This window comes from Rutidosis leptorrhynchoides, chromosome 3 (assembly GCF_046630445.1).
Source record: "Rutidosis leptorrhynchoides isolate AG116_Rl617_1_P2 chromosome 3, CSIRO_AGI_Rlap_v1, whole genome shotgun sequence".
Classification (NCBI taxonomy): Eukaryota; Viridiplantae; Streptophyta; class Magnoliopsida; order Asterales; family Asteraceae; genus Rutidosis; species Rutidosis leptorrhynchoides.
Genome location: NC_092335.1, coordinates 3,269,749 through 3,341,837, shown reverse-complemented (window position 1 = coordinate 3,341,837; position 72,089 = coordinate 3,269,749). Strand labels below are relative to the sequence as shown.

The 72,089-nt window shown below is 33.6% G+C and overlaps 1 protein-coding gene across 1 annotated transcript; it reads right to left on the bottom strand.

The window, feature by feature from the left end:
• Nucleotides 1–29,475: 29,475 nt before the first annotated feature.
• On the bottom strand, nt 29,476–70,942 carry LOC139896972 (protein FAR1-RELATED SEQUENCE 5-like). The gene is made up of 5 exons (XM_071879605.1): nt 70,801–70,942; nt 70,191–70,297; nt 32,170–32,211; nt 29,604–31,970; nt 29,476–29,505 (listed from the first exon to the last, which is right to left on the bottom strand). Exons 1-5 carry the CDS (start codon nt 70,940–70,942, stop codon nt 29,476–29,478), a joined length of 2,688 nt encoding a protein of 895 aa, XP_071735706.1.
• Nucleotides 70,943–72,089: the final 1,147 nt, after the last annotated feature.

Here is a 72,089-nt window from a genome sequence, read left to right as displayed (position 1 = left end):
AACTACTCAAGAAAAACGGTAAATTTCTACACCTAAACACCATTTAATTCGAATTTTAGTGTTCTTGAGCTATTTTTCCCCAATTTGATTTTGATGCTTTTTAGTGTAATTAGACTTAAATTGTTTATGTATTATGCTTGTATAACCTAGATTGATGCTGTTTAACATGATTAGAAGCCTTAAACTTCAAATTTTGAATAATCTAGGGTTTGTGTTCTTGAGCAATTTGGGGCTTTTTGATATAAACAGGTTATGGCCGATTTTTGTCATGAATTGTTGCTAAATTGAGTAGTATAACATGTCTAGGTAGTTAAATGATCCAAACTTTGAGCCTAAACATGATTTTGAGAATTAAAGTGGACTTTTTCAAGTCCAAAATTCATGAACTTGATTTTTGAAAGATAATGCCATTTGAGACTTGTTTATTTGCTAGTAATGATTATTTTGACATGTTATTTGAGTTGAATGCTTATGAACTTGGCGAAAATTTTCGTATATGCTTATTTGAAAAAGTGTAGATTTGATAAAAATGTGAAAATAAGTTTAAGTTTGATATAAATTGATAATGTCATTGTAATTATTTTGATTGATGATTTTGCTGACACTAATGCATATTTGGATGCACAAAATTTGTGTTTGATGTGTTTTGCAGAATGAAAGGGGTGAATCTTCATCCCAAGCCCGCCATGCTCCTGCTGAGAACTTGGAACAACAGGAGGTAGATAACTACTACAAGCAGGATGTACCTCATCCAGTCATGACCTTTTCAGATATGCACTTGGAACAGTTGCACCCGAACCTGCGATTTGACAGACTTTGGATAGATTATCCAAAATATCAACGGGGTTTGCATACTCTTCATTCCAAGGTTGTTGAGGTACCGAGGGTCATAGAATGGGGACCCTTAGAAGCTGTAGAATTGGCCGGGCCAATTAGGGAATTACTGGTACAGAGGTATGGTAATTCTTCTTTTAATGACTGGATATGTTTATTCACCATACGCAGACCTGTATATAAAGTATGGTGTGAAGAGTTGTTATGTAGTATAGAGTTGAATGATCGGGTAGCTAGTTTAACCGATCGTTCTTTTATTAGATTTTTGTTAGGCGGTTCGATGCGCCACATGTCTTTACTGGACATGGCTCAGGCTTTACGTATATATACGCCTGAGGAATTAGCGTCTGCCGATTGTAGAGGATTGATACTAAACGGTAGAAAGATAGATGAGAATTTTGATACACACGGTGTGTGGAGTCAAATGACAAGCCATCACCGTTTCAAAGGGGGAAACTACTCTTATTTGGATATAGATAGAGCCGAATTAAGAGTAATACATAGGTTTTTAGCTAATTCGATTACACAAAGGGGTAAAAACAAAGAAAAGGTAAATGAACAAGATTTGTTTTACCATATGTGTATTCGAGACCCACAGAGCGCTGTAAGTATACCATATTGTGTGGGTTATTATTTATCAGCTATGGTTCGGGGGATGCGTCCACATAGCATAATAGGAGGTGGTATTTTTATTACTTTGATTGGTGAATATCTCGGTGTGGACATAAGTCGGGGGGGATTATTAGTAGAAGAGCCGGAACCCCGCGACACTATAGGTTTAAATGTATACCATGGTGCGAAAGTTTTGAAGCGGCGAAATAACGCCGCAGTACGATACAATGGTAGACATCCACAGGTAGAGAGAAACCAGGAACAAGGTAATGTAGGAGGGGGGAATGAGATGCAAGAAATGCATAGGTTTATAGCTTCTCAGGAATACGAAAATGCTAGACAGAGAGCATTTGAAGATTGGCAAGTTCATCAGAACCAGATCATAGCGCATTGCCAACATATAGGTAGAAACTATATTCCTACACCAAAACCCGTCTTCCCTCCTTGGTCGATAGAGATGCAGCCACCATATCCTACGTATGACCCTGCCGAAGCATTCTATAGCACTTATGGTTATGCGTGGAACCCCTATTGGTACCAATATCATCCTTAGTTTACTTATTATTTTTTATTATTTTGTAATTTGTAATTATTGATACATTTAATATTTTTATTAATATTGTAATCATTTTTATAATTATCTAACTTTTATTCTTAGATTTTAATAATTTTTGAATGTGGGGTAATAAACCAAACTTCAAAAATATGTATATATGTTTGCAGTTTATCTTATGTACACAACAGGGTAAAACAACGCATTTTCAAAGACTGGCATTAAGTTCAGCAAAAGCAACTAATTTTGACGACAAGATGCAAAATATATGTGAAATAACAACAAGACGGAATGAACAAATGATGTGCACCATTTATCATTCAGCAAACAAACGCCAATATATTTGGAAACTTTGGTAAAAATTTAATCATTTTCACACAAATCACCCTCAATAATTTAAATTGTTACTGATTTCTTGCAAATGAGGGCATTGCAAGATCTTAAGTGTGGGAATATTGGGGTTAAATTCTTTCAGATTTTAAAAAAAAAAAAAAATTTTACTTTATACACTTGGTTACCATTAAAAATACTAGTAAAGCAGTAGTTGTATTAGAATCTAGTGCTCTCTGATAAAAAAGAACAGCCCTAGTCTTATATACTGACTACCCAATTCTAGTAAAATTTTTCAAATAAATGAATTCAAAATCATGTTTATACATATTTATGAACGATAAAACTAGGTTTTAACACCGAAATTATTGTTACCTCGGAAAGGACATAAATTGAGAAACAAACTAAAATGTTAAAATTCATTTAAAATGGAATAGAGGACGATAAAAAGAAAAATAAAAAGCCAAGTGTGCGAAAATTTACCAAGTTATTTTAAACATATGTCACATATATTTGTAACAAATAACTGAAAATACTTTTGCTTTGGACTAAACTAAACTGTTTTACCCGATGAAAGAAAAGAAGAGATGGATCTACACGATGAATCAATTCCATCATTAAAAGGAAGTAAAGTCTTCCGAAAAAGACACGCGCTTCTTGATTTAGGTCATGAAGTTGTCGTCCAGACCAGCTGTAGGTTGACGAAAAATCTAGAAAAGTCATCACTAAAATCAGCAGGAAATCCACGGACCTCAGCATTAAACAGGGTCGCCAAGTGGTCAGATTTATCCTAACCATGAGAAGGATTTATCTCGTACAATGGGGAGGCACCATGCAAATTAGCTGGATAAGACTAATGAATCAGATCCCCAGAAAGGATAATCTCCTTAAAGATTAAAAATCAGCTTTTAAGACTGATATTACTCAATCCTAGAGATTGACCTTAAAGATTGAGAATTCAAACTTATGGAATTCAATGATATCTAAACTCGAGCTTGAACGAGAAAATATTTTGATCAAAATTATAAACCGATTTGTTTTCTGAAAACCCTATTTTCAATGCGTTCATTACCATTGAACGTAAAATCCTAGGAATTCACCTGGAATTCATTAGGTCACCTGAACTAAATCGGGTGTCAACCGTAAGAACGGTGGTTGCATAGCATGGTCAAAGACAGGACCTTGTGCCAGACCGACAAATTATAAGGGTGAGCTTTACTATTGCTCCTACCAAGGATAGTAATTGCGTCCGACACGTTATAGACCATAATCAAAAGCATGTCACGGGACATTGCCTTAAACAGTTGCTTGTTCAACGCTTTCCTTTACAACCGGACGGTAGTTTGCCGAAAGGTAATATACGGGACAAGTAAACTGGACGTGTTGCTTTCCAAATACAAGGTTAGCAAGTGGGTGACACAAAACCGCAAGTTTTGAGCTAAAATTTTCAAATCTGTAACCCACCAAACCCACAAAAATATTTTGCAAACACCGGTAAAGGGTTATCCCGGAAAACTTATCTAGGGTAAAAACTAGATTTAATTTTCAAAAGATCAAATGTTTTCATAAAGATCCAATTTCCTTAATGGATCTAAATTTTTATAGTCATGTGGGACTATAAACCATATCGTTACTACCATTGTTTATACCGCCGTATAGAAATCACTGATGTACAAAGTGTGAAGAATAAAGAAGTGATTCTAGTATTTCAAGACGATATTGCTTGAGGACAAGCAACGCTCAAGTGTGGGAATATTTGATAATGCTAAAAACGAACATATATTTCATAGCATTATTCCTCAAGAAAGACAAGCTTTTAGTTGCAATTGTTCTATTTACAAGAGATATTCGTTTAAATAATAAAAGGTGAAGACAAAAGACAGATTCGACGAATTGAAGACGCAAACAACCAAAAAGCTCAAAAGTACAAAAGACAATCAAAAAGGTTCCAATTATTGATAAGAAACGTCTCGAAATCACAAGAGTACAAGATTCAAAACGCAAAGTACAAGATATTAAATTGTACGCGAGGACGTTCGAAAATCCGGAACCGGGACTAGAGTCAACTCTTAACGCTCGACGCAACGGACTAAAAATTACAAGTTAACTATGTATATAAATATAATATAATATATAATTAATTATATTAATTATATATATATTATATATATATATAATAAAAACCGTCGGCAGCAAGAAACTCCAAGGGTGTGAGCTGTAAATACCTCTCCGCGACTCGCGGAGTTTTAAGGGCATTTTGCCGCGAGTCGCGGAGCCCCAAAAATCAAGTCTGGCTATAAAGCAAACCGAATTCTGATCAAATTTCATATCTTAATTTCATCTTTTTCTCTTCCTATTCATACGTAAATATATTTATATTTATAATTTATATTTTAATTTTAATTATAATTCTAATAATAAGGGTATGTTAGCGAATGTTGTAAGGGTGTAAGTCGAAATTCTGTCCGTGTAACGCTATGCTATTTTTAATCATTGTAAGTTATGTTCAACCTTTTTACATTAATGTCTCGTAGCTAAGTTATTATTATGCTTATTTAAAACGAAGTAATCATGATGTTGGGCTAATTACTAAAATTGGGTAATTGGGCTTTGTACCATAATTGGGGTTTGGACAAAAGAACGACACTTGTGGAAATTAGACTATGGGCTAATAATGGGCTTTATATTTGTTTAACTAAATGAAAGTTTGTTAATGTTAATATAAAGATTTACAATTGGGCGTCCCTATAAATTACCATATACACTCGATCGGACACGATGGGCGGGGTATTTATATGTACGAATAATCGTTCATTTAACCGGACACGGGAATGGATTAATAGCCACTAGAATAATTAAAACAGGGGTGAAATTACATTCAAGGGTAATTGGTGTAATTGTTAACAAAGTAGTAAAACCTTGGTTTACACGCAGTCGATAACCTGGTGTATTCATTAAACAAAGTATTAAAACCTTGTTACAATTCGAATCCCCAATTAGTTGGAATATTTATCTTCGGGTATAATAATAATTTGACAAGGACACTTGCAATTTATATTTATGACTGATGGACTGTTATGGACAAAAACCAGACGGACATATTGAATAATCCAGGACAAAGGACAATTAACCCATGGGCATAAAACTAAAATCAACACGTCAAACATCATGATTACGGAAGTTTAAATAAGCATAATTCTTTTATTTCATATTTAATTTCCTTTATTTTATATTTAATTGCACTTCTAATTATCGCACTTTTATTTATTGTTATTTTATTTAATCACACTTTTAATTATCGTACTTTTAATTATCGCAATTTAATTTTATCGCATTTTTATTCGCAATTTCATTATCGTTATTTACTTTACGCTTTAATTTAAGTCTTGTATTTATTTAATATTTTACATTAGGTTTTAACTGCGACTAAAGTTTTAAAATCGACAAACCGGTCATTAAACGGTAAAAACCCCCCTTTATAATAATAATATTACCTATATATATATTTGTATTCTTATAAAAGTAAACTAATATAGCGTTGAGCTCTGTTTAAAGATTTCCCTGTGGAACGAACCGGACTTACTAAAAACTACACTACTGTACGATTAGGTACACTGCCTATAAGTGTTGTAGCAAGGTTTAAGTATATCCATTCTATAAATAAATAAATATCTTGTGTAAAATTGTATCGTATTTAATAGTTTTTCCTAGTAAAATATAAGCTATTTTATATACACCTCGTTCGACATCAACAAGATTTGGAAAATTATTAAGAGGATGTCCGCAACATGGTTTAGACACTTGTCAAATAGTACAAATATTCTACCAAGGATGCGACATCACTACAAGGAAAGACATAGATATAGCAGCTGGTAGTTCTATTATGAAGAAAACCGAAACTGATGCTTACAAAATTATTGATAACACTGCTTCCCACTCACATGAGTGGCACCAAGAAAAAGATATCGTTAGATCATCTAAAGCAGCTAGAGCCGATTCTAGCCATGACTTAGATTCCATTTCCGCAAAGATAGATGCTGTCGAGAGACGAATGGAAAAGATGACTAAGGATATTCACTCAATACGAATTAGTTGTGAGCAGTGTGGAGGACCACATTTGACAAAAGATTGTCTCAGTATTGAACTAACAATGGAACAAAGAGAGAATATTTCATATCTAAACCAAAGGCCTGGAAATAATTATCAGAATAATTATCAACCGCCAAGACCGATCTACAATCAAAACCAGAATTATAATCGAAATGTTCCATACAACAACCAACAAGGTCCTAGTAATCAACAAGTATCCAACAATACTTACAATCAGCAAAGACCTAATTTTCAAAACAAACCACCACAAACCGATGATAAAAATCCAAATTTAGAAGATATGATGACGAAGCTAGTTAAATCTCAAACTCAGTTTTTCACATCTCAGAAACAAACCAATGAACAAAATGCTCAAGCATTTAGAAATCAATAAGCTTCTATTCAAAACTTGGAATAAGAAGTAAGTAACCTAGCAAGGTTAATAGGTGAAAGAAAACCAGGAAGTCTACCTAGTGATACAAATGCTAACCCCCGGAATGAAACAGCTAAAGCTATTACCACAAGAAGTGGTACAACACTTAAACCACCTGAAATACCTGTAATTTCTGAGGACGCTATTCCTACTCCACAAGAACCACAACCTGAACAAGATAAGGAAAAAGAACCGGTAGTTGAAAAGGTTAATGAAGATAACACAGTTAAGGCTAAACCTTATGTTAAACCATACCAACCACCACTTCCTTACCCGAGTAAAATGAGAAAAGAGAAACTTGAAGCCGAGCAATCCAAATTTTTGGATATGTTTAAACAGATAAATGTAAATCTTCCTTTCATTGATGTGATTTCAGGAATGCCTAGATATGCTAAATTTCTGAAAGATCTAATCACAAATAGAAAGAAAATGGAAGAACTCTCGGCTGTTACTATGAATGCTAATTGTTCAGCAGTGCTGTTGAATAAGATACCAGAAAAATTATCAGATCCAGGAAGTTTCACAATTCCATGTTTTCTGGGTAGTCTTAGTTCAATAGAAGCATTGGCAGATTTAGATGCTAGTATAAATTTAATGCCGTATTCACTATACGCTAAATTATACCTTGGAGAATTGAAATCAACAAGAATAAGTGTACAACTAGCCGATCGATCAATAAAATATCCTAGAGGTATAATGGAGAACATGCTAGTTAAAGTTGGTACTTTAGTATTTCTAGTAGATTTTGTTGTTCTGGACATGGAAGAAGATTCTCAAGTTCCTCTCATATTAGGAAGACCATTCTTAAACATGGCTAAAGCAATGATAGACGTGTTTGGTAAGAAACTGACCCTAAGTATAGAGGACGAGAGTGTTACCTTTTCAGTTGATAGAGCAATGCAACAACCACAATCTGCAGATGATACATGTTATTATATTCAAACTATAGAATCACATGCAGAAATGTTAGAAGAATTTCCAGAATTACAAGGAACAGGAGAATGTTCTTTAGGAGAAGGAACTGAACCAATTGATGAAACTGAAATGTTAGCTACACTAACAGTTAATGGATATGAACCAACAACAGAAGAAATTCAAATGCTAAAAGAAGAAGACAGATATCGATATAAATCATCGATAGAAGAACCACCGACATTAGAGTTAAAGCCACTTCCAAACCATTTGGAATACGCTTATTTACATGGTGAATCTGAATTACCTGTAATAATATCGTCTTCTCTTACTGAAAATGAAAAAGCTCAACTCATTTCTGTATTGAAAGCTCATAAACTAGCCATTGCATGGAAGATTCATGATATTAAAGGAATAAGTCCTTCGTATTGCACACATAAAATACTTATGGAAGAAGGTCATAAAATGTATGTGCAACGCCAACGAAGACTAAATCCTAATATGCAAGATGTAGTTAAAAAAGAAATTATTAAACTGCTTGATGCAGGTTTAATTTATCCAATCTCTGATAGTCCATGGGTAAGCCCAGTTCAATGCGTGCCTAAGAAGGGTGGCATGACTGTCATTACAAATGAGAAAAATGAGCTTATTCCTACTAGGACTGTAACAGGATGGCGTGTATGTATTGATTATAGAAAATTAAATGAAGCCACTTTCCCTTACCTTTCATTGATCAAATGTTGGAAAGATTAGCCGAAAATAGTTACTATTGTTTTCTTGATGGTTTTTCCGGATATTTTCAAATTCCAATAGCACCCGAGGACAAAGAGAAAACCACGTTCACGTGCCCTTATGGTACTTTTGCTTACAAACGCATGCCATTTGGACTTTGCGACGCCCCTGCAACCTTTCAAAGGTGCATGATGGCGCTTTTTCACGACATGATAGAAGTATGCATGGAAGTTTTCATGGATGACTTTTCAGTCTTCGGTGATACTTTTGAATCATGTTTAGTTAATCTTGAACGAATGCTTATTAGATGCGAACAATCAAATCTAGTTCTTAATTGGGAGAAATGCCATTTCATGGTTAAAGAAGGCATCGTTCTTGGACGTAAAATTTCAAAGGAAGGAATTGAAGTGGATAGAGCTAAAGTAGATGTAATTGCTAAACTTCCACATCCCACCAATGTTAGAGGAGTTAGGAGTTTTCTAGGGCATGCCGATTTTTACCGACGTTTTATTAAAGATTTTTCTAAAATTGCCACTCCTATGAATAAACTCCTAGAAAAGGATGCTCCATTCATCTTTTCAGATGAATGCATCAAATCTTTTAATATTCTTAAAGAGAAACTCACTAATGCGCCGATCATGATAACTCCAAATTGGAATCTACCGTTTGAACTTATGTGCGATGCAAGTGATTTTGCAATGGGAGCCGTTTTAGGTCAAAGGATTTAAAAACGATTTCAACCTATTTATTATGCTAGTAAGACATTACAAGGAGCACAAATAAATTACACAACTACTGAAAAAGAACTCCTTGCTATTGTCTTTGCTTTTGACAAATTTAGATCATATCTCGTTCTAGCAAAAACGGTGGTCTATACCGACCATTCTGCTCTTAGATACCTATTTTCGAAACAAGATGCCAAACCAAGATTAATCCGTTGGATCTTACTCTTACAAGAATTCGATACTGAAATCCGAGATAAAAGAGGAGCAGAAAATCTCGCCGCTGATCATCTTTCTCGTCTTGAAAATCCCGAATTAGAAGTTCTAAATGAATCGGCCATACAAGACAACTTTCCTGATGAATATCTATTGAAGATAGATTATAATGAAATTCCATGGTTTGCAGACTATGCAAACTACTTAGTATGTGATTTCCTTGAAAAAGGATTATCGTACCAAAAACGAAAGAAATTCTTCAATGATATAAAACACTATTTCTGGGAAGATCCATATTTGTTTAAAAGTTGTCCCGATGGAATAATACGCCGATGTGTATTCGGAGATGAAGCTAGTAAAATCTTAAACCATTGTCACACAGGACCAACAGGAGGGCATTATGGGCCTCAACTAACAGCAAGAAAAGTTTATGATGCTGGATTCTATTGGCCTACAATTTACAAAGACGCACACCTTCTTTGCAAATCCTGTGATGCTTGTCAAAGGGCCGGAAAAATAAGCCAACGTGATGAAATGCCACAAAATGTCATTCAAGTATGCGAAGTATTTGACATTTGAGGTATTGACTTTATGGGTCCATTTCCAAAATCTCATAATAATCTCTACATTCTCGTAGCCATTGATTATGAATCTAAATGGGCGGAAGCACAAGCTCTCCCGACTAATGATGCACGAGTTGTAGTCAACTTTTTAAAACGTCTTTTTGCAAGGTTTGGAACACCGAAAGCTTTAATAAGTGATCGGGGAACTCATTTTTGTAATAATCAACTTGAGAAAGTTCTTAAAAGATATGGAGTAACTCATAAAATCTCCACCGCATATCATCCACAAACAAGTGGACAAGTTGAAAATACCAACCGATCTTTAAAACGTATTTTAGAGAAAACCGTAGGATCAAATCCGAAGGAATGGTCCATTAAGTTGGAGGATGCACTCTGGGCTTTTAGAACAGCCTACAAAACTCCAATTGGAACCACACCTTTTAAACTCGTTTACGGAAAAGCATGTCATCTTCCAGTAGAAATTGAACACAAAGCATTTTGGGCTTTGAAGACATGTAATCTTGATTTACATGAAGCCGGACGTCTACGATTAAGTCAACTAAACGAATTAGAAGAATTAAGACATGAAGCATACGAAAATTCGTTAATCTATAAAGAAAGAACGAAGAAATGGCATGATAAAAGAATAAGAAGTTCAAAAGAATTTAAAGAAGGAGACATAGTTCTTCTTTTCAATTCACGATTCAAGCTATTTCCTGGAAAATTGAAATCAAGATGGTCTGGACCATTTGTAGTCAAAAGAGTTTTCCCATACGGAACAGTAGAATTGATAAATTCAAATGGGATTGAATTTGAAGTTAATGGTCACAGAGTTAAACATTACATAGATAGTCCGATGGAAGTTGACAACGAAGTTAATCACAATTTCAACACCACAGCTAACTAAGTGTGGGGAGAAACAAGTCTTTAAAGGATATTATGTATTTCTGTTAGAGTTAGATTTTCTGTTTTCGTGTAGTTCTCGAAAATGGAACTCGAATGGTCTTTCCCTAGCAGACCCTAAAGAACTAGTCTTCTCCCCCCATTCTGAATTTTTATTTTTTAGGTTTTATGAAATGAAGACTTTCGGTGAATTAAACCATGGTCTAATGCTACACGCTTTGATCACTAAACGTAATAATGACACACTACCGAGTGAACTGGTATCAGTAATCAGAGAAAAATTGGACGGAGTAAGAAAAGAATCCAGATGCGAAGGTAATAAGTTACCATTTGGTAAAGGAAAATCAAAACACGCAGCGAAAAGAAGAGCACGACACCTTGAAAAATGTCACAAATGCGGAAAATGGTCACACGAAGGTAAATGTTCAAATAATCAAACCTATTCAAACACCGAATTTGTTACTTTATGCAGAGACGGACCGTTTATATGTTTAGAAGAAAAAACATTAAATGCTCGAGGTTACGCCTATGTAGCCATGGAAAACGAATTAGTCCGACTATCTTATGAGTGGGCTAGAGCATATCACTAAGAAATCTATTTCACAGGTAAGTCTGTACAGTTTTATTTTTATTTTTATTTTTATTTTTAACCTTTTTATAATAAACGTTAATTTGTTCGCTATAAAGTATAAAATTGGTATTCGATGAAATTAGGTCTTGCGACCGAAATTATTGATATCATACAACAATTTATTACATCGCTGCGAAATTTAACGTTTATTCTTAAGGTATAAATATCTTTAATCAATCAACCCAAAATATTTCAAAAATTCGTCATGAGTTAAATTAGGTCATGGAACCGAAATTACTTTACCGAAAAGCAGGGCGTATATTTTTGATAATATTTGATTGATTAAAGTGGGATAAAAGCCAAAAAGATTTTTAATTTTATTTTTACCATGTTTTTAAAATTAATATATAAATCTTAAATTAATATTGTGCAATTTTTAAAATTAATATATTTAAAATTGTAAATATTTGAAAAATTAATATTTTTAATATAAGCTTGTATGTATAAAAACAAAAATATAATATAAGTTTGGCGTGAATTTTTAATTTTTAATAATATGAATTTTTAATTTTATGCATTTTAAATTTAAGTTTGGTGTGAATTTAAAAACAAAAAATTTACTTTATTTCGCTAAGTTAAAAATATGATTTTTAAAATTCGTCGTAAGTTGAAGACTAGGTCGTTGAACCGAAATTGCTTTACCCGAGGGAGGGACGAGAACTTTTATTATCATTATTTTTAATCTTATTGAATTAAAGTATGCCAAAAACATTAAAAAAACCCAAAAATCTTTGCTTTTAAAACAACGCTTCAAAAAGACAAATTTTAAAATTTTGTAGAGGGACGGACTAGGACAACGTTCCGAAACGACCTCGTCCTAAATAACAAGGGAAACAAATTTTTAAAATTAATTAATATTTATTTTATAAGTTAAAGATTTAGAAAAAAAATAAAAAAAAATAAAAAATAAACTCCGCGACTCGCGGAGTTTGAAGGGGAAATCCACCGCGACTCGCGGAGGATGCAAAATCCAGAAAAAAAATAAAAAGGCCGAACAGATCAGTACACACAACCAACTCAAAAATTGCGAAACACACTCAAAAACACACACAAAAATCGTATTTTTTCACCATTTTTCATCAAATCTTTCACAAAATCATGTTGAGAAGGATGCTATCAAGGAATTACTCAAGGAAAACGGTAAATTTCTACACCTAAACACCATTTAATCTAAAAATTAGTGTTCTTGAACAAATTTATACCCAATTCGATTTTGATGTTTTTTAGTGTAATTATGCTTAAATTGCTTATGTATTATTCTTGCATAACCTAGATTGATGCTATTTAACATGATTAGAAGCCTTAAACTTCAAATTTTGAGTAATCTAGGGTTTTTGTTCTTGAGCAATTTGGGGCTTTTGATATAAACAGGTTATGACCGATTTTTATCATGAATTATTGCTAAATTAAGTAGTGTAACATGTTTAGGTAGTTAAATGATCCAAACTTTGAGCCTAAACATGATTTTTGAGAATTAAAGTGGACTTTTTCAAATCTAAAATTCATGAACTTGATTTTTGAGAGATAATGCCATTTGAAACTTGTTTAATTGCTTATAATGATTATTTTGACATGTTATTTGAGTTGAATGCTTATGAACTTGGCGAACATTTTCGTATATGCTTATTTGAAAAAGTGTAGATTTGATAAAAATATGAAAATGAGCATAAGTTTGATATAAATTGAACATGTCATTGTAATTATTTTGATTGATGATTTTGCTGACACTAATGCATATTTGGATGCACAAAAATTGTGTTTGATGTGTTTTGCAGACTGAAAGGGGTGAATCTTCATCCCAAGCTCGCATTGCTCCTCCTGAGAATGTGGAACAACAAGATGTTGATAACTATTACAAACAAGATATACCTCATCCAGTTATGACATTTTCAGATATGCACGTGGAAGATTTGCACCCGAACTTGAGATTAGACAGACGTTGGATAGATTATCCAAAATACCAAAGGAGCTTGCACACTCTTCATTCTAAAGCTGTTGAAGTACCTAGGGTAATAGAATGGGAACCGTTAGAAGCCGTAGGATTGGGCGAACGGATTAGAGAATTACTTACACAGAGGTATGGTAATTCTACTTTTAACGATTGGGTACGATTATTCAACATGCGTAGACCTGTATATAAAGTATGGTGTGAAGAATTATTGTGTAGTATAGAAATAAATGATCGGGTAGCTAGTTTAACTTATCAAACTTTTATTAGATTTTTGTTAGGAGGTTCGATGCGCCACATGTCTCTACTAGACATGGCTCAGGCCTTACGTATATATACGTCTGAGGAGCTAGCATCTGCCGATTGTCGAGGGTTGATATTAAATGGTAGGAAGATTGATGAAAATTTTGATACGCATGGTGTATGGAGTCAAATGACTAGCCATCACCGATTTAAAGGGGGAAATTACTCTTATTTGGATATAGATAGAGCTGAGTTAAGAGTAATTCACAGGTTTCTAGCGAACTTGATTACACAGCGAGGTAAAAATAAGGAAAAGGTAAATGAGCAAGATTTATTTTACCACATGTGTATTCGAGACCCACAAAGCGCTGTAAGTATACCTTATTGTGTGGGTTAATATTTATCAGCTATGGTTAGGGGGATGAGACCGCACAGTATAATAGGAGGTGGTATATTTATTACATTAATTGCTGAGTATCTCGATGTGGATATAAGTCGGGGGGATTATTAATCGAAGAACCAGAACCCCACGATACAATTGGTTTAAATGTATATCATGGTGCTAAGGTTTTGAAGAGGCGAAATAACGCCGCAGTACAATATAATGGAAGACATCCACAGGTTGAAAGAAATCAACAGCCAGGTAATGTGGGAGGGGGAAATGAAATGACAGAAATGCAAAGGTTTATAGCTTCACAAGAGTATGAAAATGCTAGACATCGAGCATTTGAAGATTGGCAAGTTCATCAAAACCACATCATAGCTCATTGCCAACATATAGGTAGACACTATATTCCTACTCCAAAGCTCGTATTTCCTCCCTGGTCTATAGAGATCCAACCACCGTATCCTACTTATAATCCAGCTGAAGCATTTTATAACACATACGGTTATGCATTGAACCCCAACTAGTATCAGTAACAACCCTAGTTTATTTAGTTTTATTTATTTTATTTTTGTAATGTTACTACATTTAACATTTATGCTGATATTGTAATAGTTTTTATAATTTTTTAACTTTTATTATTAGATTTTAATAATTTTTGAATGTGGGGTAATATACCAAACTTCAAAAATATGTATATATGTTTGCAGTTTATCTTATGTACACAATAGGGTAAAACAACGCATTTTCAAAGACTGGCATTAAGTTCAGCAAAAGCAACTAATTTTGACGATAAGATGAAAAATAAATGTGATGTAACAACAAGACGGAATGAACAAATGATATGCACCATTTATCATTCAACACAAACAACAATATGTTTGGAAACTTTGGTAAAATTTATTCATTTTTTCTGCGCTAATCACCCTCAATAATTTAAATTGTTACTGATTTCTTGCAAATGAGGGCATTGCAAGATCTTAAGTGTGGGAAGGGGTTAAATTCTTTCAAATTTTAAAATTTTTACTTTATACACTTGGTTACCATTAGAAATACTAGTAACGCAGTAGTTGTATTAGAATCTGGTGCTCTCTGATAACAAAGAACAGCCCTAGTCTTATATACTGACTACCCAATTCTAGTAAAAAATTTTCAATTAAATGAACTCAAAATCATGTTTATACATATTTATGAACGATAAAACTAGGTGTTAACACCGAAATTATTATTACCTCGGAAAGGACATAAATTGAGAAACAAACCAAAATGTTAGAATTCATTTAAAATGTAATAGAGGACAATAAAAAGGCAAATAAAAGAAAATAAAAGGCAAGTGTGGGAAAATTTACCAAGTTATTTTAAACATATGTCACATATTTCTGTAACAAATAATTGAAGATACTTTTGCTTTGAACTAAACTAAACAGTTTTACCCAATTTACTGTAAGAAAGATGGATCTACACGATGAATCAATTCCATCATTAAAAGGAAGTAAAGTCTTCCGAAAAAGAAACGCGCTTCTTGATTTAGGTCAAGAAGTTGTCGTCCAGACCAGCTGTAGGTTGACGAAAAATCTAGAAAAGTCATCTCTAAAATCAGCAGGAAATCCACGGACCTCAGCATCAAACAGGGTCGCCAAGTGGTCAGATTTATCCTAACCATGAGAAGGATTTATCTCGTACAATGGGGGGCACCGTGCAAATTAGCTTGATAAGACTAATGAATCAGATCCCCATAAAGGATAATCTCCTTAAAGATTAAAAATCAGCTTTTAAGCCTGATATTACTCAATCCTTGAGATTGACCTTAAAGATTGAGAATTACAAACTCATGGAATTCAATGATATCTAATCTCGAGCTTGAACGAGAAAATATTTTGAACAAAATTTCAAACCGATTTGTTTTCTGAAAACCTATTTTCAATGCGTTCATTACCATTGAACGTAAAATCCTAGGAATTCACCTGGAATTCATTAGGTCACCTGAACCAAATCGGGTGTCAACCGTAAGAACGGTGGTTGCATAGCATGGTCAAAGACAGGACCTTGTGCCAGACCGAAAAATTATAAGGGTGAGCTTTACTATTGCTCCTACAAAGGATAGTAATTACGTCCGACACGTTATAAGACCATAATTAAAAGCATGTCAGGGGACATTGCCTTAACAGTTGCTTGTTCAACGCTTTCCTTTACAACCGGACGGTAGTTTACCGAAAGGTAATATACGGAGCAAGTATACTGGACGTGTTGCTTTCCTAATACAAGGTTAGCAAGTGGGTGACACAAAACCGCAAGTTTTGAGCTAAAAATTTTCAAATCTGAAACCCACCAAACCCACAAAAATATTTTGCAAACACCGGTGAAGGGTTATTCCGGAAAACTTATCTAGGGTAAAAGCTAGATTTAATTTTCAAAAGATCAAATGTTTTCATAAAGATCCAATTTCCTTAATGGATCTAAATTTTTATAGTCATGTGGGACTGTAAACCACATCGTTACTACCATTGTTTATACCGCCGTAAAGAAATCACTGATGTACAAAGTGTGAAGAATAAAGAAGTGATTCTAGTATTTCAAGACTATATTGCTTGAGGACAAGCAACGCTCAAGTGTGGGAATATTTGATAATGCTAAAAACGAACATATATTTCATAGCATTATCTCTCAAGAAAGACAAGCTTTTAATTGCAATTTTTCTATTTACAAGTGATATTCGTTTAAATAATAAAAGGTGAAGACAAAAGACAGATTCGACGAATTGAAGACGCAAACGATCAAAAAGCTCAAAAGTACAAAATACAATCAAAGAGGTTCCAATTATTGATAAGAAACGTCTCAAAATTACAAGAGTACAAGATTCAAAACGCAAAGTACAAGATATAAAATAGTACGCAAGGACGTTCGAAAATCTGGAACCGGGACATGAGTCAACTCTCAACGCTCGACGCAACGGACTGAAAATTACGAGTTAACTATGCACATAAATATAATATAATATTTAAATAATTCTTAAAAATTATTTATATATTATATTTATATTTATATAACGTCGGCAAATTAAAAGACAAAATGGTGTGAGCTGGGTTTACGAACTCCGCGACTTGCAGAGTTTGTAGTGGAAAAACACCGCGACTCGCGGAGATACCCTGGACAAAAATGCCTATAAAAGCTAACGCATTTTGATCGTTTTAAACATCCTTTTTCTTCTTCTCTCATCAAACGTATTATATATATATATATTATAATTTTAATTTTAATTTTAATTTTAATTCTAATAATAAGGGTATGTTAGCGAATGTTGTAAGGGTGTAAGTCGAAATTCTGTCCGTGTAACGCTACGCTATTTTTAATCATTGTAAGTTATGTTCAACCTTTTTAATTTAATGTCTCGTAGCTAAGTTATTATTATGCTTATTTAAAACGAAGTAATCATGATGTTGGGCTAAAAATATTAAAATTGGGTAATTGGATTTTGTACCATAATTGGGGTTTGGACAAAAGAACGACACTTGTGGAAATTAGACTATGGGCTATTAATGGGCTTTATATTTGTTTAACTAAATGATAGTTTGTTAATTTTAATATAAAGATTTACAATTGGACGTCCCTATAAATAACCATATACACTCGATCGGACACGATGTGCGGGGTATTTATATGTACGAATAATCGTTCATTTAACCGGATACGGAAATGGATTAATAGTCTATGGAATTATTAAAACAGGGGTAAAATTATGTACAAGGACACTTGGCATAATTGATAACAAAGTATTAAAACCTTGGGTTACACGCAGTTGATATCCTGGTGTAATTATTAAACAAAGTAATAAAACCTTGTTACAGTTTAAGTCCCCAATTAGTTGGAATATTTGACTTCGGGTATAAGGATAATTTGACGAGGATACTCGCACTTTATATTTATGACTGATGGACTGTTATGGACAAAAACCAGACGGACATATTAAATAATCCAGGATAAAGGACAATTAACCCATGGGGATAAACTAAAAATCAACACGTCAAACATCATGATTACGGAAGTTTAAATAAGCATAATTCTTTTATTTCATATTTAATTTCCTTTATTTTATATTTAATTGCACTTCTAATTATCGCACTTTTATTTATTGTTATTGTATTTAATTGCACTTTTAATTATCGTACTTTTTAATTATCGCAATTTTATTTTATTGCACTTTTATTTATCGCAATTTCATTATCGTTATTTACTTTACGCTTTAAATTAAGTTATATTTATTTTTAATATTTTACATTAGGTTTTAACTGCGACTAAAGTTTTTTAAAATCGACAAACCGGTCATTAAACGGTAAAAACCCCCCTTTTATAATAATAATATTACTTATTTATATATTTGTATTTTTATAAATTAAAACTAATATAACGTTAAGCTTTGGTTAAAGATTTTTCCCTATGGAACGAACCGGACTTACTAAAAACTACACTACTGTACGATTAGGTACACTGCCTATAAGTGTTGTAGCAAGGTTTAAGTATATCCATTCTTTAAATAAATAAATATCTTGTGTAAAATTGTATCGTATTTAATAGTATTTAGTAGTAAAATTTAATAGTATTTTATACCCCTTAGCTTTAACATCATATATGCTAATTCATATCTTAGCGTATCTGTTACTGTAAACTTTGCCTAACATATTCCGTAAATTCCTCTGTAATCTATGAAATCTTTTGCTCTATATATATATAGATATTCTATGTAATTAGAATACCATCCGATAGCCGAAAATCATTTCATATCGAAAAATCCTTTATTCAATCGTACGAAATGGAACTCTCCACTAGTTCAAGTCCCTCGAATTCCGATATGGAATTTCACTCGAGCTCCGAAAGCAGTGTGACCGGAATGGATCAACCAATTAGCCATCATCTATTTTGGATGAATTGGGGATGGGTTCGTAGTCTACTTAATCATTGGAGACAAGAAGAAGGTGATCCCTTCCATTCACCACATTGCCATCTTGGTGAAGAACATGATGCACTTACCGGCGAACCCGTTCGTAACACCATTTTCTCTCTCCTTTCCAGGATATGCCGCAACGAGTATAATATTACTAATATTATTGAGGCTATCCGACCTTTACTGTCATGAAAAGCAAAACTTCATTAGCAAGTGCATCCTACATCATTTCATTCCCTTTATAAAGCTCTTGACCTCTCTTTTTATTCAAGAAACTTTAAACATCTTCTTTCACAATACAAAACAAAACAAATTCTCATCATCTATATTCACATCAAACCACTACCAGCACCAGCAGCAGCATTACCAACAACATCACAAGCCTCAACATCGCAAGCCGCATTACGAGCATCAACATCATACGCACCGCAGACACTGAGGGATACCAACAATAATGAGTGATGAAGTATTAATTCATTATTTCATTTACGTTGAAGAAATATTCCGCGGCGATTATGTAATCTCTAAATTTTAGGGATTATTCATTTCTAGTTCCAACAGTAAACCAAATGAGATTAATATAATATTAACTCATTAAATCCATATTACATCTGAAGAAAATATACATACATATATTTTCATAAAGACTGTAATAAAAATTCTTTTGTACAAAATATTACTTGTGAAATTTTATTTTAACGGGTAGGTAATACCCGAGAAATACTTAAGTTCACATTAATATGTTACACTGTACATTTTCAATGATGTTTCGACAATCGTTAATTATACTCTCTCCTTTCATAGCAATATACATCATTTTACAAAATTCAAGACAACCATTTTCCATACCAATTCAATTACATATTCTGATTTTGACAGATCAAAATCCAAGTCAAGATTTAAGAAGTGCCATCAATCTTAAATTCCTACATCCTTCAAAATCATACTTTAAATTCAAACTATGCTAGAACATCACTTTCATTCACAGAACTCATAAAGACATTCGTATCATTCAAGATTCACGACGAATTCATTATACGGATATTGACGATGACAACCTGCGTCTAAACCCTTCAAAATTCTTGAAAACATCTCAACTAAGGAACAATCAAAAGAATGAACCAATCACACGATACATACGAAGAATATATGCATATAGATATGCATTCGGAGGACACTTGAACCTAAGCAAAGGTTCAACACGTATCCGTGTCAGATCCTTTAGCATTATTATTACCCAAAATAACTTTACAATCCCTTTTCAAAATAGCGAATTTTATCACAGCTCCAAAAAGACAACTTTGACTTTTCATCCGGAGTAGCCTTATTATAACCTTGATATATACGTTGTCTTTTCGCCATCGTTACTGGGGAACCTTTTATATTCCACCACATTAGTAGTAAGCTTACCAGCAACTTTATTGCTCTTTGACTTAAATCTCTCTGAAAGATCACTATAAAACCTTGTCATGTACCCATCTACATCTTGTAACAATAATTGTCATACCAAACCCCAGGAAGCATCAATAATTATTCTTGAATCTCACATCATTTCTGCATATACATATAACGTTAATTCCTGGAATTATAATTCTGAAATCCGGAATAGCACTTCAGCCTACAAATCAGTACTATGAAATTTTGAAAAAGCTGAATGAAGCAGCAGAAACTGTAGACAACCGTAACAGTCAAAAGTTGATGATAAAGAATATTGTGTTAGCAAAGCACATAAAAAGAGAAGGTTTGGAACTGAAAAACGGATTGAGCAAACCCTGAAGGAGGCTGTGGACAAATCACAAGGACCAAATCTACCTTCAAAGAATCCAAATGATTCAGTGTCTGCTTAAATCCTTAGCAAATACCTTTCTCTTTACTCTGAAACCCTTACGGACAATATTCTTCATCATCCTCTTATCTTAAATATTCTAGGATATCATCGTATCTTCCATTATAAATATCCTCCATATTTTTGAAGATATCATCGTATCCTCCATATAAACATTCTTATTTTTAGCTATGACGACCTTGATCAAATTTCGGGGACGAAATTTCTTTAACGGGTAGGTACTGTGACAACCCGGAATTTTCTGACCAAATTTAAACTTCAATCTTTATATTATTCCGACACGATAAGTAAATATTTGTTAAATTGAATCTCTAAGATTTTAAAACTGTGTCCATACATTCATTTAAACTCGACCAAATTTCGAAGATTCACGAACCATTATATAATTAAATATGATTAACTTAGTCATAACACGTTTCGATAATATGTATATACAACGAGATGATGATTTATAGAAGCAAATGACCAAAACACTCAAATGCATAAGTTACACTTCGTATAATATAGTTTACTAATGATTTAAGTCTATATTTTGATAAAGGTACAATACACGAAACATAAAGTACTAGTTTTCTAAGTATACGAAAAGGCGTTCGAGAAACCGAAACCGAGACTATAGTCGTGTGTCAACATACGAGTCTTTGGAACTGAATTTACAAGTTACTATGCACGTAAATATAATATAATATATAATTAATTATATAAATTAAATAAATATAAATATAATAATAATATAAGTGTCGGCAGCCCACGAGATAATCATGTATGAGCTGGAACCAATAGGCTCGCTATCGCGGAGCCAGTAGGCTTAATACCTTCGCGATCGCAGAGTATCAAATATTCAGTCCAGGGCTATAAAGCTCGATCATTTCTGCCGAATCCACATATCCATCTATCTCTCGATACTTATATTTATATTATTATTATCATTATTATTATTATTATTATTATTATTATTATTATTATTATTATTATTATTATTATTATTATTATTATTATTATTATTATTATTATTATTATTATTATTATTATTATTATTATTATATACATAAAATACTACGGCGGAGTGATGCTCGAGTAATCTAAAACGGGTTTTCAAAAACTGGTTTCGAGTAGGATAGAGCTAAGTAAATTATGGGTTATAGCTACAGAGGTTATAGGTAATGTTCGAGGGTATGCTCATAAGGTCAATCTAGTATTTATCATCTCCGTTGCGTCTACGTACTTTCCTGCAATATTGAATCTCAATATTGATACGTGAGCACTCATAACTTAACTTTTATATATTAATAGTGTATCCCTGACTAGTACTTGAGTATATATGATTATGCATGCTTGTATGTTTAATTTTGTCGTTAGATAGTTTATGATAAATTATGAATTTGATATATATGCGATTGAGATAGGTTATATGATATGCATGTCGTTGGAAAGCTGGCGAAAAATTAATAACTTTTCATTTAGAAAGCGTATAATCTCGATTAACGGATTAAAAGATATCGTCAATTGAATTATCTATAATTTTAAAGTATTATCGTTAAAATGATTATCATTATCATTATCGTAGTTATTATCGTTATTATTATTATTATTAGTTAATAATCAATAATAATAATAATAATAATAATAATAATAATAATAATAATAATAATAATAATAATATTATTATTATTAATATTATTAAAATAATTAATATTTTTATCAAACTATCAATTTATTATTTTTATCGTCATTGCTATTATTAAAAGTATCACTAATATTAAAACCATCATTTTTATTAAAATTATCATTTTTAATAGAAATATCATTGTTATTATAAAATATCATTTTTATTATTATCATTTTAGTATTATTATTATTTAAAATTATCATTTTGAATAGAAATATTATTTTTATATAAAATATTATTATTACGGTTAATATTAAAAAGTATTGTTATTATTAAGATTGTCATGATTAGAATTATCATTTTATTATAATCATTAGTAAATATAAATATTATTATTTTTATTAGTAGAATAATAATAATTATTATTGCAAAATAATACAACTTTCACTTATTATTGTTATTATCGATATTATTTTATCAAATAAATATGTGATAAAAAGATATTTTTACCACACGTAATATAATTACATTAATAATACATACCACTATATTTTAGGTAAACTTTATAAATTTTATTATTTAAGATATATAAAAGTATATTTTTATCATGTATAAATTTGAAATATAAATTTTTATTTATAAATGACTTGTATTATTTTTACTCTAATAAAATCTATTAAAAATATTTAAATATATAAAACGGCTATATTTAAGTTATATAGTAATCATGTATACATTTTGGAAATCATTTTAGTCAGATTGACTTTTGTTGACTTTTGCATGATAATCTCGAGCATATGGATTGTGATACACTATGACTTGACCTAAATTGTTAGACAGATATTGATCATTATATAAATATATATATACTTAATATAGGTTCGTGAATCCGAGGCCAACCTTGCACTTGTTCAAGTGCCGTCATATGCATTATTGCTACGAAATACAGTTTTGCAAGTTTCATTACTCCTTTTATATATATATTTTTGGGACTGAGAATACATGCGCTGATTTTATTAATGTTTTACGAAATAGACACAAGTGATCAAAAACTACATTCTATGGCTGGATTATGAATATTGAATATCACCCCTTTTTAGCTTGGTAACCTAATAATTAGGAAACGGGTATGGCCCCTAATTGACGCGAATCCTAAAGATAGATCTATGGACCTCGATAAGTCCCATCCGGGGTACGGATGCTTTAGTACTTCGAGATTATTATTATTATACAGACGAGAGGTTCTGTTTGGGGATATTCTATGCATTAAAGTTAAGTCGGTTATCAAGCGTTCACTATATGAATAATTTTTAATTCACGGGTTACGCGTATTATTTTGTACTCGAGTTACGTGTACAATTAAATATATGAAATCTTGTGGTCTATTAAAATAATGGAAATGAATGTTTATGATAAACTAATGAATTCACCAACCTTTTGGTTGACACTTGAAAGCATGTTTATTCTCAGGTTTGAAAGAAATCTTCCATTGTGCATTTGCTCATTTAGAGATATTACTTGGAGTTATTCATGGCATATTTCAAAAGACGTTGCATTCAAGTCATTGAGTTCAGTAAAGATTATGATTAAGTAAATGACAGATTAGATCATTTATAGTTGGATATTATGAAATGGTATGCATGCCTATCAACTTTCGATGTAATGAAAGTTTATCTTTTAAAACGAATGCAATGTTTGTAAAATGTATCATATAGAGGTCAAATACCTCGCAATGTAATCATATGTTATTGTATTCGTTCTTATGGATTAGGACGGGTCTTTACATGTACTACTCTAAATAAAAAAATATTGTCACTCACATTTGTTATTGAGTAATATTTGAATTTAGTAAGTTATTATCGTTAAATATACGTTGTCGTCATAAGTTGATGATAATTATTTTCTCAATGTTTGGAGCATATAATATTACACCTTATTTATAATAAAAATATCAAAGTTTTATGTTGAATTGTATATGGTTACTGATATCGGACAAAAAGTCACGTTTTTTACCCCCGATTATAAGCCCTAAATCAATAAAGTTTCAAACTTTGTCGGTAAAATAATCGCTTTGTAGGTAATTTTATAGATTAAGTTATTACAAAGGCGATGCAAAAATAATCAAGTAAAATGGAGGTAAAACGAAGATTCTAGAGCGAAAACGGTGAAAGACAAGTTACGACGCAGGAAATCAAGTTACGATCCCGAAAAAAACAGCAGACCAGAGCAGCCGTACACCTTGCCATCCGGCCTGCCATACGGCCTGCCACTATGGGAAATGGCCTGCCATCATCCGGGCATAACAAACGGCTTGCCCTGGCATACGATCATGGCATACGGCCTGCCAGCCGTATGCCAGGAGAATTTTTGCCTATTTAAGGAGCTTTTTGCATTCATTTTTACACACACTCAATTTGTACTTTAATTTAGATTTTCAAGCTTTTTAGTTAGTTTTTAGTAGTAGCTAGCTTAGCTTTTATTTTCCGGAGGATTCGCGAGTCCATGCGATCTTGAGCAGATTTCTTCTGCCTTTTCAGGTTTTTATCCGAAACGTTTCTCTTATTAATTAAACACGTATTCTTATCATTTATGTTTAATAATGCGTTCCGATATTACCATGTTAGCTTAATTAATCCGTATGGTGCCATGATAGAAGTTTGGGTTAGCGTAGTTATGTTAAATTAGTACGGTTACTATCGTCGTACTGTACTTGTGATTCCGATAGATTTGTATGCTAGCATCTTAAGGATTGACCAACCTAGGTTGTGATAAGGACTTGTCCACCTATATGAACTTAGCTACTTCATAGGATAAAGACCCCTAATTATATTGTATCTGAAGATTCTATGAATTCGGTATGGCCGGAGTTCCCTAGAGGCATTTAATGCGCTTTTAGGATACGAAACTTAGGATTGAGACATGAATGACCTAGTATGCATATTGACTGTTCCAAAGAGACCTTTTAGGAGCTGTTAAGATCTAGTTAGTGCCTTAGCTGTGTAACCTAAACCTATTGCATGTTCTTGTTTGATTGTTATCCTAGGACTAAGTCATATCAACTGTTTAGATATCTATTAGGTTTCTATTTGCTTTACATTGAGTATATCAATTGTAATGTTGTATAATATTTAGATTGTTATGACCTCATTAGTATGATGAAATAGTTGTTAGTTTTCATTAAATTTTTGTCAACTTACCCTAACGGACTCCTTCCGTTTGTGATCTGTGTTCAATCAACACGGCACGTTGTTATTCAGTTATCCAAACTGATAACGAGGGTTAGGATTAGAACTCAAGTCACTAATAAACCTAGTGCTTTACTGAGGATAACCTCCAAGGTATATTTACCTTTCAATTATACAACCAAGTGACATACTTTTCACTACTCAACGAGAACTCCGAGAGTCTATAGATAAGTAGGTCTATGTAATTGGGTCATCCAACCTGATCTACACCATTCTGATTATAGCTTTAACATAAACATAATTACCTTTCCCTAGCCCAAACAGATATCTTGGTCAACATTTCATTGATCTGCATACTCCGGATATCCTTCCACCACCTTTACTTTTCCGCAATTAGGACTATTAGCTTAAAACCAACTACTATCATTTATCTAGGTAATTTAACCAAAGACAATTATCGAGTTGATCTTCAATTCGTTAAACCATTCAAAAGTATGACCCTAGGTTAACTTACACCTTCTACCTTAAAAAAGTTAAAAGTAAATTTAGGCCCCGCTAAAATATAAATAATAAACCAGTGTTCTCACCTCCCGATAACTGATTCTGATGCCTTGCGGCCTAACGACACCGCATAATAAAACCGTTTGTTTCGGTCATATCAGTTACCATGGTATACAAACTTTGTGTTTGTGTCTATATAATAAATATGTAGTACATATCTAGCACATAGTTGTTAATTTCAATATTACTGATAGTGCTCCAAATGAACATATATTTAGGCGCAATATACTTCCAATATGTAAAGCTTTTAATTACTATTGTTCTATTTTTATGTAATAATCATTTAAATAAATAAGTGCGAAGACAAAAGAAGAAAACGACGATTTGAAGACGCAAATGACCAAAAAAGCTCAAATGTACAAGATATAATTCAAGTGGTTCAATTTATTGATAAGAAACGCCTAAAAATGACAAGAGTACAAGCCGCGAAACGCAAAATACAAGATATCTAAGCGTACGAAAAGGCGTTTGATAATTCGAAACTGAGACATAAACCGAGCATCAATGTACAACTCAACGGAGCTAAAATTATAAGTCAACTATGCACAAGAATATAATATAATATATATATATAATTATATAAAATTGTATATTATTATATTATATATTATAATATTCAGCAGCCCACGTTTAACTCAATTTGGTGAGCTGGAATCCGAAGCTCCGCCCGCACTCGCGGAGCTGTAAGGCACAAAAGTTCCGCACTCGCGGAGCAGCTAAATTCAAAATCTGCCTATAAAAGGCACAAGCTTCTGCTGAATCCATATCCCTTTTTCTACTTCAATATCTCAATTTATATTTATATTTTATAATTATAATTATAATTTAAGTTAATTTTAATAATAAAGTTATGGTTTAGTTGGGTTATTGTAAGAAATGTTTTACGGGTTTTAAAGTCGGAACTCTGTCCGTGTAACGCTACACGATAAATAATCACTTTAAGCTATGTTCTTCCTTTTTAAATTAATGTCTCGTAACTAAGTTATTATCATGCTTATTTGACCCGAAGTAATCGTGATGTTAGACTAAATATTAAAGACGGGTTATTGGATTTTGTACCATAATTAAGGTTTGGACAAAAGACCGACACTTGTGAACATTGGACTATTGACTATTAATAGGTAGGGGGTACTGTCTAATTGAATGACAACTCATTGGAACCTGTCGAATCTATCTTCGGATTAGTTAATCTAATAATTATTAAATTGATTACGAATGTCCTATTTAGTGACGTTTATACGACATCGTTTACAATCATTTAATTAATCAATTGGATTGGGTAATTGATTATTCATTATGGCCAAGTGAATAAATTAATGTATCATGGATTAATTAAAACAGGGGTCAATTACATACAAGGATAATTGGTGTAATTTTTAACAAAATATTAAAACCTTGGATTATACGCAGTCGATAACCTGGTGTAATCATTAAACAAAGTATTAAAACCTTGTTACAGTTCGAATCCCTAATTAGTTAGAATATTTGACTTCGAGAATAAGGTTAATTTGACGAGCATTTTATAATTATGATCGATGGACTATTATGGACAAAAATCAGATAGGTATCAAATAAATCCAGGACAAATGACAATTAACCCAGATAAATAAATTAAGATCAAAATGGCAAACATCATGGTTACGGAAGTTTAAATAAGCATAATTGTTTTATTTCATATTTCACCGTACTTTTATTTACTGTCATTTTATTTACTACAATTTACTTTATCGAAATTTATTTTTTTACGCTTTATTTGTATATTTGTACGCACTTTAATTATTGTCATTTATTTTTACGCTTAAAATATAAAATCGACAAACCGGTCATTAAATGGTAAAAACCCCCTTTTATAATAATATTACTATATATAATTGGGGAAAGTGAATATGGATAACAGCACCATATAACCTTATATGCCAACCCTCCCAAAACTATGTCGTTCGGATCCAAAATCATAAAAAAAAAAAAACCTCGTACAATCAGGTTCATATATTTGCACCTCCCCTAATTTCCATCTCAATAATGGAGATATATCGATTTCGTGACCGTACTTCATCCAACTTAAATTTGATTCCAATCATCCAATACAACAATAAGGTACAATCGTTAATTTTTTATTTTGGTTCCCATCCCCAATTGACCAAGTCATCGATATAATTCACATCTCATGAATGGCGATAAATTGATTTCTTGACTGTTCGTCATCCAACTTAAAATTGGTACTAATCATCCAAAGCAACTGAAGGTACAATCGATTTTTTTTCGGTACCCAACCCCAATAGACCAAGTCGACGATTCCATCTGTTGTGTCGATTTTTAAGTAATTTGATAGATTAGGGCAAGGATCAATATTTATTTTGTTAGCATAAAATGTTAGCTTTTTGTACCACTCTCTAATTAGTAAAAACAATGTGTTATTCTTTTACTTTTTAGCATAAAATGTGGCGAATGTTGTACTACTATTTTACAGGTTCGGTTGAAAGCTAAAGCATGAAGTGAAAATCTAGTATGTTGATGGAATTCAAAACGAGTTGTTAGATCAAAAGCTTCAACAAGTATATGTGTGAAATCACATCAACTCATATTTGAGTCATGCAAAGATTTGTTCAAAAGATAGTATGATTAAAGGCCAATGTTGTGGGGTGATAGTTTTATTTAGTGAGTTTGTTTTTAAATGGTATGTTTTGAGAAGTGGGTCAAGTTATTTGTGAGCCTTTTGCATTTGAAAACTGATGTAATATTTTGTTTAGTTAAATGAAATTGCTCATCTAAAAATTGCAACTTTTGTTGTTCAGGTTATGATCAGCTTGTTTGGTAGCTAGTTGCTATACTATTTTTTTTAGTCATCTTATACAATGCAGTTTGTGACATATATATCTCAAAATAAGTATGTGCACATTGCTTTATTGTATGCAAGCATAAACATGGATAGTGCAGCTATATATTTGGCACATCTTAATGGGTAGAACAACTAAAGAATTTATAATTGATCAATAAACATAAGCTAAACAATACTACCAACAACCGATAAAAAAGAATCAAAACATGCATACACTAAACACTAACTGATAAACTGATAAAGGGAAATCCAATTTTGAATACACTAAAGACTGAACACATCAGTAGATAGAAAAAGAATCAAACTCTGCATAAGCTAAATATTAGCAACCTTATGACTTCATGGACTATTGCACCAGCAACTGAAAAATCATCAATTATAAACAAAACATCATTTAGTACCAGCAGCAGCATCTTTAGCCTGATGCAAAAGAGTATTAGAATAATGAATGCAACTATCATCAGAAAGTCAATGAACAAATAAGATAACTGAATACATAAATAAACAATCACTAGTACCTTCTTAACTGGACACCCTGTGATATAGTGACCTAATCCCCCGCAATGTGAACATTTTCTTTTTTTCAGTGCTTTTAGAGAAGATTTGATTCGACATGCGCTCTTTGGACGACCTTTAGTAGCAACAGGAGCCGGAGGATCCCGAACTGATATTTGAGGCATCATGCTTATTTGCGAGCTACCTGCATTGGATTCCTGTAATGGATTGTCAATTTGTGTAGAGTTTTGGTGATTCGTATGTTCTTCTAAAAACTTATCTAAAAGACTATCTAGTTTCTTCAGGTTTGAGGGAGATTCTTTCGCTTGTTCAACCGCTTTCATATATTTTGTTTGAACACACCACAAACTTAACGCATTAACTTTGTTGTCGTTATGTATATCTTCAAGTTTGTTGTTATAATTTTCCACCTTATACCTAGCATCAAGTGTCCACCTTGGTAAAATATAATGATCCGGAAGAGTTTCAATGTGCTTCTTCTTCATAACATACAAGATATGTTTGCATAAGATTCCATATGTTTCAAACTTTGAACAGGAACATGTGACATTTAACTTATCTAACAAACAAATGGTCACAGTTCTCCAATATACGTTCTCAACATTAACTTGACCAACCTTATATTTGATCTCTCCCGCGCTCTTACATAAAGTCTCATGAGTTAAATTATTATTCGCTTGTATCCATTCTTTTTGAAAAACATCAAACATCCTGCTTGTATAACGTGTACCTGCTTTCACTTCTATTGGATTAACAGAAGAATAAACTGCCTTTGTGTTCATAGTTTTGAAGTCCTCATCTTCTTCAGCAGCTCGTCGAGACTCAACAGCTTTATCATATTGGGCTACAAATTCATTCAACATGGTATTGGAAGTAACATATCCATCAAAGAATGAGTGAATGCTCTCACTTCTACCACTTGTGGTCATCCCAGCAAAAAAACAATCTTTTAAAAAAACTTTACCCCAAAGGGTACGTTGATTATACATATCGTTTAACCAAAAGTGACTTCCAAGATCATACTTATCACGTATAACTTTCCACCGGTTTTCAAATTCTTCAACTGTATGGCTTTTAACATACTTATTGTACATATCTTTAAAATCACTATAACGTGCTTTAAGAGGCCGAAGTTGTTCTCGTTCATGCTTTTTGATGTGCCATGCACAATACCGATGACGGGTATTTGGAAGAACTTTTTTGATGGCATTTCTCACTGCTTTATCTTCATCGGTAATTATTGCAGTTGGATGCATGTCAAACATGCACTTTAAGAATTGTTGAAATAGCCAAACAAATGTTTCTTCCTTTTCATTCTCTAGTAAAGCACCTCCGAATAGTATAGATTGACCATGATGATTCACCCCAATAAATGGAGAAAATGGCATCTTAAACCTGTTCGTCATATACGTCACATCAAACACGACAACATCTCCAAAATTTATGTATGCGTCTCGTGACCTCCCATCAACCCAAAAAATATTTTTTGGAGACCCGTCATCAAATAAATCCACAACCCAATAATGTTTACTATCTACATAGGCTTTTTCTTGAAAATATTTGATAACTCCATAGAATTCTTTACCACGGTATTTTCTTCGCTCTTCAGACAATATATCAGAGCATTGTTTTGAAGTAACATCAGGTGCATCCGGATCTTTCATGGAGTTTACGACTTTTTTTATTTGACAAGGCCTCAAACCGTTTTTGCTAAGATCCAACATAAGAGATTTGGTAGCCATCGTGCGGTGAGTCTTTCCATGAGAACGGTGTTTCATCACTTTGCTCGGAGTGCTTAGTTCATGGTTATGTGTATTGTTAAAACCATCTACAAACCATTTACCAACTTTATTTTTGGATATTTGAATCATTGCTGTACAACCCGTTCTAGATTCTCTACGACGTTTTGTAACAATCTCTTTTGAAGTATCCTTAAACCCTTCCTTGTTGCATACATATGTTTTTCGGTAAGGCTCATTCGTTGTCTTATTTCTAAAGGTGGTCCGTTTTCGTATTCCAAATCCATGTAAAAAAGCATAACGATTATAAAAGGTGTATGCATCATCAGGGGTATCGAAAATCATTCCCATTACATTAGCATCAATACCTCCATTATCCTTCTCAAACTCAATATCCTTGTTATCATCATTTTGCTTCTCACTTTGAAATTCAGAATCATTATTGTCGAGGTCTTCAGTTTGATGGGTTTCTTTATCAAATCCAACATCATCCACTACATCATCTTCATCGTGACTGTTGTATCCTGAACTATTACTATGGTTGTCAAGAAACTCATTTGTATTAATGTCCTGATTATTGTCATAGTGCTCATATTCTTGTTGATCAAATTCCAATGTATTATGCATATTCTGTAATAACACAAGAATAAAAAGATCAGTGAGTAGATGGATCTATATAACACACATACATGCTGGACGTGGTGTTAATTAACACCACAAGTCTACTTTGATCATTAGTGTGTTTAACTAAATTTATATACGCGCCCATTCTTTGTAAGTAGCTATAATGTGTTATTTATTATTCATGATGAAGAGCTAAAAAAAATACAAGAAACATAAATATCGAAACCAATCTGTCAATTAAACTGTTCTGCAATTAGAAACCAGCACAAAGATAAACCAAAAGCAAAAAAACGTAATCATATACATTGAAAGTAGATAAATCAATTTCATAAAGGATTAATAGTAAATTAAAAGATATAATACTTGACAATTAGGAAATAATCAACATGATAATATTATAACATTGCAATCACGAAGTGATCGATAACCATGTAGAAACATCAGTATGATGGGGTAGGGAAAATCAACCACAAAACTGTTGTACCTGTTGTTGCTTCAAGTGATCTCAACGACAGTCAAATTGAATGAAGAAAGTAGAAAGAAGCAGTAATTATTTGTCGCAATTTTAATCGTTTAATCAGCTATGCCGATTTCAGTCGTAAGGAAATTAAGGTGAAGGTGCAACAACTTGAAGAAAGCTTATTAAGGAGGCTAATTGAACGTGAGTTGTGAAATTGCATGAATATAGGAGGAGGTTAATTTGTTACAGAGTATTATTTATTTGGAGTATAATACGACATAGTTTTAGGAGGGTTGACATATAAGGTTATATGGTGCTGTTATCCATATTCACTTTTCCCTATATAATTATATATATTTTATATAAATATAGTTGTTAAAAATATAGCGTTAAACTCAGCTAGCTCCCTGTGGAACGAACCGGACTTACTAAAAACTACACTACTCTACAATTAGGTATACTGCCTATAAGTGTTGTAGCAAGGTTTAGGTATATTCCATCAATAAATAAATAAAACTTGTGTAATTTGTATCGTGTTTTGTAATAAAAATAATAGTATTTCGTATACACCGCTGCACACATCAAGTTTTTGGGTACAAGATATCTAAGCATACGAATTATTGAACCCCTTTTCGTACGCTTAGATATCTTGTACTTTGCGTTTCGCGGCTTGTACTCTTGTCATTTTTAGACGTTTCTCATCAATAAATTGAACCACTTGGATTGTATCTTGTACATTTGAGCTTTTTGGTCATTTGCGTCTTCAAATCGTCGTTTTCTTCTTTTGTCTTTGCACTTATTTATTTAAACGATTATTACATAAAAATAGAACAATAGTAACTAAAAGCTTTACATATTGGAAGTATATTGCGCCTAAATATATGTTCATCTGGAGCACTATCAAATATCCCCACGCTTAAACGTTACTTGTCCTCAAGCAATACAGAACTTGAAATTAAAATCACACTTCACTCGAATCATTTTTTTATTCTCACACTTTATACATCAGTGATTTTGATACGGCGGTATAAACAATGATAGGAACAATGTGGTTTACATTCCCACATGATTATAAAAATTTAGATCCTTTAAGGAAATTGGATCTTTATGAAAACATTTGATCTTTTGAAAATTTATTCTAGCTTTTAACCTAGATAAGTTTTCCGGAATAACCTTTCACCGGTGTTGCAAAATATTTTTGTGGGTTGTGTGGGTTTCAGATTTTAAAATTTTAGCTCAAAACTTGCGGTTTTGTGTCACCCACTTGCTAACATTGTATTAGGAAAGCACACGTCCAGTAAACTTGCTCTGTATATTACCTTTCGGTAAATTACCATCCGGTTGTAAAGGAAAGCGATGAACAAGCAACTGTTAAGGCAATGTCTAATGACATGCAGATGTTCATGGTCCACAACGTGTTAGATGCAATTACTATCCTTTGTAGGAGCAATACCAAAGATCACCCTATAGTTTTTTCGGTCTGGCACAAGGTCCTGTCTTCGACCATGCTATGCAACCACCGTTCTTACGGTTAACACCCGATTTGGTTAAGGTGACCTAATGAATTCCAGGTGAATTCATCGGATTTTACGTTCAATGGTAATGAACGCATTGAAAATAGGTTTTCAGAAAAACAAATCGGTTTTAATTTGATCAAAATATTTTCTCGTTCAAGCTTGAGTTTAGATATCATTGAATTCCATGAGTTTGTAATTCTCAATCTTTAAGGTCAGTCTCAAGGATTGAGTAATATCAGGCTTAAAAGCTGATTTTTAATCTTTAAGGAGATTATCCTTTCTGGGGGTCTGATTCATTAGTCTTATCAAGCTAATTTGTACGGCGCCCTCCCCATTTTACGAGATAGATCCTCTCATGGATAGGATAAGTCTAACCACATGGCGACCCTGTTTGATGCTGAGGTCCGTGGATTTCCTGCTGATTTTAGAGATGACTTTTCTAGATTTTTCGTCAACCTACAGCTGGTCTGGATGACAACTTCCTGACCTAAATCAAGAATTGCGTGTCTTTTTCGGAAGACATTACTTCCTTTTAATGATGGAATTGATTCATCATGTAGATCCATCTTTCTTTCAAATATATTACAGTAAATCGGGTAAAACTGATTAGTTTAGTCCAAAGCAAAAGTACCTGCAATAATCTTGTACAAATATGTGATATATGTTTTGAAAAACTTGGTAAATTCTTTCCACACTTAGCTTTTATTTATTCTTTTCTTTGCCTTTTTATTCTCTTCTCTTCCATTTTAAATGAATTCAAGTGTTTTGGGTTGTTTCTCCATTTATGTTCTCTCCGAGGTAACAATAATTTCGGCATTAACGCCTAGTTTTATCGTTCATAAATATGTATAAACATGATTTTGAATTCATTTTATTGAAAATTTTTCAAATTTTCACAAAATTTGACAAATAAATTAAGTGTAAACCCGAGAGAATTTATAACCCTTCCCCACACTTGAGATCATGCAATGCCCTCATTTGCAAGAAATCAGTAAAAATTTAAATTCATGAGGGTGATTAGCGTAGAAAAATGATTAAGAATACCGAGTTTGCAAACATATTGTTTTATATCACATTTGATATTTTACGTCTTGTCGTTAAAATTAGTAGCTTTTGCTGAACTTAATGTCAGTCTTTGAAAGTGCGATATTTTATCATGTTTTGTACATAAGATAAACTACAAACATATATATAATATATATATTTTTTATAAAACCTTTATTTATTAAAACAATTTAAATGAATAATTTTTTAAAATTTTGTTTCCTTTTACTTTAGGTAGTTTCGGTACGTTTACCTAGTTCGTCCCTCGACAAAATTTAAAATTTGTCATTTTTAAAGCGATTGTTTTAAAAGCAAAGAGTTTTGGGTTTTTTAATTTTTTTGGTATACTTTAGATCAATAATATTAAAACTAATGATAACAAAATTTTTCGCCCCGCCATCGGGTAAAGCAATTTCGGTTCCATGACCTAGTCTTTAACTTACGACGAATTTTAGAAATCAATTTTTTAAACTTAATGAATTAAAGTAAATTTTGTTTTTAAATTCACACAAAACTTAAATTTAAAAATGCATATAAATTTCATATAAAACCTATAAAACAAAAAATTTAGAATGGGGGGAGAAAACTAGTTCTTTAGTGTTTGCTAGTGGAAATGACCAATCGGATTCCATTCTCGGAACTACATGAGAATAGAATAACTAACTCTAGACAACATTTTCTTTTTAGAACATTTGAATCTCCCCACACTTAGGTAGCTGTGGTGTCGAATTTGTGATTAACTTCATTGTCAATTTCTTTTGGACCATAATCAACTTGCATATCTGTGACTTTTGCTTTAAGTCATTGGTCGGATTCCTGTGTAATTTCCACAAATTCAACTAGTTTCGCATTTTCTTTAGGCAATAGATTGGATACTAACCGGTTACATAACTTAAAGTTTCCCGTGGTTCTAGCATCGCGAATCCGTTTAATAAGTTTCTTCATTGAACTATTAATAACGGGGTCATTTAATTTCGTATCAACAACGGGGTTCTTTGTTATCAGGTCATCATTAGGTTTCATTTCATCTTCCCCACACTTAGGCGTTCTATTATTGTTAAGCACTACCGTTGGAGTTGGTAAAATAATTTTCTTCTCATCGATTGTTTTTATTGGTTCAACGGTTTTGGTTGGTGGAGATTTAGACTTTCGACTCATAAAGGTGATCGATTTGTCACCATCACTAAGTGTCATTCTACCCTCTCTTACATTAATGAACGCCTCGGTGGACGCTAAGAATGGTCGACCTAAAATTAGAGGAATGTTTGAGTCCCCTTCTATGTCAATGACAATAATTTCGACTAGAAAGGTTAAATTACCTACTTGAATGGGTACGTTGTCAGCAATTCCAACTGGGTGCCTAATTATTTGATCAAAGAGTCGAACACTCATTTTCGTTGGACTTAACTCACCTACTCCTAATCTCTTATATAATGAAAGAGGCATAACACTCACACTCGCACCTAAATCTGCTAGTGCATTATACATGACACAATCACTAAGTAGACAAGGAACAATAAATTCACCCGGATCACCCAACCTGGGTGGAGGTTTCGGTGGAACTGTCTTCACCGGGTTTATTTTTACGATTTTTGTTTCTTGCACTTTCTTATTCTTCTTCTTCTTTCCAATGGTATCACAAACTTTATTACCTATCATTTGCTCATACTCAACTCCTTTTCTTGGAAACGGGATGGGTGGTCTGTATGGTGCCACCACTGGTTTTACATACTCGGGTGGTGGTGTAACTTCTTCATTGTTACTCATATCTAAAACCTTTCCATCTTCTGGTGTTGGTTTTTCAAAATTTGTTGATACCATATTAACATTCTCATTCTGAGGATTTACTTCGGTATTACTCGGTAGCTTTCCTTGTTCCCTCACACTCATTATGCTAGCAAGAGTACCTACGTGTTTTTCTAGATTCAAAATGAAAGCTTGTTGAGTTCTTAATGACTGATCAAACCTCTCATTCGTTTGGGTTTGAGATGTAATAAATTGTGTTTGAGATTCCATTAGCTTTGCCATCATTTCTTCCAAATTTAGCTTTTTCTCTTCGGTTTGTTATGGTGGTTTATATAAGCCAGGTCTTTGTTGATTGAAAGTGTTATTTTGAGTTGGTTGGTTATTCGGACCTTGTTGGTTGTACGAGTTATTGTTGGGTCCATTTGGATTGTAAAGAATGTTTTGATTTCGACTGAAGTTTGGCCTTGGCGGTTGATAACTATTTTGATAATTATTTCCCGGCCTTTGGTTCATGTAGGAAACATTCTCTCATTGTTCCATCATTTGTTCAATGTGACAATCTTTCGTTAAGTGTGGTCCACCGCATTGCTCACAACTGATTCGTATTGCGTGAATATCTTTAGTCATCTTTTCCATTCGTCTCTCGAAAGCATCTATTTTTGCGGAAACGGAATCAAAGTCATGGCTAGAATTGGCTCTAGCCGCTTTAGATGAACGAAAAATATCTTTTTCCTGATGCCACTCATGAGAGTGGGAGGCTGTGTTATCAATAATTTTGTGAGCTTCAGTTGCGGTTTTCTTCATAATGGAACCACAAGCTGCGATGTCGATGTCTTTTCGTGTAGCGACGTTGACACCTTGGTAGAATATTTGTACTATTTGATAAGTGTCTAAACCATGTTGAGGACATCCTCTCAACAACTTTCCAAATCTTGTCCACGCCTTATATAAAGTTTAATTTGGCTTTTGCGTGAACGTAACAATTTCTCCTTGAAGTCTCACAGCTTTAGATGCTGGAAAGAATCTTTTAAGAAATTTCTCAACTAAAACATCCCATGTGTCAATCGCCCCTTCAGGTAACGATTCTAACCAATCTTTGGCTTCTCCCTTTAAAGTCCAGGGAAATAACATTAGATAGATTTGTTCATTCTCAACCACTCTGATTTTGAATAGAGTACAAATCCTATTAAAGGTTCGAAGATGTTCGTTTGGATCTTCTTTTGGCGTACCACTATATTGGCACTGATTAGTTACCATGTGTAGGATTTGTCCTTTGATTTCATAATCTGGCGCATTAACATCTGGCTTAATAATGGCGTGACCTTGGCCCGTGCGTGTGGCTCTCATTCGGTCTTCCATACTTAGAGGTTCCGTTACTTCCATAATTGAATTTGTTGAATACGAATCACTAGAGGATTCTGATTTAACGGTTTGTAGTTCAGGAGGAATGATTAGTGGTTCTGGATCTTGAAATTGTCCTTGAATATCCTCCTGGTTCTCGTTTTGAAGTCGGGTTCAAAAAATGGATTATCGGAAATTTGAATTGGAATACTTGGTCGACTAGATGATAATTCTAAAGAAAAATCAACAGCGGCAATATTAGCTAGATGTCTTGATCGAGTTACAGGTGGTGAACGTTTTGCTCGGTGCATTCACTGAATATCCTATTAGTTATAAAAATAAAAATTATATAAGTTATTAAATTAATAGACTTTTCTGCTTTTGCCCACGTTTCGAATAGCCAAAAGATACAGCAGGGAGCCAGGATCCTTTAAGTCGGAAAATTCACAACTCAGCCACTAACAAATCCAACTAATACTACGAAGCAGAAAATTTTGGATGTCTATCACAATTTAACCGCTTAAAATAATTTTTCGGCGAAATTTAAAGAAAACTTTGAAAATTCTATGTCCTAAAAACTAGAGCGTCGAAATGAAAAAGAAAGTCGAAAAATAAAAGATCGAAAAACAATAATAAGAAAGTAGAGCGTCGAAACTTAAAAGTCTTAAAACTAAATATTAAAAATTACGTCTAAAGGAATTAAAGCTTAAAAGGAATTCTATATCCAAAACGGCAATAACTTACATATGCACTAAAATCTATTGAATACTAAAGCGATAAGCTACGTCGTAAAATTCTAAAGCGCCTAAGTCTTAATCTAAAGAAAAAGCACTTAAGGGATTTTACGGCAAAGCATAAAAATCTAGAAATATAAAAATTCTACGACAAAAACTAAGTTTAAAACTAATTACGAACGATAAATATACAATTGATTAAACGATTAAAATATACAATTTATAAAAAGATATAAAAAATGATAAAATTACTTATTTTTATAAAATATTATTTTTATATTATTATTTTATAAAAGTATTAATTTATAAAACTAAATAAAACTAAAAATAACAAATTATAATTAAACTAAACTAAATATATTAAATTAAAACCCTAATTAGATTTAATAATAATAATTATAATTAATTAAAACCCTAAATTCGTAATTAATGTAGGCTGAGGTTTGACCTGTCAGAGAGGCTCCGCAAGTGCGGTTTGATGATGCCAGAGGTGCTTCGCGAGTGCGGAGTTACAAAGATTCAGAATTCGTGCAGGCCAAAATTGCAGGTTCAGCGTAATTTTTTTTTAATTTTATTTATTTTTTTACACTCTATTTATGATTATAATATATTAAAATAAAATTTAAATAAAACTTATATTTTAAAAATTACCTATTAGTTATATATAAAAAAAATTACACTTTTTAATTTCGTACTTAGAAATATATATATATATATATATATATATATATATATATATATATTTATGTTTTTATATTTTTTTAAAAACTTATATATATAGCTTAAAAACTTATTTTATTTTTTTTATAGCGTTTCGCTTTCGGCTCCCAAACTTATTTTAACAATTACACCAATACTATTGTTCTATTTTTATGTAATAATCGTTTAAATAAATAAGTGCGAAGACAAAAGAAGAAAACGATGATTTGAAGACGTAAATGACCAAAAAGCTCAAATATACAAGATATAATTCAAGTGGTTCAATTTATTGATAAGAAACGCCTAAAAATGACAAGAGTACAAGCAGCGAAACGCAAAGTACAAGATATCTAAGCGTATGAAAAGGCGTTCGACAATTTGGAACTGAGAAATAAACCGAGCATCAACGTACAACTCAACGGAGCTAAAATTACAAGTCAACTATGCACAAGAATATAATATAATATATATTATTATATAAAATTATATATTATTATATTATATATTATAATATTCAGCAGCCCATATTTAACTCAATTTGGTGAGCTGGAATCCGAAGCTCCGCACTCGCGGAGCTGTAAGGCACAAAAGTACCGCACTCGCGGAGCAGCCGAATTCAAAATCTGCCTATAAAAGGCACAAGCTTCTGCCGAATCCATATCCTTTTTTCTACTTCAATATCTCAATTTATATTTATATTTATATTTTATAATTATAATTTAATTTAAGTTAATTTTAATAATAAAGTTATGGTTTAGTTGGGTTATTGTAAGAAATGTTTTACGGGTTTTAAAGTCGGAACTCTGTCCGTGTAACTCTACGTGATAAATAATCACTGTAAGCTATGTTCTTCCTTTTTAAATTAATATCTCGTAACTAAGTTATTATTATGCTTATTTGAGCCGAAGTAATCGTAATGTTAGACTAAATATTAAAGACGGGTTATTGGATTATGTACCATAATTAAGGTTTGGACAAAAGACCGACACTTGTGAACATTGAACTATTGACTATTAATAGGTGGGGGTATTGTCTAATTGAATGACAACTCATTGGAACCTGTCGAACCTATCTTCAAATTAGTTAATCTAATAATTATTAAATTGATTACGATTGTCCTATTTAGTGACGTTTATACGACATCGTTTACAATCATTTAATTAATCAATTGGATTGGGTAATTGATTATTCATTATGGCCAAGTGAATAAATTAATGTATTATGGACTAATTAAAACAGGGGTGAATTACATACAAGGATAATTGGTGTGATTGTTAACAAAGTATTAAAACCTTGGATTATACGCAGTCGATAACCTGGTGTAATCATTAAACAAAGTATTAAAACCTTGTTACAGTTCGAATCCCTAATTAGTTGGAATATTTGACTTCAGGAATAAGGTTAATTTGACGAGCATTTTATAATTATGACCGATGGACTACTATGGATAAAAATCAGATAGGTATCAAATAAATCCAGGAAAAAGGACAATTAACCCAGATAAATAAATTAAGATCAAAACGTCAAACATCATGGTTACGGAAGTTTAAATAAGCATAATTGTTTTATTTCATATTTCATCGTACTTTTATTTACTGTCATTTTATTTACTGCAATTTACTTTATCGCAATTTATTTTTTACGCTTTATTTATATTTTTGTACGCACTTTAATTATTGTCATTTATTTTTACGCTTAAAATATAAAATTGACAAACCGGTCATTAAACGGTAAAAACCCCCTTTTATAATAATATTACTATATGTAATTATATATAATTTATATAAATATAGTTGTTAAAAATATAGCGTTAAATTCAGCTAGCTCCCTGTGGAACGAACCGGACTTACTAAAAACTACACTACTCTATGATTAGGTACACTGCCTATAAGTGTTGTAGCAAGATTTAGGTATATTCCATCAATAAATAAATAAAACTTGTGTAATTTGTATCGTATTTTGTAATAAAAATAATAGTATTTCGTATACACCGTTGCACACATCAATTACACAAAGACATGGTTGCAAGAAATATAATAAATATATAGTACATATCTATGACAACCCGGAAATTTCTGACTAAATTTAAACCTAACTTTTATATGATTTCGACGATTCACGAATAATTTTATGTAAATATATATATATATATATATATATATATATATATATATATATATATATTAATTAAAAACGTTATGTGTTATAATAATTTCTATTATTTAAACGATTTTAAAATAAACTTTAAAATATAATTGATTTTGAAAAAACTAAATATTAAATAAATATTTCAAATATATATTTTGAAATGAATATATATATATATATATATATATATATTCAATGTAATGAATTAGTAAAAAGAAAATAATACTTATCATGTAGTAAATGTAATAATAATAATAATAATAATAATAATAATAATAATAATAATAATAATAATAATAATAATAATAATAATAATAATAATAATAATAATGAGACTAAAAAGAATTCTAAACAAATACATCCTTATGTTGACTAAAAATAAATAAAAATTAAAAAAAGGGAAAGTATAAACTAGTACATCTTTATGTTGACTAAAAATAAAATTATAAACTAGTATATATATATATAGTCAATTTTGGTACATAAAGTATGTATTTTTATATTAAAATTTTAGGCTATAAATACTCATGAATGCAAGCATTAAACTTGCACCATTTCTCACACTTACAAAGTGTTTCTTTCTTTCTCTCCATTATCATCTTTGTTCTTACACGTCATTATTAGTATTCTTAATCAAGAATCAAACCACTAAAGGTAGTTATATGTCTACTGAATTATAACATAATCAAACCACCAAAGGTAGTTATAAGCCTACTGAATTATAACATAATCAAACCACTAAAGGTAGTTATAAGCCTACTGAATTATAACATATTATTATTTATACATAAAATTCTACGACGAAGTCATGAGCGGGTCATTTCAAAACGGGTTTTATGAGCGGGATAGAGCTAAGGAAATTATGAGTTATAGCTATGGAGGTTATGGGTATTGTTCGTGAGGTCAACCTAGCATTTGTAATGTCCGTTACATCTGTGTACTTTTTCCTGCAATATTGAGTCACAATACTGATACGTGAGTGATGTTTCCATTTTCAATTATTATTATTATTACTATCGTTATTATCACCAAGGTTATAATCAAGATAACGTGCACTATATATGAACCTCAACGCTACTTAAGGCCTAGGGTGATCGTTGGTACCACTATGGGATGCTTGTGGATTTTGAATGTCAAACTTAGATTTTGGTCGAGAAATCCTGGGCCAACCGGTAAAAATAGATCATTCAAGTGACTCGGCGGTGGCATAAATGTTTGGGTATGGTGCACTATATCAAACCTGACTATAGTAATCATACACTCACTAAGTGAACAACACTTAGTCACTTACACACTTAATAAGTAGTGGACTTATTAAGAACAACTCACTAGTATTCAACACTAACTTACTAAACATGGAAACTTACTAAAAGTGGAAACTTTCCATAGATAGTAACCTTTTCGAAAATGGAATTTCTTTCAGGAAACCATTATCATTGGTATAGTTACCATACTTATGTCTATTAGACAACATCTGATCGTACATTCTATCTCTAGGTTGAGATCCCGGTCACTTATTTCCATTCATTTCATTCCTTTCAAGGAATACTTCAACTGCTATTGAATGTGAGTTTTCATATGCTCCCTTTTACTCTTTACATTTTTGGGCTGAGAATACATGCGCTACTTTTGTAACTGTTTTTATGAAATGAATACAAATACTAAAACTGATTTTTCGTGAGTTTATTTGATTCCCTTTTACTCTTTACATTTTTAGGCTGAGAATACATGCACAACTTTTATAACTGTTTTACACACTAGACATAAGTACCAACTTTAAACTATGCTATACCCGGCTATGTCCGACTAAGTTCCTAACCGACAAGTATAAACACAACTTGTCTTTGTGAAACGACCCGTCCTAATCCACCTGGACGAAGTCATCAACATTTGGTCCCATTGCGATAATCGACTCCAAGTAATGTCCTTAAAATGAGCAAATGCACAGCGGAAGACTTAATTCGTACATGAGAATAAACATGCTTAAAAGTGTCAACCAAAAGGTTGGTGAGTTCATAGGTTTATCGTATCAATTATTTCAATATATTAATAGACCACAAGATTTCATAATCATAAACATAATACACTCGCAAGTGTATGTAAAGCATTCTAAGTGGTTGAGCACTTGGCAACCATACTTAACATTTAATCACGTCGCATATTCTCTTTATTATGAAATCTCACTACACCGTACCAAGTGTAGTCACCGAAACGAAGTACTGTGCAACCGTTGAATACTGGTCATCCAGTCCGGTTGGGGTTGTCAGACTCGATAGATCTATCAACAGGATTCGCGTTTACAATACCACATGTAAATAGTAGTTACCAAGCTACAGGAAAATATGCCAGTGGTACAACTCAACGTAGAATATATTTTTAAGTACTTGTGTCTATTTTGTAAACATTTATAAAAGCAGCGCATGTATTCTCAGCCCAAAAATATATTGCAAAAGCAATTAAAAAGGGAGCAAATGAAACTCACCTGACAACTTCAGAAATAAATCACAGAGATGTGACCGAATATCAGAATGCAAGTAACCGTAGACCTCAACCTAGAGAACATATGTTGGTCAATAAGTATCTAATAAGCTAGGTCAGTCCATAGGGTAAGTATAGTCCTATTGCTCAAGTCCGACTCATAAATTTAGCAAAAGTCAACAAAAGTCAACGCAAGTCAAAGTAAGTCAAATGTAAGTCAAACGCAAGTCAGACACAGTCAACATGGTTAACACAAGTCAAAATCTCATAATATTACTCAACTTAGTCAAATAGTCAAACATAGGTCAAACAACACGTTTTAGTTCATAAATGGTCAATTACACAATCATAGTTTATTGTCATGCATAACGTTCATGTACATGTAGCAAACTTCGCATAATATCTCATAGCACAAAATTCATGGTAACATGGCAAACTCCAGATCACAAATAGACTCAAAATAGATTCAAAAAAGTCCAACCAGGGTCTCATACTGTGTCTACAAGTCGGGAATCAGAAGGGGTACATTTATCATTTACTAAATCAGTTTCTGACCGCGCACTGATATCGTAATGGCTATAACCGGAGCTAGGGACATGGAATTAATACAAGGTTAGTGGCCATGGTTCAAGGACAAGTCAAAATATAACATATCTAAAAATAAGTAACTTTGGTTTAGCCAATTGGTACAGTTTATTCAATAAATTTGGATGTCCTGTTTCAGTTCATTTCAGAAATTACCAAAACTATGGCCCTAGTGTGCACAATGCATAAGTTTTCAGAGGTTGCAATAAACTAAACATATATCACATATCATGTAAAGATTCGTATTCCAGAAGCATTCATGTTAATTCACAAAACACAAACCACAGAGTACAAATCAGAGAACAAGTGGAAGATTCGATCCTAGTTTTGCTAGTCACTTTCGCATGCAATTAGCTGAAGATATAGATGCAATTAGACCATGATATCTACACGAAAAGTGAATTAATTTCTATGTATATTTCAGATATGAAAAGATCTTATCTCATAAATCAATACATTTTAGCATACAAGTCCGTTTTCATGCATGTGCTGGAAAAATCTACATTTTCATTCGATTAGGCATAACACGAGTTTTACTCAAACAAATGACATGATATCCTAGTGTAACCTGAGTGTTTTTAATTTTCTATCCAATGGTAATCAAAACATAAGCCAATTCTTGACCCATCAATACCAGTTTTCTGATCAAGCATAAAAACACAACGATAATTCAAACGGTCATAACATAAGCATACGGAAACGAAATCAAGCGAATCCAAAGCCTAAAATCAATAGTTTTTCATGAGGATTATGAATATCACATAATATCATGCAATTTAAAAATTCAAATTTCTGTTACCATCAAATACAAATTCGTGATTTATCAAAAAGTCATCAAACGATCAAATTAACGAATACTATCATGCATACATACAAGGACTTGAGCACTAGACACTATATCTACCCTAAAATGTAAAAAAAACATGAAAACCTAAAAATTAGAGTTTTTTAAACTTACCCTAATCAAGAAATTGTTGGTATATATGTGTAGAGATCTTCGAGAGGAGTCCGAATATGTAAACGATTTTATGATCAAGTGATTATTGAAGGTGTTCTTGAGTGATTCTTTCTATGGTGTTTATGTATTGTTTTTGAAGCTAGATTATGATGGGTTTTGCTGAGATGAGGAGGTTGAGAAGAGATTTCAAGTGTGTGTGTTTTATAGAGTAAGAAATGAGGATTAGAATTGAAATGGAAATGGTTAAGTGTGTATGTAGTTAGGCGTCATTTTTGATTCCTCATAAAGGGATTCTTAAGTTGAATTTTGAGCTAGAAGTTTAATACTAGAAGTTAAGAAATGTTTAAACATGTTTCCCCATGATTAATAGGTTGAAAATGATATTTTACTATTGGTATATACGAATAGTAAATACATCTAGAAATTGTATATAGTACATGTCTCATGAGTCATATATAATAACAAAGATGTCATTTTCCATGATAAAAGGTTGAAAATGATGTTTTCCTATTGGTATATTCCAATAGTAAATACATCTAGCAACTGTGTATAATACGGGTATAAATACCGTATGAATACGAGTAGAATTCTTGAGAAAATCTAATGCGAATACGAGTATAGCTATCTTTGTTGAGTATAAATATGTTAGTACAAGTATTTAAGTCTTTCAAAAGTGTGTATATTACATATTAATACAATACATATATATTCATTTTAACATAAGGGTTATTACGTCGTTAAGCGTTACATATATATAATGTTTCGAAACCCTTAAGTTAGTAGTCTCATTTTATATATATATAACCCATTATTAATATACTTAATGAGATACTTAATTATCATATATTCAAGTTAGATATAATCCATATATATCCATATATATACATAAGTATATAATTAATACAAGTTATGACGTTCGTGAATCGTCGGACAAATGGATGGTCAACTGTTTGTATAAAACTCATTTTTAAAAGCTTTAAAACTTGTCAAAATTCATTGCTTATCATGACGAAATCATATAGAGAATTGGTTTAAAATAAGTTAAAATTTTCCGGGTCGTCACAGTACCTACCCGTTAAAGAAATTTCGTCCTGAAATTTGATCGAGGTCGTCGTGGCTAACAATAAGAATGTTTTCATGACGAATATGAGTTGATAAATAGAGTTTCATCATTGTTGAGTAATATGGATAAAACAATTCGATTACGCGAAGAGTATAAGTGAAGCTATCGCAAAGGATTGAAATATAGAAATAGAAATTCGTCTTATCTTTTGACGTAGGTTGATTTCCAGAATTCAGGGAATTTAAAGAAATCCTCTAATCAGAAAGGAAATGTAATACACGATCTAATTTGTTAAATTACCAGAAATCACGGAAAGATAGAAATATCAAGAAAATATTTTTCTTAACACGTTTAGAGGTTAAGTAGAATGAAAGAGTCGTGTAACATGGCACCTGATGTGGATATGATTTGTGAACCATCATCACGTTCTATTAGAAATTCAGCATGACTTACTGTAATATAATCACGTTGGCCGGGCGTCATTATATTATACTAACCCATGCTTCAATTTCCAACACTTCTCTACAATTCATTCATAATTTATACTTAGATTTTACAGAAGTTTTCAATATAATGGAATACAGAAAACACGATGAGGTAGATAATTTCGGACAAGAATATTTATGAAAATATCCTCAGAAATATCAAAGATATTTATGATGATATTTTTTTGAATTTCTAAGTTCGAAGGTTGATGAAGAAGAGTTTTCCGCAAGATTTTAACATGACTTCGGAGAATGATATTCTCTAAAGATTTCATCGGATTCAGAATTACCTGGATTCTTTGAATATAGGGTTTGGTCCTTGTATTTGTCCTTGGTCTCCTTCATGGTTAGCTCAATTCGTTTTTTTTTTTAGTACCAAATTTTCTATCGAGCGTTCCCAACATTCCATTCTTTATCATCAAACTCTTGGCCATTTAGGCCATCTACAATTTTACTGTTTCCTCTGCATTTAATGCAGCTATATCTGAATCATCGATTATCAATCCGAGGTGGTTTCAAGAGAATTGTATTTTTAGATGATTAAACGCTGATGGTAATATGGTGGCATATAAAAGGTTCCCTGGTAACAATAAAAGAGCACGCATATATATCAAGGTTATAATATGATTGTTTCGAACGAAAAGTCGAAGTTGACTTGCTAGAGCTGTGACAAAATTGGCTATCTTAAAAAGGGATTGTAAAGTTATTTTGGGTAATAACAACACTAAAGGAGCTAGCACAAATACGTGTTAAACATTTACTCAGGTTCCGAGTGTTTTCAGGTGGATAACTACATGCGTCAATCATTTCTTCCGTAGATGAAGTGCGGTTGGTTCATCCCCTCAATTGAGGTGTTTTCAAGAATCATGAAAAGTTTGAACGCAGATTGTATTCGTCAAGATACAAATGAGGTTTAAGATGAAATCAAGTGGCAAACTTGAAGAGATGTTTAGTTTCATATGTTATAATCAATATTTTAATTCATTTTAATTGTCCAATGTCATTAGTCTACAGTCGATAGTCCACATTTAACAGTCCAGTAATTCAAATATAGTTTAATATATTATATTCAAATTAATTAATACGTGTCGTGACCCGTATACGTCTCAGACTCGATCACAACTCAAACTATATATATTATTGTAGAATCAACCTCAACCCTGTATAGCTAACTCCAGCATTACTGCATATAGAGTGTCTATGGTTATTCCAAATAATATATATAGATGCGTCGATATGATATGTCAAAACCTTGTATACGTGTCCCGATATTTAAAGTGCGTAAAATAAATAACAGAAATTAAATGACGATAAATAAAATTGCGAGAATTAAAATTGCGATAAATAAATGTAATTGGAATTAACAGTTAGCTAGGAATAGTTAGCTAGGATTTTGTTAGCGTGGATTCTTAATAGAATTTCTCATAGTTAATTTGTTTGTTTCTAACAAATTTTATTTTGTTCAATGTTTTCTTCATTATGCCACTTGTTGGATTCTGGTAAATCAAAATCCAAATATGAAATTGGATGAAAATGGTTATTCTGCGGTGAACGGATACGTATATCGGTGGTTGTAAGTATGATAGTGAATGACTGTTGAATCAGCTTCGACGAATGTACAGTGTTACTTATTAAGGTGAAATCTAAATATTCCTCGGGTATTACCTACCCGTTAAAATATTTTCGCCATTAACGGTACAAAAGAATTTTTAATTACAATCTTTATAAAAACATATATACGTATATATTTTCTTCAGATGTAATCATGGATTTAATGAGTCAATATGATATTAATCTCATTTGCTTTTTGGTTAGAACTAGAGTACATAATCTCTAAAACATTAGAGATTACATAATCATCATGTCGAACGAAGATAAATGATGTAGAACGTCATGTAGAACGATGATTATACTCGAGGTACAGAATGAGATATTGAGGCTTGTGATGTTGAAACTTTGGTTGTTAGTGGTACTGTTGGTGCTGGTGATGTTGATGAAGCTAGTAAGTTTCGCACCATGTTTTCTAAATTGATTACTCGAGTGCGAAGCTCGTTGACTTCTTCCATTATTCCAGGGTGATCGTCGGTCGAAACTAGCGGATGAATAAGGTTTATAATTTTAGATAGAATATAATCGTGGTGAGATATTCGGGAAATGAGGGTGAAAATGGTGTTTCGGACTGGTTCGTCGGTAAGTGCTTCAGGTTCATCGCCAAGAGGTAAGTTCGGTTGGTGAAAAAGATCGCCTTCTTCGCGTCTCCATTGATTAAGTCGACTACGAACCCATCAGATGAATTGGGGATGGCTGATTGATTGATTCATTCTGGTGACACCGCTTTCGGAGCTTAGGTGAATATCCATGTCAAAATAGCTATCGAAATCTGAGGGACTCGAACTGGTTGAGGGATTCATCTCATACGAGCAGATGAAGGATTTTCGATAGGAAATAGATTATAGGATGTAGATTAGTACCCTGTAATACATCATTTACATATGCATATATAATACTAAAATCCCATAAGTTACGGAGGAATCTACGGAAGCTGTCAGGAAAAGGTAACAATAACAGATACGCTAAGATATGAATTTTGTCTATACACTATTCATGCAGTCAATGCAGTAAAATGTGTCTAGACTAAGAATGATAAGCAAATAATTTTTGACACTAAATGATAAGCAAAACTTTTGACATGCAGACACGGTCAAAGTCCAGACCCACTAATGCATTTAAACAACTATCAGTTAGACACACTAATGCAAGACCAGGTTCGCTAAGACCACCGCTCTGATACCAACTGAAACGACCCGTCCTAATCCATCTGGATGAAGTCATCAACATTTGGTCCCATTGCGATGATCGACTCCAAGTAATGTCCTTAAAATGAGCAAATGCACAGCGAAAGACTTAATTCGTACCTGAGAATAAACATGCTTAAAAGTGTCAACCAAAAGGTTGGTGAGTTCATAGGTTTATCGTATCAATTATTTCAATATATTAATAGACCACAAGATTTCATAATCATAAACATAATACACTCGCAAGTGTATGTAAAGCATTCTAAGTGGTTGAGCACTTGGTAACCATACTTAACATTTAATCACGTCGCATATTCCCTTTATTATGAAATCTCACTACACCGTACCAAGTGTAGTCACCGAAACGAAGTACTGTGCAACCATTGAATACTGGTCGTCCAGTCCGATTGGGGTTGTCAGGCCCGATAGATCTATTAACAGGATTCGCGTTTACAATACCACATGTAAATAGTAGTTACCAAGCTACAGGGAAATATGCCAGTGGTACAACTCAACGTAGAATATATTTTTAAGTACTTGTGTCTATTTCGTAAACATTTATAAAAGCAGCGCATGTATTCTCAGCCCAAAAATATATTGCAAAAGCAATTAAAAAGGGAGCTAATGAAACTCACCTGACAACTTCAGAAATAAATCACAGAGATGTGACCGAATATCGGAATGCAAGTAACCGTAGACCTCAACCTAGAGAACATATGTTGGTCAATAAGTATCTAATAAGCTAGGTCAGTCCATAGGGTAAGTATAATCCTATTGCTCAAGTCTGACTCATAAATTTAGCAAAAGTCAACAAAAGTCAACATAAGTCAAATGTAAGTCAAACGCAAGTCAAACACAGTCAACATGGTTAACACAAGTCAAAATCTCATAATATTACTCAACTTGGTCAAAGAGTCAAACATAGGTCAAACAACACGTTTTAGTTCATAAATGGTCAATTACACAATCATAGTTTATTGTCATGCATAACGTTCATGTACATGTAGCAAACTTCGCATAATATCTCATAGCACAAAATTCATGGTAACATGGCAAACTCCAGATCACAAATAGACTTAAAATAGATTTCAAAAAGTCCGACCAGGGTCTCATACTATGTCTACAAGTCGAGAATCGGAAGGGGTACATTTATCATTTACTAAATCAGTTTCTGACCGCGCACTGATATCGTAATGGCTATAACCGGAGCTAGGGACATGGAATTAATACAAGGTCAGTGGCCATGGTTCAAGGACAAGTCAAAATATAACATATCCAAAAATAAGTAACTTTGGTTTAGCCAATTGGTACAGTTTATTCAATAAATTTGGATGTCCGGTTTCAGTTCATTTCAGAAATTACAAAAACTATGGCCCTAGTGTGCACAATGCATAAGTTTTCAGAGGTTGCAATAAACTAAAAATATATCACATATCATGTAAAGATTCATATTCCAGAAGCATTCATGTTAATTCACAAAACACAAACCACAGAGTACAAATCAGAGAACAAGTAGAAGATTCGATCCTAGTTTAGCTAGTCACTTTCGCATGCAATTAGCCGAAGATATATATACAATTAGACCATGATATCTACATGAAAAGTGAATTACTTTCTGTGTATATTTCAGATATGAAAAGATCTCATCTCATAAATCAATACATTTTAGCTTACAAGTCCGTTTTCATGCATGTGCTGGAAAAATCTACATTTTCATTTGATTAGGCATAACACGAGTTTTACTCAAACAAATGACATGATATCCTAGTGTAACCTGAGTGTTTTTGAATTTTCTATCCAATGGTAATCAAAACATAAGCCAATTCTTGACCCATCAATACCAGTTTTCTGATCAAGCATAAAAACACAACGATAATTCAAACGGTCATAACATAAGCATACGGAAACGAAATCAAGCGAATCCAAAGCCTAAAATCAATAGTTTTTCATGAGGATTATGAATATTACATAATATCATGCAATTTAAAAATTCAAATTTCTGTTACCATCAAATACAAATTCGTGATTTATCAAAAAGTCATCAAACGATCAAATTAACGAATACTATCATGCATACATACAAGGACTTGAGCACTAGACACTATATCTGCCCTAAAATGTAAAAAAAAACATGAAAACCTAAAAATTAGAGTTTTTTAAACTTACTCTAATCAAGAAATTGTTGGTATATATGTGTAGAGGTCTTCGAGAGGAGTCCGAATATGTAAACGATTTTATGATCAAGTGATTATTGAAGGTGTTCTTGAGTGATTCTTTCTATGGTGTTTATGTATTGTTTTTGAAGCTAGATTATGATGGGTTTTTGCTGAGATGAGGAGGTTGAGAAGAGATTTCAAGTGTGTGTGTGTTTTATAGAGTAAGAAATGAGGATTAGAATTGAAATGAAAATGGTTAAGTGTGTATGTAGTTAGGCGTCATTTTTGATTCCTCATAAAGGGATTCCTAAGTTGAATTTTGAGCTAGAAGTTTAATACTAGAAGTTAAGAAATGTTTAAACATGTTTCCCCATGATTAATAGGTTGAAAATGATGTTTTACTATTGGTATATACGAATAGTAAATACATCTAGAAATTGTATATAGTACATGTCTCATGAGTCATATATAATAACAAAGATGTCATTTTCCATGATAAAAGGTTGAAAATGATGTTTTCCTATTGGTATATTCCAATAGTAAATACATCTAGCAACTGTGTATAATACGGGTATAAATACCGTATGAATACGAGTAGAATTCTTGAGAAAATCGAATGCGAATACGAGTATAGCTATCTTTGTTGAGTATAAATATGTTAGTACAAGTATTTAAGTCTTTCAAAAGTGTGTATATTACATATTAATACAATACATATATATTCATTTTAACATAAGGGTTATTACGTCGTTAAGCGTTACATATATATAATGTTTCGAAACCCTTAAGTTAGTAGTCTTATTTTATATATATAACCCATTATTAATATACTTAATGAGATACTTAATTATCATATATTCAAGTTAGATATAATCCATAAATATCCATATATATACATAAGTATATAATTAATACAAGTTATGACGTTCGTGAATCGTCGGACAAATGGATGGTCAACTGTTTGTATAAAACTCATTTTTAAAAGTTTTAAAACTTGTCAAAATTCATTGCTTATCATGACGAAATCATATAGAGAATTGGTTTAAAATAAGTTAAAATTTTCCGGGTCGTCACACTTTGGGGCAAACTTTGAACAACTTTTGGATCTGCGTGATCTACTAATTGGTCCCTGCGAGACCAAGCTTATGAACAACTTTTGGATCTGCGAGATCTACTAATTGGTCCTTGTGAGACTAAGCTTAGGAACAATTTTGGATCTGCGTGATCTACTAATTGGTCCATGCGAGACCAAGCGTATGAATAACTTTTGGATCTGCGTGATCTACTAATTGGTCCATGTGAGACCAAGCTTATGAATAACTTTTAGATCTGCGTGATCTACTAATTGGTCCATGTGAGACCAAGCTTATGAATAACTTTTGGATCTGCGAGATCTACTAATTGGTCCCTGCGAGACCAAGCTTATGAACAAAAATCTTGTGGTCTAACACTATTACTGAAATCATTATTTATGACAAACCTATGAACTCACTCAACCTAGTGTTGACTTTTTTAAGCATGTTTATTCTCAGGTACTTAAATATTACTTTCGCTGTATATCTGCTGCTTTGATGATGATTGCTTTCCATGCTTGGAGTCATGCATTTCATATCATATCAATTAAGGACATTTAATGCATTGTTCATTAAATACAATGTAATCTATTTATCTTCCGCTGCAAAACTCAATAAAACGTCTCATATAGAGTCGTTCTCGTTTATACAACTATAATTTGATATATTTAGTGACGTTATTCTTCCAGGCCCTATCTGGAGGACGTCACAATATCTATGAGTGAAATGATTGCAAATCATTCGAGAAATTTATGCCTAAAGAGATATGTTTATGTGGCATGCAACGTCTAAGGGGTTGTGTAGATATTGAGATTGTACTACATTTTATCTTTCCTAAAATATTTAATGTTCTAATATCCATGACAATGCGGTTGTCAAATGATATATACAAAGTAATATTCTGAGAATTATATGTCGGACATATTAGAAATAATCCCACTCACGTGGGTGATCAACTTCATTTACTTTAGTAAGTGAATGGCGAAGTAGTACATTTTAAGTTTATTGCCTGAATGACAATTGAGCATAAGCTTAAAATATTTAATGCTACAATTTTAACATTTACAACAATATGTACATTACATAAGTTTCACATTATCTGTTATGAGTATCCAAATGTAAGTTCTAATGAGTTTTGTGAGTAGATGAGCACTTTTTTGCTCAGTTGGTCCCTCTATTATACCCCAAATCACTAGTTTGGTCCCTTGGTTTTTAGTTTGGCAATCAGTGTCCCTGAATTATTTTCATTTTGCAATTGGAGTCCCTCCGTCAAATTTCTGTTAAAAATGTCCGTTAACCCTGTCATGTGCAATGCATGTGAGGGTAAAATCGTCTTTTTACTAAAAAAACAAGGGACCACCGGCGCAAAAATATCTTAACTAAAAATGAGGGACCACTGGCGCAAAAAAAACTTATAATGTTTATATTTTTATTTTATAAATTTATATAAACAGTAATCTATAAATTATTATTATTATTATTATTATTATTATTATTATTATTATTATTATTATTATTATTATTATTATTATAATTATTATAATTATTATTATAATCGACTGAACTTTGACTTTAGAAAAAATAGTCGCTATCTTTAAGATTTTAAATATGCGTAATTAGTTTATAACTTACTTTTTTTTTCTTTTGAAAAGCAAATTTATTAATTAAAACATAAAGGTAAAAGATCAGGATAGCATACCATTTCCAAACAACTGGAACTAAAAAACAAACAGATGCCTATCACATTTAAACAAGGTGCTACATCATTTGGAAACAAACTGGGAGCAGGACGAAAAATTTTCCAGCCTTTGCAATCAGTCTCAATCAACAAACGATTTTGGGTTTACAAGCCATTGATTTCAATCTAGGTTGATTTTTCTTGAACGTTTTGAGATCCATTCAAACGATTTAATAACCAAATTTCCACCTTTTTAATACAACTATGTATAAATAATTTTCTTAAACATACTCCGTAAAACTATGATTAAAAACACTCAACGTTAGAATTTTTCTTTACACCACAAATCAATACCAAGACAAGATTTTGAAAAGGTTAGATGCCTTTTATATTTAATTTTTTTACAGCATAGTAATATTCCATTAGTTTTAAATAAAGTATCAACCTTAAAATTTATGTATGTTTCAAAGTAAATGACTAATTGCTTAACTAAAAAATACCAACAAGCTCCATAATCTACTCTTATTTATAATACTCACAATTATTTAATCAATAATAATAATAATAATAATAATAATAATAATAATAATAATAATATAATACTCACATAATAATAATAATAATAATAATAATAATAATAATAATAATAATAATAATAATAATAATAATAATTTATAGATTCCTGTTTTTATAAATTTATAGATTCCTGTTTTTATAAATTTATAAAATAAAAATATAAACATTATAAGTTTTTTTTGCGCCAGTGGTCCCTCATTTTAGTTAAGATATTTTTGCGTCGGTGGTCCCTTATTTTTAGTAAAAAGACAATTTTACCCTCACATGCATTGCACATGACAGGGTTAACGGACATTTTTAACAGAAATTTGACGGAGGGACTCCAATTGCAAAATTAAAATAATTCAGGGATACTGATTGCCAAATTAAAAACCGAGGGACCAAACTAGCGATTTGGGGTATAATATAGGGACCAACTGAGCAAAAAAGTCGTAGATGAGTGAACTCGAGTTTGAACATTGAGCATGTTCGAAGTGTCATATGTGCAACATTAATTTGAAGACATACTTCCATTGGAAAAGGATAAATGTTACAGCATGTGAATCATACCACATGTGAATAAGACAACAAATAAGGAAAATATGAGAAATGATCTCTACTTCTATGTAATGCGAGTCCCTTAAAGTATTAGTAACCTCAATTAATGTCCTTATAATTTTTTCTTGTCTCTTGAGGCTTAGTTTGACGTTTGCTATTGATGTGCGAAAAGTGGTATATGAATTATCGTATGGAAAATACCGGTTTTAGAGATTGCTACACACTAACGGGCAGTGTACCCGATCGTGTAGTAGTATAGTAACTGGTTTAGTTCCGTGTATCGTTCCAAGGACAGTTATATCAGTCAAACTAGAATTTGAAACTATATTATGATTAACTAAGTGAATGAAAGTTAAAAGTACAAGTTTTATGTTTTGGTGGCTATTTAACGATTTAGCCAAATCAAAGAAGGTTAAATGTAAAAACAATATTTTTGTCTTTTAAGTTTATGAAATGATAATAAGTGCAAATAAAGCAAGTAAGATAGTTTTGAATTAAATCAAAGAGATGAAATGTTTATCTAGATATTTTACCCTCGGTATTGGATGTAAATTAGATATTAAGCCCTGATTGAATAATTATGTGTGTAGTTATCTAATAGGTTCACTAAGAGTTCTCTCGGATAAACACGCAAATACAATAACAAGATCAAGGGTTCCCTTTTCACTATAGTTCTTGTATTTGTAATCAAATAATTATAAGTATGCTAATCACCTAAATCGACTCGCCAAGAGTTCTCTTTAGCAAGTACTCAAACTAGAATTACTAAGCGAGGGTTCCCTATTACTTAGACCTTTTCGTTTGTGACTAGTTGATCAACATGATTAAAGACTTGAATAACAATTGCCTTTGCGTTCGCTCTACACAATTCATTCCTATTTTGTTTAACCGTTTTAATCTAGTTTACCCCCTTGGTCCGGTTTAGCAAACAATCAATCTAAGACAAGTTAATTGTAAATCAATATGATACATCAACAAGAGTTCTCTTTATCAACAACATATCAATTAACTAGATACAAATGATTTTAACAACAATAAGCATGGTTCTTAATTCAAGCTTCAATCTATCACGCATAATACATTCAATCAATAAGATTACATCCAATACCTTGGTTATTAATCTAGACAAACATTATAGAAACTAGCCAACAATCATGGTAACAGACAACAATACAATCAATTTATTAACTGAAATCATTGCTGAGAACAAGTAAATAACCTACAAGAACAAGAGTTCTTGGATGAAGAAGATGTTGATGGATGATGCCTTGATGTTGAGCCTCTTCAAAGAGGTTGGAATTCTCCAAAATGCTCTTCAAAATCGCCTCTAAAACTCTCTGGTGCGTAACTCTCTTGAAACAGTCCCAAAACTGATGTTTTAAAGTGGAGAAATTAGGTAAAAAGCAGAAAAAGTCGGGTACACCTACTTCGGGACGTCGTCCTAAAAGGCAGGACGGCGTCCCGGTATAATGATCAAGACGGCGTCTCGAATGACCATGACGGCGTCCCACTTCAAAGGGCAGGACGGCGTCTAGCTATATGGGACGGCGTCCTGCTGTACTATTTTTGACTCTTTCGTTTTCTTTTCAATATTATTTCATTTGGACGAAACCTATCATATCGGAAGCCTTGTTTTATTATTTTAGAGTGGTATTTTGACCCTAACTCGTATCGGGATCAACCAATGTCATAAATCATCGAAATTATTTGCAAATCATTCTTCCGATACAAATTCGCGCATCTTGGCTTATCACTTGTAGATCACCTTCATTATCTTCGATTATAGAGCGTTTTAAGCGATATTGCGATAGATATATATGATGTAATTGAGCAATATCAAAACACCCCACACTTAAACCTTGCTTGTCCTCGAGCAATTCTTTCGTTACAAAGTAGAACAATATCAATCATAATCACACAATATAGATTACATACATTACATGAATCACTCGAAGCACACGAAACACACATGTTGATATAAAACACAACACACACTATATGAAACACACGCTTTAAGTAACACACTCACGCTATATACACAATGGAAACACACGCTTTAAGTATAGTACACTTTTATTGAAATCACACGCACGCTTTATACACAATGGAAACACACACACACATTTTTGGTAGATTAGAGCCAAGTATCCGAAAAATTTGATCCTAGGGAAATCAGGACCTTGATGAAAATGTTTTATGGTTTTGAAAATATCATGCTAGTTTTTAATACTAGACACGTTTTCCGATTTTGTCGGATTTTCTGAATTTTGAAAAATGAGTGCGGGTTTCCCGCTATTGGTCAAGCCAATCCCTCCCACGGTACCTAACATCGCGAGATGTCGGTAGAAAATAATGTGCTTAGGAGGATACACATTACGTCCGGATATCATCGATAATCATGAGGTAATCATCTAATCCGTTAAGTCAATCATAAAGATTGAAGTTCATCAGGCTTAAAAGCTGATATATTACCTTTCTGGAGGTTATCCTTCCGGGGATCTGATAAATCACTAACATTTTGTGTATACATGGTGCCCCCCCCCCCCCCCCCCCCGTTTTACTAGTTAATCCCCCTCATTGAGACAAACCTTGACTACCAGTTTCCCTGTTTGACGTTGAGGCCTGGTAGATTTCCAGTCGATGTTAGTAATGACTTTTCAAGAGTTTTTGTCACCCTACAACTGCTCTGGACTACATCTTCTGAATTGAATCAGTAAGTGTGTCATTCGGAAGACTTTACTTCCTTGAGGATGGAACAGATACATCCTATTGGTTAAAATAGGTGGTCGGACGCAACATTGTCCTTGTTAGGAGAAACAATGAGGATCGTCCTTAAGGTTTTCGATCTGGCGCGAGATCCGGTTTCCGACCACGCTATACAATCACCGCTCTCTCACGGTTTACACTCGTTTTGGTACAAGTGACCTACAAGTTAGCTTACTAAACTAGTAGGATTTTCATTCAAATAATTGAATGATAGTGCAACTTCAAAGACTATTAATAATTTAAAATGTAAACCAACATTTATTTTCTAGATTTTAAGACCATAATGTGTATAACGTGGTTTTTGGGCTTTTAATCGTTTTTAAGGCTTACATGAAAATTTTAAAATTTTATAATAAACGCCTTAATTTTTGTGAAACGAGTTCCCGATAAATTACGAGTTCCCGATAAATTTCTATTCCCCACCCCACACTTGAGATCATGCAAGGCCCTCATTGCATGAAGTCACAAAAAGGATTAAATTTAGAGGGCAAAGTGATAGGGTGATTGTAGAAATTTTCAATTTTTTAACCTGTAAATCGTGGAATATGTAGACGGATGCCGCTGAACTTACTGCCAGCATAAGAGCATCGTCTAGTCCGCGATTATCATCATACACACATCATAATATCAAATGTCGCTGAACTTAATGCCAGTCTTTGAAGTTCAATCATGCTGCACAAATAAACAAACCACACAAATCACAATAAAAATAACGGTGTTTTTACAACCACATCCGTTTATCAAACCACACCATTAGTATATTATTACAAACCGAAATTGTATCAAAATACATCACACAAATAAAATAGTCTAAAAACAAGGTACAAAATGATCCAATGGGCACGCAGGCCTAGTTATCAAACGGCCAAAAATAATTACCCGAACCATCTCTGTACGGGCGTCCCTGTGGATATTGCTGCTCAAATCTGTTCCGAGCATCCTGCAACGCAGCGGTATTATCATAAATCGGGTGAGGCGGAGGTGGGTTTTGAGGATCCGTGTAATATTGGGGTGTCAGACGTGTCGTCCTATAGTACTGCTCGGGGTTGGAATAAAACAACTCTGAGTTATGGTTATTCCAATCAATACCATAACTCATCCATCCCTGATCGTTCACTTGAGCAATCTGTCGTTGCTCCATTCGCTGCTGACTATCCCACATTCTATCGTTGTGCATCCTTTGTTCGTTCGGGCTCAACCTCATGTTATTAACACTACCAACCAAACTGTCCCAACTTGATTGGGACGGATGCCACGGAACCTGTTCACCCACATTAGTCTGTGCCTCCATTTCTGCCTCCTCTTCCTGCCGTTGCTCTTGCTGAACACCACTGCCACTTGCGCCACCTGCACCAACTGCCACAAAAGGCACCAAATGCCCATTTCTATCTTTCATAATGATTTCAGCATTAATATAAAAAACCTTTTTTAATGGTTTCATTACGCTCGTGTACTCCTGTAATCTACTGAAATCAATGTTAAAATGTCGGGCAATTCGGGTGATGTAGTGGCCTCCCAGAAGTGGCTTCCGTAGCCGTGTCTCAGTCGCAATGGCAAGGAAATAATTACCGATTAGCCCAGGAATGTCGGTATAGGAACCCCGCTTGATTTGATCCATAATCCACAAATCTAATGTTTTCACCTTCTCATTACCCTCAATCCTCGCATTAAACGTGCATGCGATGAGTCGATGAAGCATCCTATCATCCCGAGCTGCGATTTCGTTGTACCTGTGCTTGCTTGATCTAAAATGTGCAGGCGCAATATTTGGCTTACAAATTCTGCGCCAATAAGAGGTGTCATCAAAAACATGCCGGCCAACGTAATCAGAAGCCCGCAAATATTCACCTAACTGATTATCGGTGAATTCCTCAAAAATTCCCAGAACTCTACAAAGCTGTAAACTGCTTATACCCCTATCTTGGCCCCCGAGACGAAACTGTAGAAACTCATTCGATAAATAATCGCTGACATTGTTAAACCGCATGGTAGAGTAAAATTCTTTAAGCAGCACCGGATAGATTGGTTCATTGATGCTAAAAACCTGTTCCCAAACGTGGGTGACTACTCTACCGTAAGGAATGGCGAGTAAATTAGAAACATGTCGGCGCATGCCCGCCTCTTCCAATGGCCCCCAGATAAAATACCAAGTTGCATTAATCGGCCTACGGTTTATTCTCTCAAATGTTTCCGTATAGTCTTCATCGTTCTGAACCTGTGTTAACCAAACTCGAGGATCGTTTAGATCCTCCTCCGCTTCTTCTCCGGAAGACGATGATGAATGATGTTGTTGTTGTGGTGGTGGTGGTTGTCGTGGAGGAGCCAAACCTGCTGTCCTTCCTCTTTTTGCCGGTCCTCCTCTGCTTGATTGTCCCTGCAAAACATTATACACCAAACCAAAAGAACATAGAAACCGTTGTGTTAATGTTAGCTAAAAACATAACCGAGTAGCAGGAGAACTTCATCATTCAATTCCTAGTTCAAAAGCATTATGATTCATTTAAACGAAAGTGCATGTTCACAATTTTAAACCAAAGTCAACCAAAGTCAACATGAATTCGTTAATACACCTTCAAAAAAAAAAAAAAAAAAAAAAAAAAAAATTTAAATCATAACTTCACAATGTAGCACAAACTTAGGACTCAAAGATTCAAGTATGTTGTGTCATAGGTCATAACATTTAACTTTGCATTCTAATCATATTCATCACAAATCATAATACAATTTTCACAATTTTTAGCTCAAATGACCATCTTAACATCATACATTATGGCATTCCATTCCATTAATTTGATTCAACAGGCCCTTACAAATGAAAAACAAGCATACACATTTCATAAATTCATTACAATTCAACAATATGCTTAGAAATTCACTAACATTCAAAAATGACCCGGCCAAGTTGACATCAACATCACCAACACAATCATATACTTCACAAGAATCATAAACATCATACATAAACTCAACATCATAAATTAAGCATCCCAAAATCGGATTTAATTTCTACAAACCCTAGAATCATGAACAAACCCTTAAAAACATGTAATCTTTGCAAAATAAACACATTAAGGGCAATTAAACTACTAAGGTATGTTAATCTTAACAATAATCATGCAAATCAAACACCCCACACTTATCCTTCACCAATTTATAGATATAGACATACAATTCAAGTAATGGATAAAGAAAAGTGTAAAAATGGAGTATCCATACCAAAAAGTTCATGATTTGAAGCTTGAATTTGAAGAAGGAAACGCGAAATTGAAGTAGAAATTAGGGTTTTTGGAGAGTGGTTCGGGTTAGGGCAGAGAAAAATAGAGAAGAGTGTGTTTTGTGGATAAGAAATGAGTGGGTAAGTGTATAAAACGTATTTTTTTTTCTGACTCAGGGGGTCGGGACGTCGTCTCGGAATGGAGGACGGCGTCTCGGTTAGTACTTTGGGACGGCGTCGAGCTAATTGAGACGGCGTCTTGATCTTAAAAGTGGGACGGCGTCTAGCTAAATGGGACGGCGTCTAGAAGTTTAAACTGGGACGGCGTCTTGCATAGTGGGACGGCGTCCTGCATAGTGCTAAAACCCACTGACCTGATTTTCTGAGTCGTTCGCGTTTAGGGGTCATACGTTAATCATTTTGTACCAAACTAAAATTTAACGTGCACACAATACAAACCTAATTACAATCGTGAACCATTCTTTTTACGAGTCGTTCACCAAACTCGTCCCCATTTAGATTTAGGCGTTTTTCTTGAAGTTGAGGCTAACCTCATCCTCAATTTCTAGGGGACCATCAACATAGTGTTTGACCCGGTGGCCATTCACTTTAAAAATATCACCCTTCCCGTTCTCCATTTCGACTGTACCATAAGGGTACACCTTTCTAACAACAAACGGTCCCGTCCATCGGGACTTAAGCTTTCCGGGTGATAACTTGAAACGGGAATTATAAACAAGGACACGATCTCCTTCCATGAATTCTTTTGGATGTTTCAATCTTTTGTCGTGCCATTGTTTGGTTTTTTTCTTGTAAATTAGAGAGTTGTCATAGGCTTCAAGCCTCAACTCGTCTAATTCATTTAGTTGGGTCAAACGTAACCGACCCGCTTCTTGGTAATCCAAATTGCATGCCCTTAGCGCCCAATGTGCTTTATGTTCAATCTCCAACGGGAGATGGCATGCTTTTCCGTATACCATACGGAAAGGAGTTGTTCCAATCGGTGTTTTGTAGGCCGTGCGAAAAGCCCACAATGCATCATTTAACTTGGTTGACCACTCTTTGGGATTGGCACCAACGGTCTTTTCAAGTATGCGTTTTAATGACCGGTTGGTGTTTTCTACTTGCCCACTCGTTTGGGGATGATAAGATGTCGAAATTTTATGGATTACTCCATATCTTTTCAACACCTTTTCCAATTGCTTATTGCAAAAGTGGGTGCCCCGGTCACTTATAAGAGCTTTTGGTGTGCCGAACCTAGAGAAAAGTTCCATCAAAAAGTTTACCACTACTCGGCCATCATTTGTTGGTAGAGGTTTTGCCTCCGCCCATTTAGAAACATAATCTATGGCGACAAGTATGTAGAGGTAAGAATGAGATTTTGGAAAGGGGCCCATAAAGTCAATTCCCCAAACATCGAACACCTCGCATACTTGGATGCTTTGTTGAGGCATTTCATCCCGTTTAGTTATTTGACCGGCCCGTTGGCACGCGTCACAAGCCTTACAAACAGCGTAGGCATCTTTGAATATTGTAGGCCAATAGAAACCGGCCTCATAAACTTTCTTCCCCGTGATTTGGGGACCAAAGTGCCCACCTGTTGGACCAAGGTGACAGTCAAGCAGAATTTCGGTGCATTCCTTCCCCGAAACACACCGACGGATTATCCCATCGGGACACTGTTTAAAGAGATATGGGTGTTCCCAAAAATAGTATTTTAAGTCACTAAAGAATTTCTTTCTTTTCTGGTGTGACATACCGGTTTCTAGGAATCCACCCGCAAGATAGTTGGCAATGTCTACAAACCATGGATCATCAATTTTCTCAACCCTCATGAGATTTTCATCAGGAAAATTATCTTGGATAACTGTCTCATGTAGAACCCCAAGATTCGGGTTCTCAAGTCGAGAAAGGTGATCGGCAGCTAGGTTTTCGGCACCCTTTTTATCTTTTATATCGATGTCGAATTCTTGCAAAAGCAAGACCCAACGTATTAAACGGGGTTTAGCATCTTGCTTAGAAAGCAAGTACTTTAATGCCGAGTGGTCTGTGTAGACAACCGTCTTTGCTAGCACCAAATAGGATCGGAATTTGTCAAACGAAAAGACGATTGCAAGGAGTTCCTTCTCGGTGGTAGTGTAATTAAGTTGGGCTCCTTGCAGTGTCTTACTAGCATAGTAAATGGGCTTGAAATGTTTTTCTATTCTTTGCCCCAAGACGGCACCAATAGCAAAGTCACTGGCATCACACATAAGTTCGAATGGTATTGACCAATTCGGCGATATGAGAATCGGTGACTGCGTGAGCTTTGCTTTAAGAAGATTAAAGGCGGTAAGACACTCGTCCGTAAAGACAAATGGAGCGTCCTTCTCAAGAAGTTTGTTCATGGGAGTTGCAATTTTGGAAAAATCTTTAATGAACCGCCGGTAAAAACCGGCGTGCCCCAGAAAACTTCTAACACCTTTCACATTCGTTGGTGGTGGTAATTTGGCTATTACTTCCACTTTAGCCCGATCCACCTCAAGACCTGCACAAGAAATTTTATGACCCAATACAATTTCCTCTTTTACCATAAAATGGCATTTTCCCCAGTTTAGTACAAGATTTGATTCTTCACACCTAATCAACATACGCTCAAGATTTTTAAGACATGAGTCAAAAGAATCACCGAAGACTGAGAAGTCATCCATGAATACTTCCATAAAATCTTCAATCATGTCATGAAAAATAGCCACCATACATCTTTGGAAGGTTGCAGGAGCATTGCATAAGCCAAAAGGCATACGCCGATAGGAGAAAGTACCATAAGGACATGTAAAGGTCGTTTTCTCTTGGTCCTCGGGTGCTATAGGGATTTGGAAATATCCCGAGAAACCGTCAAGAAAACAATAAAAATTCTTTCCCGCTAATCTTTCCAACATTTGATCAATGTAAGGGGAAAATGGTCTTTTCGGGTAGCATCATTTAATTTTCTGTAGTCAATGCATACCCTCCAACCCGTGATAGTCCTGGTAGAAATTAATTGGTCGTTTTCATTTGTGACAACGGTCATGCCACCCTTTTTGGGCATGCATTGGACCGGACTCACCCAAGGACTATCCGAAATTGGATAAATAAGACCCGCATCTAGGAGTTTTACAATCTCCTTCTTAACAACTTCTTGCATATTGGGGTTGAGTCGCCTTTGTCTTTGTACACACGGCTTATAGTTATCTTCCATTAATATCTTATGTGTACAATAAGAGGGACTTATACCCTTGATGTCATGAATTTTCCCTGCTAGAGCCGTTTTATGGGCTTTTAACATGGAAACAAGCTTAGATTTCTCACTTACAGAGAGTCCGGATGAAATGATCACCGGGAGAGTAGAACCTTCTTGTAGGTAAGCATATTCCAAGTGATTTGGAAGTGGCTTTAGTTCCAAAACGGGAGGTTCTTCAATCGATGTTTTACATCGGTATTCATTCCCTAAATCCAACTTTCTGTACTCTTCATCATTTGGCTCATATCCGTTAGCCATCAAAGTGGTCAACATCTCCACTTCTTCCACCATTGTTTCATCATCACCTTCCGCAAAAATGCATTCTCCTGTACCGTGCAATTCTGGAAATTCCTGCAATAACTCCGAATACGTGTCTACGGTTTGCAAATAATAACATTGATCATCAGTAGACTCGGGGTATTGCAAGGCATGGTCAACGGAAAAGGTAACCTTCATATCCTCAATACTAAGGGTCAATTTCTGCCCATGAACATCTATCATAGCTCTAGCGGTATTGAGGAAAGGTCGACCTAATATAAGAGGCACACGTGTGTCCTCCTCCATGTCTAGAATTACAAAATCAGCCGGAAATACTAGGGTACCTACTTTTACTAACATATTCTCTAAAATTCCACGAGGGAATTTAACAGAGCGGTCTGCTAGTTGGATTGCCATTCGAGTTGGTTTCAGTTCCCCGGGGTTTAACTTAACATATAATGAATAAGGCATTAAATTTATGCTAGCCCCTAAATCCGCTAATGCTTTAATGCATTCCAAATCTCCCAGGAGACATGGTATGGTAAAACTTCCAGGATCAGCTAACTTTTTCGGTATTTTGTTCATCAAAATTGCTGAACAATTTGCATTCATGGTGACGGATGAAAGTTCCTCCATTTTCTTCCGATTAGTAAGTAAGTCTTTTAAAAACTTAGCATACTTGGGCATACCTGAGATTACATCAATGAAAGGCATGTTTATGTTAATTTGTTTAAACATATCTAGGAATTTTGACCTTTCGGCCTCTAGCCTCTCTTGTTGTTGTTTTCTTGGGTATGGGAGCGGTGGTTGATATGGTTTCACTACGGGTTTTTCCCGTTCTTCCTTTTCAACCACTTTTTCCCGCTCCTTAACCGGTTCATCATTTTGGTTCAATGGAACCCTGAAATCAGAATTTTCGGGCATTTTTGGAGCATCGTATGCTAGACCACTCCGTGTGGTGATAACATTTGCATGCTCATTTCGTGGGTTTTTACTGGTATCGCCCGGTAAACTACCTGGTTTCCTCTCGCTCAGTAAATTGGCTAAACCACTCATTTGTTTTTCAAAATTTTGAATTGATGCTTGTTGGTTTCTAAATTGATGTTCGTTTTTCTCGTTGGTTTGGTTTATATTTGTGACAAGCTGAGTTTGTGATGTAATTAACTTTTCCAACATACTCTCTAAATTTGACTTTTTCTCTTCCTGTTGGGGTTTTTGGTAAAAACCCGGAGTTTGTTGTTGGAACCCACTACCTGACCCTTGTTGAAAATTGGAAGTTTGACCTTGAGGGTTGTAGGGGTTGTTAAAGTTCCGGTTAAATTGGGCTCTTCCCTGAAACTGGTTATTATTTCTTTGGCTTATGAAAGCCAATTCTTCTTTTTGAGCCATGGTTAACCCGGCATCACAATCTTTTCCTAAGTGGAGACCTCCACAGAATTCACAACCTACTTTCATACTATGGATTTCCTTGGTGATTTTGTCCATGTTTCGGACAACACCATCTATTTTTACACCTAGGGAGCTTAAGTCATCATAAGCACCGGCGCTTTGGACTTGAGCATTTCGAGTAATTGGGCGTTCTTGATGCCACTCATGAGAATAATCGGCTAGTTTCTCGATTATCTCATAAGCCTCTTGCTCGGTTTTGTCCATAAGAGAACCACCGGCCGCTTGGTCAATTGAAATTCGGGTTGCTACATCACAACCTTTGTAAAAGATTTGGACCTTTTGAAAGGTATCCAAACCATGGTTTGGATAACCTCTTAGCATTTTGAAAAATCGATTCCATGCTTCGTACAGGGTTTCCATCGGCTTTTGACAGAATTGGGTAATTTCGTGTTGGAGTCTCGCGGACTTGGATGCTGGAAAATATTTCTTAAGAAATTTTTCCAACATACCATCCCACGTTTCTATCGTAGCCTCGGCCAATGAATCTAACCAACTTCGTGCTTCCCCTTGGAGTGTCCAAGGGAAAAGTCTTAATAATATGGCCTGGTCAGTTTCTGGTTTAAGTTTAAATAGAAGACATATCTCTTGAAAGAGACGAATATGTTCGTTTGCATCTTCATTCGGACCACCACCAAATTGACACCTGTTATTAATCATTTGAAGAATAGGTCCTTTTATTTCAAAAGTTACCTCACCAGTGGGTGGAGTAATAGCACTACCTTGTCCGGTCCGGGTTGCTTTCATCTTTGCTGCCATTGATTGTCGTGGTACCAACGGTCTTTCTCCTTCCATTTCAAAATTTGGGGGTTGAACGGGTTTACCAAAGTCTGAATATCGAGGCTTGGTCGTACTTGATTCTGAATCAAAGGTTTCTTGCTTTGATGAAGATTCAAAAATTTCAAGTACTTCTTTTGAAATCCTACCAAGCTTTCTATCAGGTTCTGTAAACGGTGTAAGTAATGGAGATTCTGAACTTCGGGTATGTGGCATATGCGACCTATAAACTGTCAATCACACAACTAACAAAAATTATTAAACATACCGATTCTATAAGTTTAAAGATCAAAGATTATTAAAAATTTAAAATAATTAAGAAACTACTTAATCACAAATCAGTTAATAATTCTATTTTGACACAAAACTGTCCCCGACAGCGGCGCCAAAAACTTGATGTGCGAAAAGTGGTATATGAATTATCGTATGGAAAATACCGGTTTTAGAGATTGCTACACACTAACGGGCAGTGTACCCGATCGTGTAGTAGTATAGTAACTGGTTTAGTTCCGTGTATCGTTCCAAGGACAGTTATATCAGTCAAACTAGAATTTGAAACTATATTATGATTAACTAAGTGAATGAAAGTTAAAAGTACAAGTTTTATGTTTTGGTGGCTATTTAACGATTTAGCCAAATCAAAGAAGGTTAAATGTAAAAACAATATTTTTGTCTTTTAAGTTTATGAAATGATAATAAGTGCAAATAAAGCAAGTAAGATAGTTTTGAATTAAATCAAAGAGATGAAATGTTTATCTAGATATTTTACCCTCGGTATTGGATGTAAATTAGATATTAAGCCCTGATTGAATAATTATGTGTGTAGTTATCTAATAGGTTCACTAAGAGTTCTCTCGGATAAACACGCAAATACAATAACAAGATCAAGGGTTCCCTTTTCACTATAGTTCTTGTATTTGTAATCAAATAATTATAAGTATGCTAATCACCTAAATCGACTCGCCAAGAGTTCTCTTTAGCAAGTACTCAAACTAGAATTACTAAGCGAGGGTTCCCTATTACTTAGACCTTTTCGTTTGTGACTAGTTGATCAACAAGATTAAAGACTTGAATAACAATTGCCTTTGCGTTCGCTCTACACAATTCATTCCTATTTTGTTTAACCGTTTTAATCTAGTTTACCCCCTTGGTCCGGTTTAGCAAACAATCAATTTAAGACAAGTTGATTGTAAATCAATATGATACATCAACAAGAGTTCTCTTTATCAACAACATATCAATTAACTAGATACAAATGATTTTAACAACAATAAGCATGGTTCTTAATTCAAGCTTCAATCTATCACGCATAATACATTCAATCAATAAGATTACATCCAATACCTTGGTTATTAATCTAGACAAACATTATAGAAACTAGCCAACAATCATGGTAACAGACAACAATACAATCAATTTATTAACTGAAATCATTGCTGAGAACAAGTAAATAACCTACAAGAACAAGAGTTCTTGGATGAAGAAGATGTTGATGGATGATGCCTTGATGTTGAGCCTCTTCAAAGAGGTTGGAATTCTCCAAAATGCTCTTCAAAATCGCCTCTAAAACTCTCTGGTGCGTAACTCTCTTGAAACAGTCCCAAAACTGATGTTTTAAAGTGGAGAAATTAGGTAAAAAGCAGAAAAAGTCGGGTACACCTACTTCGGGACGTCGTCCTAAAAGGCAGGACGGCGTCCCGGTATAATGATCAAGACGGCGTCTCGAATGACCATGACGGTGTCCCACTTCAAAGGGCAGGACGGCGTCTAGCTATATGGGACGGCGTCCTGCTGTACTATTTTTGACTCTTTCGTTTTCTTTTCAATATTATTTCATTTGGACGAAACCTATCATATCGGAAGCCTTGTTTTATTATTTTAGAGTGGTATTTTGACCCTAACTCGTATCGGGATCAACCAATGTCATAAATCATCGAAATTCTTTGCAAATCATTCTTCCGATACAAATTCGCGCATCTTGGCTTATCACTTGTAGATCACCTTCATTATCTTCGATTATAGAGCGTTTTAAGCGATATTGCGATAGATATATATGATGTAATTGAGCAATATCAGCTATCTTAAAGCGTTGCTTAAGGGTTATGAGTGATTCAACCTCGCAAGACGATCTTAGAAAATCAATTTGAGTTAAGGCCAAAAGATTCTGAGATAAAGGAAGATCATTTGAAGTTCACATTAATGTGTATTCATTGGTCGGCTATTTTTCCTATCTTAGGGACAAGTAATAGTGATAAATGATAATTAGGAATAAAATATGATTTTATGAGAAAAAAATGAGATCATGAGAGTTATTAATGTGATGAATGATCTAGGACATTGCATAGTAAATCTACTTTTGTTATTTTTTTTGAGACGCTATATATTCCTAACAGATGTATAACACGAGTGCTCTCAACGTATGTCTGTCACCTGTGTGACAGTGTCAACTGTAAGCATGTTCGAAGTGTCAACTGTGTGCGAGTGAAAGATGTTAGAACTTGATCTTAATCTAACCCGCCTACTAACTTTCTTAATACCTAATACCAATGTTTGTATTTAATTAGATATTAGTACCCATTTATATTCTTGGTTAATTAGTATTAACCAACCATTAAAAATGTGATTAATGGTGTTAATGTAGACATTTCAAGAGTGAATGAGTTTCACTTATTGTGGCCTAATAAATAGCGTCTTCACCTCATTGAAAAGAAGAACACGAGAGAAATTATACACACAAGCTATAAAGTAACACATACGCATATGTGAGTTGTGAGATAAGAGTATTCATGTTCATTTAGCACGAAGCAAACTCGTTGAAGGAATCATAGGCTGTGAACTTCAAATGCTTACCGTTTGTGATTTTTTCCCCCGTCCGGTGATCTATGCGTCGATCCAAACGTCGATCCGAACGTCGATCCTTTCTTCTTCCGCTATAGTTTTGGGTATGTCTCAAATCTATTGTTTATACTACAATTTATTTTCAAGAAAATAAAATTAAAGAATTTCTTTGTGACCAACAAAATACAAATATATAACTTACCAAATAACTTACCAAATGTGAAACCATATATTGACATTAAAGCTTTGTTCACAGTGATGATCCCAATAGATGTATCGATCTTGAACGACCATGCAACAATGTCGATTGCTACCTTTTTGTCAGACTTACTTGACGGAATCATTTTCACTATATTTTGGTACTTTCTTGGGAAGAAATTTTTTTTTTCTTGGGAAGAAGTTTTACCCCTTCTACATAAACAAGATGTTTGAAATTTCACAACCCAACAAAAGCCTTTGTGTTTGGTCACCACTATTTAAGTAATACCAAAACGGATGATCAAAGGAGAAGTAATGCTATTTAAGTAATATTCAAAATGATTATGAATATTTAGTTGTTTACATTGAGGATTTTGCTAACGGCGACGCTTAGAACTGTCGTTAACACGCTTTAATGTGTTGTACAGTTTCTTAACCGCCATCTTGAAAGTGACAAGTAACCTATATGCATAATACATTTTTGCGTGTTAACGACCTCCCTAAGGGTCGTCGTTAGCAAAATCTTTATGACAACGATAATAATGAGTTGGAGAAATAAAGATAGGTTGAAATTAGTTTGAAATTTAGGGATGAAGGTTAAAGGAAAAGATATTAAGATGAAAATGCTCTAATAATTACCCTCACATGTCTGGCACATGACCTAATTGGCGTGGATATTTAACGTCCGGATGAGAAGGACTATCCTTGATTGAAGGTCAAATCACATGGACTATAAAGTGATGAAAAAGTACAAGGACTAGCAGTGACTTTTGTTACAAACCACATGTACTATCCTTAATGTTATGCCAAAATAAAAATAAGAAAAATTACTAGGGTGGTCCTTGTGTTTTGCCCCGAATTTCACGCGGAGTTCCTGTGTTTTATTTTACTCGAGTGGTCATTGTGACTTTCCTTAGTTACGTGGGTGGTCCATTTGTCAAACGTCCGTCCAATTCAGACGTTAACTTCTAAGATGTGTCAAATGCACGAGGGTACGTTTGTCATTTTACCTTAAAAAATTACTAAGGTAGTCCCGTGTTTACCTCAAATTTCACGTGGAGTCTCTATGTTATTTTACGTGAGTAGTCACTATGATCTATTAATGTTACGTGGGTTGTCCCTAATGCTAACAAACATTAAAGAAGTATGTTAAGTAACTAAAAGTGGCAAAAATATGATGATCCTAGCTCTTTGGTACGTCTCAGCGTGCCCACTACAATTTTTCGATGTTTATTTTGAACTTTTCGAACTCTAAAAGACTCTAGAAGGCATGAAACTGAGAGTGCTCGTGAA

Excerpts from the sequence above, each read along its gene's own strand:
- LOC139896972 (XM_071879605.1), bottom strand. The coding sequence starts at position 70,942 with ATGATTCCGTCAAGTAAGTCTGACAAAAAGGTAGCAATCGACATTGTT. Across the intron at positions 31,971-32,169 it reads TTTCGATATTTATGTTTCTT|AATATGCATAATACATTGGA; the intron begins GTATTTTTTTTA and ends GTGTTATTACAG. Across the intron at positions 29,506-29,603 it reads CAGGGTGTCCAGTTAAGAAG|GCTAAAGATGCTGCTGCTGG; the intron begins GTACTAGTGATT and ends CTTTTGCATCAG.